Source organism: Sturnira hondurensis, unplaced genomic scaffold (genome assembly GCF_014824575.4).
Source record: "Sturnira hondurensis isolate 20B ecotype Veracruz unplaced genomic scaffold, ASM1482457v3 Scaffold0010874, whole genome shotgun sequence".
Classification (NCBI taxonomy): Eukaryota; Metazoa; Chordata; class Mammalia; order Chiroptera; family Phyllostomidae; genus Sturnira; species Sturnira hondurensis.
Window position 1 is genome coordinate 1381154 of NW_028083505.1, and position 72089 is coordinate 1453242.

Genomic DNA, 72089 nt, shown 5'->3' on the forward strand with positions numbered 1-72089 from the left:
TCTGTTAACTACTTTTATAAATTATTTCATTTAATCCTCTGAAATTTATGTAGAAGGTATTATTATTACCTCCATGTTATAAATGAAAACTGATAAAAACCAGGAAACTGAGATACAGGTCTTACAGTTAGGAAGAGTTAGAATTAGGACTCATATCCAGCAGTCTGATTTCAGAGATAAAATTTTTCAATACTCTGCCCTCCATTATAGCAAAATATTCTAACAACATTTAGTGCAAGCTGACCCATGACCCATATGGGAGAAATAGTCATAGACTATAATGGTGTTTAATTAGACGTGACACTTACATCAAAGTCCAATCTCAGTATAAAGAGTTTTGTGTTTTTTAAAGAGAAGTAATTTGATATGGCACACATAGAAAGTTTCTAACTCTAAGAATCAAAGTAGCTTTTGTGAAACAGCCAACTTATTGTTAGAGACTCTGTAGTAGGAAACAATTGTAGTAGTAAAGATTCTTGTTATAAATTGTGCTGTGTCAAGTACCTTTGTCCACCTCTGGGAACAAAACAGATAGTTCAAATATGGCAGAATGGAAACTCCACGTTACATTACCACACTGCGAGGGTCAGTTTACCTGTGCACATCACAACCCAATAAATAAGACAGAAGAGGAGCTTGCAGCAAGGAAATTTAAGGGGTTATTTTTGGGAAGTGGCTTACACCTAAAGTCACAGGTGAGCTAATTCTCAAGGCCTGCCTCCCTATGGATTATATAAGGGAAAATCATTAATCATGGTAACTAAGGGAGTTAGAGTCCTGGTTAGGGTTGTGATCTCTACTGACTAACTGGTACTGAAGCAGGAGGCAGTTAATCAATACATCTGGTCCTGATGTCAGCCATGGCATCATTTCTTCTGGTTTCATCATTTTTCTGGACATGTAGCTGAAACACAGCTGAGCCCTAGATGTTATCTCTAGTTTGACCAAAACTCTATCGTCGTGGTCACCACTCTTGAGGCTTTATTTCTGGGACTATTTAATATGATTAGAACCTGGTTGTCCTGAGGACTTAGTGATTAAGAGGGTGGATGTCCAAGGGAGAAGGAGGATTAGATGAGGCCAGTTTGAATCAAAAGAAAGGAGAAAAGGTTATATTAAAGAAGTGGAGTTTCTACATGGTTATAGTTAGGGAAGATGGTAACTAGAAACAACTTGTGCTTTTCAATGTCTGTTTTAGAATGATCTAGATGTTATAGGCATGTGTACAGGCTATTGTGATCCTTGGAATTACTGTCTTAGAAAGAATTGTAATTGAGTGTAGATAAAAGGAAACTCACCTGCAAGCATAGCCTTAGGAGTGATGATTACAGAGATAAGAGAAAAGACTCAGAGAGGAAGGAACAGGATGAGATAAAAGGTGATTCTGAGAATATCAGCATAGAATATTGAACACAGAAATGATTAGGTCCTGTCATGGAACCAATGATGTTAGGACTAGAACAATTTATTTTTATTGTGCCACACATGGTGACTTATAAAATGACTAAGTGTTCTGGGGCATGGTAGTTGTACTGGTGTGTGTGTGTGTGTGTGTGTGTGTGTGTGTGTGTGTATAGAATGAAATAATAAGATAGGAAAGCCAGAGTTAACATTGCCAGGAGGTAGAGAACACAAATAGTAAAACAGATAAAAGATGCTTCTGTCATATTGTGTTTTATATTACTTCCTTTCTTTTTTACTTTGGTTATTTAGTTATTAAAGCCATAAAATGTATTTCTATTAGCCTGATTTAAGAGAGAATACATCATATTATCTCAGATTTGTTTAATAATTCTAATGTTATTTTCATATATTTTCAAGTTATCAAAACATCATTTTACTTTTATACTATACTAAATTTGAACTAATTGTAAGAAATTTTTATGGTTAAGAACAACAAAGGCTGAAGAAGTGTCTAATACTAATCCATATTAGATATGCACACCACATATCTTTGGATTCAAGGTATACTTTTATTTTCTCATTATTTTTAATTAGAACGAAATAACATAAACATCAACAAATGTTTTCAGGATTCAATAGTTAAATAAGCACATTTAATTTTGTCATTATTTTTCAGGAAATCAATGCAGATTAAACTTAATGACAAAGATTAATCGAGTATTATTTATAATTTCTAAAAATTAAAATTAAACAAAGATAATTTGGTTTTTAATTAAAAAATAAGGATAAAGAGTCAGAAAAATCTCTGTGGAATGAAGGCTATGTGGAGTGAGCCAAGTATGTGTGATCATGGCAGCTTCAAATTGTACTCTACCATACCTATGTTTACAGAACAATTTCAGACAATTTAAAAGGCAAATGAGCAAAGAACACAAGTGATTCAAATGCAAAAAACTATTTTATTATAGTTTTTATCTCCCATTTTGGTGATGTGAGAAGTCTGTGACATGGATTAAAGGAAATGAACATTCTTCCATAGAAGCCAGCCAAAAAAACATCTTTGCTTTGGAGTGTGCTGATTTGGGTTACAATTTCTATTATGTTTCTGTTTTAATATTACATTTGAGTTTCATCTTATTAAGTTCATTTACATTAGTATGAAAATCAGTGTAATAGTAGAGTAAATTATTTGAAATTAATGTTAAAATACTAAAGACTCCAAGGCAGCCTTGATGATTAAAGTTGAGTATAATGGCTAAATGTTGACAGAATAATACATTCTCCAATTATTTCTCTGAATATTGCATCTAGTGATACATTTCTTTAACTTTTTGTACTATTATTTGTGTTAAAAAAAAGCACCTCTGAATATATAACCATAATCTTGTTATGGGCAAGGCAGAGGTCTACTAAAATCAGTAAATAACATGGACAACTAAACAATATAGGTAACTGACTCGAAAATATGTGTTCCATTATTCATCTCTATAAAGAGAGGTTAAAGAATAAATCTGTAAATCAGAGAATAGTGTGTCTATAGAATATAATCATGTAGTGGTATCTAATACAAATTATTGTCAAGTTGAAAAATTATGTATTCATTATATCCATTTTGGTTGCTAAAGATGGATGGTAAGAGAACACTGTATTTAACATTGATGTGTTTATTCTACAGGATTAGTCATTATGCTTTATAAACCATATTTATTAAAGGTGGCTACAGGCGAAGGAAAAATTAATTATACCTGAAAATCAGCACTTTGGGTGATGAGAGATAAGCACATAGAATTGTGGCAACACAAATGAAGATACTTGCAATGGAGGGAGTCAGTGAATGTTCCATGCTGTTTTGCCTGGAAAAGCCTTGAAAATTAGGCACATGAGCATGAATCCCAGGCAAAAGTTACATGTAAGTGGGCAGAGCTATGTCAGTTTATCAGCTTGCCAGAACACCATTTCCTCTAGCACAAAGGATGATTGTGGGACCCTAAATAGCCATAAAGCTGGAGGGATCACCTGGAAAGGAGTTTCTGAAGGACAGGGATATATATTAGAGTGTTTGAATTTGATATTGGTCATAGTTTTGACCTATTAAAGGATTTAAGCATGAAAGTGACATAAATATATTCCATTTAAAAGATGATTATTTCAGTAGCTTGAGGAATCTTATGGATGATTCCTATCTAGTATAAGTTTCTGTGATGGAGAGTGGAAATGTTCAATATGCTGACTGCTAAAAACATGTGGATATCGAGCATTTGAAATGTGGCCAGTGCTTCCAAGAAACTAAATTTATAGTTTTATATAATTTAAATTAATTAAATTTAAGCAAATAGTCACATGTGGTTAGTAGATACAATACCAACCATATTGGACAGTGTACCTCTACAGATAGGGATAAATTTGTTCAAGGTTATGAGTAAAATGCAGTTTTGGAAATTTAGGATTTCTTGCATGCATTTTTATTTTCCCTCTAAAATTCTAAATAGAAGGATTTAAAGAAAGAATAATTTTTCTCATGATTGCAACTGTTTTACCATTCTCTCTTCTCTTTGAGAAATCCTTTCGACTTAAACCAATCTTCAGGACTCTCACCACTGCAGGAAAAGATAACAAGAAAATGAATTTGAATATTATTATTTAGAATTTTGAATTCACCCAAAATATGCATTTTGTGGGTTGTCGTAAAAATAAACTGATAAATTAATTTAATCTTTATTTTTGATTTATTTAAATATTTGTTGAGCATTATCTGCTAAACAGTGTAGTAGATGTAGAGAATAAAGGCATGAGCAGGTTTTAATTCCCCAAATTCACAGTCTAGCAGAGTAATCAGATATACAAAGAAATAACTATAATACAATGAATAATAGATGGTGATAGGAAATTTAAATAAAATAATCATTGAATCAGAAATATGGAACTGCTTAATTCTTCATGAGGAATTTAGGAAAGAATTAAGTCAAGAGTTGACTTCAATGTTGAGAAGAAAATTTTAAAGTGAAGTAGGAGAAGGTGGAAAAAGGTAGAAAATATGAAGGTGGTAGGTACTTAAAGGGTGTGATTGGGAAAAGGAGAAAACTGCATGAAGTTAAAATAGCATGATTAAAAACATTCAAGTATGAAAATTAATTGCTTGTTTTAAAAACTATTTATATAAACTTCTATGCCTGGAAAATAGGATGATAACCAGGGTTGAAGCTGAGAAGTTGATATTTTTTTTAAAAGTATGATATAACTTAGGTTTGGATTCTTAAAGACCTAAAAGCACTGAGAAATGATGCTAAATGATGAAGACTGAAATCAGATATATAAACCTGAATATTACTGGACAGATTTTTGGGATGTTGGAGTTTAAAAATTTTTAATGTTAAGGCTCATAACTAAGGTCACAAAGATCTTTCAGTCCCAGAAATTATGCCAGCTCTACTTTGTATATAATATGTGGTTTTTTCCTGACTCATCAACTTCCTAACAACTATCTCCCCAAATGATTTAAAACTCCATAGCTCTGTACACTCTAAATATAGGCTGGAGAGCCATTAAGATGAACAGGTAAAGGTAATAGAAAATTAAAAGGATGATGGCAGGGTTTGGAGTTGGAGGCTGTGGAACCTGACAGTATGAATGAAATAGGGAAGAGGTAGGTAGAACCAGAGATTTTGAAAGGTAGTAATGGATTCTGAGCCATTCCTGCTCCCAGCTACTCTTTATCTTGTCACTGAGTGACAATAAGGATTATTCACCCTCTTAAAAAGTACCCTGCAGCTCTAGTGAGTTTAATCTTCATGTGGGGCAATTACTATTACTATACATCCATTTGGCTGGAAATCACTATCCTTCCTCTCTTAGAGAATTGTCAAGCTGCAGGAGGAAATTGTTTGGACACACCATATTTTATTTGTACAGAATGCACTACCAATAGCATATCTGACCAAGAAGTTTGTCTTAGAGGATTCTTTTCCAAGCCACTTAACTTTGGGGAAGTATGTGTCAATCAGTGTAATAGCCCATAAGTTTTTGTTTGTTTGTTTGTTTGTTTGTTTTCTTACCCCAGAAATGGAAGATGGACTAAGGATGGAATTTTGTAATGGGAGAAAAAAATAGTTAAATGCGTATTGAAATGGGACCACATGCTTTGAGTAATGCTATTTAACTTTCTTGTACTTTAGCAGATTGCTAAACATTTTCTTTGGTTTATTTCCATAACCTGAACTTACAGATGACTCACATTTTGCAATCACATTTTCCTTAAAATTCTGCCAGGCTTCTCTTCTGACCACATTTATAGGTCACACATCATGGATTCCCATGGTTCCTTTGTCCCATTTGAATTTCATAAACAGTTATACATTTTTCTTGCTGCTATTGATGTAAAACCTCATAGGTATGAACTTTCCCATTCATGTCCATGAAATATATCCAGCCATAGTCCCAGGACCTTCTTATACAGTCCACTGCTCCCCTGGTCAGACAGGATGGGAAAGCTGACTGTGACATGGTACTTTGTGCTACAAAATGAGTTGCCAATCCCTTAGCTCATTTTTAACTGCTAAAACTCTGTGTTTTTAAAAATTGTATTTCAGATAAAATAATTTCGTAAATTCTATACTGAAAATGACTCTGAAGCCACAACATATAGTGTAACTGCGCTCAGTGCCCTAGGGCATGTTCAGAAATATTAAATGCATTTAAAAAATTGAAACAAAAAAAAAAGATGGCTCCAAACTCCCAGAGTCATAGTATTGTTAACTGTTGAACAAAGTGTTTTTTCAAGTTTTTTAATATAATCTAAGAGGCAATGTAACATTATATGTAAATGAAAGTCAAAAGCCCAGAGAAAGCCCTAAAATGTCCACTAAGCCTGACCGGGAAATACTGATAGGGCATAACCCAGTAAGCCCAAGCACTTCACATCAGCTACCTCATTGCTCACTCTGGAGATCTGTGGCTTCTTTTCTTTTCCTCTGTACCCAGGTCTTCTCTCCTAGGCTCTACCTCTCCTGGATTTTAACTTTTGCTGTGTTATCAGACTTTGCCGCTCTGAGTGCTTCCGGGAATGCTATATCAGCTTGGGGTTGGTTATCTGGACTCAACTGCAATACCCGATAGGGCTTCAAAGTAACACAGTGCCTGGTATGCTGGTGTCCTAGAGATGTAGATGTGATTGTAGAAGTGTAAATGTGTACTGATGAGAAATGAGGAAGGTTGCCTCTCACCCTTTAAGACATCCACTGTTCTGTGGTCATCTTTGGTCTTAAAATTTCAAGAATTTTTTTTTCAAATGAAACAGCTCTCTTGAGTTATCTTCAGTCTCTCTTGCTATTCAGTGGTATACACAGAACCCAATACGGAACCTGACCGAAGAAAATACCAAATGGAAATACCAAGCTACACCTGTCCTTTCTTCTGCTATCCAGGGCTTCTTATTAGCATATGTCTTTATACTGGCTTCTCCTCAGTTGAGGAATGTGCTTTTGACTGGTGTGAATAGAAGTTTGGTGGCGCTATTTGACATTTGTCACCAGGAGGAAGAGTTCTGAAGTCCAGCAGTGAACAGATTAGCTCAAAGCAAGACCTTAATTACTCAGGAATAGTGCAGTAAAGAATGTAAACAAATCATCTCCCTGAAGTCAAGGGCAGATTTCCATATAAACATCGGCAATTTTAATTGATTATGGATGGCATTTATAAACTATGACTCAATATCATATAATAGATTTTTAATAATATTTTCAATTACATCAGTTAAATGTAGTTTAAACTAGTACAATATGATCAAGGTAATTGGATTTTGGTTGATCAAAATACTTTTATTCCCAGATGAACTGAGGTAAGTTTGCTGACAAAATTAATTAGATAATTTAAAAAATTTTGAAAACATTCTTTAAATTGTCACAATATTATCTTCCTAAGATAGTTAGAATGGATTACCTGGGGTGGGGAAAGTGATAGGAATTGGAGTAGCTGCTGAGCTAGTCTCCTTGAACTCAGATTCTAGCTTTGACATTTGCTAACACTCTCTCTCTCTCTCTCTCTCTCTCTCTCTCTCTATATATATATATATATATATATATAGTTAATTTTGAAACTTAAGCTCAAATTCCTTCATTGATATATGAGGAGTAAGACCCTAGCTTTGAAAGTTTTTTGTTAGTATGAATAATAATGAATGTAAAGTACCTAGCTCTCTGGCAAAATAAATAGTAGTTGCTCAATAAATGCTATTACTATATATTTAACATTAATAAATAACTTATCACCCTTGGTCTAGATTTCAAATTTTCATTCAACATATATTTAAAATATTAATATATATATATATAACAGTCAATATATTAATGTATAATATGTAATATATAATATATATATTTTTTCAGTTTATATACTATATCACTCACTGAGTATCACGCCAGATACTATATGGTTTTTAGAAGATAATCTGCTCTTGAAATTAACAATAACAATAAAAATTGGAGAAAGGGAGAGAGGAGGAGACAGAGAGAATTGTATAATATATTTTTATTTTTCACTACAATCTCTCATAGTTAAACTAAGTTTTTACAAAATAATACAAAGAATAACTCTAAGCCTCTACTTTAATAATAAAGATACTGAGTCTAAAAAGGGCTAGATTACTTGCCAATGGTCAAACATAATGAAATCAGCTCTAAAAAGATCTTTACCACATAAATTCTAAAATCCTTTTATGGGAAATGAAGAATAAAAAATACACAAATATCCCATTATAACCTTCTAGGTAATTGTATTTCTCCTGATATTTTTAAGGTTCTTTCTCTGTCTTTAACTTTTGCCATTCTAATTAGTGAAATCTTACCTTTTGCAAGAGCATGGATATACCTAGAGGGTATTATGCAAAGTGAAATAAGTCAGACAGAGAAAGAAAAATAACATAAGATTTTATATATGTGGACTCTGAAGAAGAAAATAAACAAACAAAATAGAAACAGATGCATAGATACAGAGATCAAACTGATGGTTGCCAAAGAGGAGGGGGTGGGAGGACTGGGTGAAAAAAGTGAAGGGATTAAGAAGTGCAATTTGGTCGTCACCAAGTGGCCATGGAAATGTAAAGTACAGCACAGGTAATACAGTCATAATATTGTAATAGTGATGTGTGGAGCCAGATGGGTACTTGCAATATCAGGGGAACTACTTTGTAATATAGAGGATTGTCTAATCATCATTTAAACTAATACAAAATTATATTGAATATAAAGTGTAATAGAAAAATTAAAAAATACACAAGTGTACAATATAACTACAGACATGCAAAAATAAAGTCTTCTAGAACAGACACAGAGTTTTACTGGAACATTTAGTAAAACTGAAGCTCCATGTTTTCTTGGTACTGTGAAATATCACCATATCTTCCAAAATAAGAGTTGTCATTCCCACACTCAAGAAATTATGCAAGGTCTTGGTTGTGAACTTAGCATTCATACAAGTTTTAATTATGAAGATGCCTTGTAATTCAGAGCATGTTTTTAAAGACTATGTTGCCATTCTTATCATGTTCATCTTTTCAATTAGGATTTGCTACTGTGGGATATATGTGTGAATGATATAACATTCACCTTTCTTGCTATAACTGAAAGCATAGTGATATCATGAAAAGCCAAAAATTAAACTACAAAAAGGTATAAAGTACAGCAGGTCCTCAACTAATCTCATTTCATTCAACATTGTTTCATTATGACACTGATAAGGTGCAAAAAGAACTTTATTCCTATTCATGTCAATCAACCTATAGTAAAATTGGTTTTGTTATACATTATTTTTCCTACAGTCCCAGAAACTATTGACAACAGTGAGAACTTCCTGTAATTTTATTCAGAATTCTGGATCTGAAAATCTGGGACGACCTCAGGAAGGGCAAGCATATCTCAAACCATAGTTTGCAGTTCCAACAGAACTAAAATGATGCCTAGAAATACAATACTCAGGTTAGAAAGTTCTCCTCTAAAAACTCTTGAGTTCCCCCATCAAGATGGCATTTTATAACAAATGATGCAATATGTTTGTATTTAATAGTCAAATTATATTCTCTATGTTTTATCTTAACATAGTCACCCAAACATATAGCAAAACACATAGTAAAAACCTTCCATTATAATAAAATGTGATTTTTACCAACAATTTTAATTCTTTTAAATGTATATACCATAATTTAAAGTATTCATTTATGACTTTGATCAGATGTTTAAATGTATAACTTTTTATTTTTTAATATTAAAATAGCCCTATAATGACTATTCTTACAAATATTATTTGTGCACACTTGTGGTTATGTTATACATTCAGAAAAATGCTGTGATAAAGTATATGCATATTTTTTAAAGTTTGGGATACATATTTTCAAATGAGCCTGGAGAAGGTTTTACTGGTACTCACTCCCACAGGCAATGGATGTAAAGCACACGTGTGGGAGTGATGGAAAGAATGGGAGGGGAGGCAAGTCAGAGAGGGAACTGGGAACCAGTACACATAGCAACTGAAGGAGATGGTAAAGACTTTGACTTTCACCCTGAGCCAGATAAACAGCAAAGAGTTGTAATCATTAATCTGATATAGTTATATTTTAAAGAAATCCAGGGCCAAAGCAGAAAGATCAGGAAGGAAACTGGTTACAATAATCTAGCTAAGAGTGGGCAAGGGCAGTGGTAATTAGAGGTGAAACTCCAGATACAATGCGAATGACTATAGAGCTTCCTTCACAGGAGGAAAAAATATTAAAGATGACTTCAAGGTATTTAGCCTGAAAAAAATGAAGTAAAAACATGTCATTTTCTGAGCTGAGAGAAACCTGTGAGTGGGCCAGGGTTACTGGGAGAAAAATTAGTCGTTCAGTTTGACATGTGATTTGAGATGTCTTTGAGACACTAAGTAGGCAGATTGATAAACAAGGCAGATTCCATAGCTTTTAGACTGCCCTGATCCACAGTTCCTTCTTGTGTTATTACTGTTAGGGTGGGCGGGGATAGGAGGAAGCTCTGGCTGGACTTTGCCAAGATGGACATCCTCACAGTAACCTGAGTCCGAAGAAGAGACCACCAATGCTGTATTGCTTCTTTGTTCAGAGGGCACCAATCCCCAGCTCCCGCGGGGAGCCAAGGACAATAAAACCCCACTACATTCCGTGCTTGGATGTGACTTCCATGGCCTCATCCTGCAGACCATGGAACCTCACCCCGGTGCACAAACCCCAATAAAGCTCTTTATGGCCTATTTTATGGCTGATTGTCATTTCTTTCTCAGCGGAGCCTAAGAAAACCTCTCATTTGGTGCTGAAACCTGGGAGGGGTTGTTGTCTGCTGAAGACCACTCCTCTCCCTACTCCCCGAGAAAGCCTCATGCCCACCCCACCAGTCCAGAGTAAGAACCAGGGTAAGTGCCGCTGTCCTTAAGTTTCTGTTCCCCGAATACCGATTCTGGGCCCCGTCTGCTGGAGAGACTGCTCTCCACCAAATCTCAGTTCTGCGTCGTCGAGGTGACCCTTCCAGGAGGGACTGCCCTCCTCCCGCTGAGAGGCTGTAGGTACCAGAGGAGACGTCCCTGGGCCTAGATCCTCATTTTTACCGACCGGATGGGCAGATTGGGTTGAGGGACGCCAATTCCCTTCTGCTGCTCCTGGTGAGACCAGGAATGGAGGAGCAGGAGTCCAAGCCAGATCCTAAATCACCTGTAGGGTGCCTTCTGAAAAATTTGAAAGTAATTGATCTTGGCCTCAAGCAAAAACGACTGATTTTTCTATCCACTATGGCCTGGCCGTTATATCAGCTCAATAATCGTGAGATCTGGCCTCCTAAAGGCACTTTTAATTTTGTTACCCTTACTGACCTAAATAATTTTTGCAGATGGACTGGCAAATGGTCTGAGGTTGCCTACATTCAGAGCTTTTGGGCCTTGCGCTCCCACCCAGCTTCCTGGCAAGTTCTCCTTGCCCAAGGGAAACCTGACCCCCTCCAGCCTCTTAAGCCTGCTGCCCCAGAGCCTTCCCCCACCCTTTTGATCCCCCTGAAGACCCTGCTACCCCTCCTCCTCCTTATCAGCTCTCTGCTAGCAGCCACTACAGGCCCGGCCCTCCCTTCTCAACCAGATTCTCCCCTCCCCCTGAAGACCCTGCTACCCCTCCTCCTTCTCCTCCCCTTATCAGTTCCCGCCAATGGGCTACTCCAGCCCCACCCTCCCCTCTCAGCCGGATTCTCCCCCTTCCCTCTGAAGACCTTTCTTCCCTGGTCAGCTCGCAAACTTGGTCTGACCTGACTGAATCTAGAGCCCCTAGACTCCCGCATTTGCCCCCTCCGGGAAGTGGCAGGAGCAGGTGTAGTTCGGGTCCATGTTCCTTTTTCACTAGCTGACCTCTCTTCAATTGAAAAATGCCTAGGCTCATTCTCCACTAACCCTACCAATTTTATCAAAGAATTCCAATACCTAGCCCAGGCTTATGACCTCACATGGCATGACCTGCACATCATTTTAACTTCCACTATGACCCAGGACGAGTGCAACTGCATCCAGACTGCAGCTAGGGCTCATGCAGACCAAACCCACACCACCAATCCTCTAATGCCAGTACAGGCTGAAGCTGTGCCAGAGGCAGAACCAGGCTGAAGCTACCAGGTAGGACAGGTGGGTTGGAGATGCTGTGACCAAATGGTTGAGTGCCTGATAGCAGGTATGCACCAATCTGCCTGCCCAGAAAGCAGTCAATGACAATAAGCTCAGAGAGGTCACCCAAGGCCCTGGAAAAATCCAGCACTGTTTCTCAACAGACTAAATAAGGCAATGGTGCTCCATACCTGCCTTTACCCAGCTTCTAATGCTAGGGCCACTGTACCAGCTACTCACGTTATCTCCCAGTCAACCCCAGATATTAGAAGGAAACTGGAAAAGGCTGAGGATGGCCCACAACCCCCCATCCAAGATCTGGTAAATATGGCATTTAAGGTTTTCAATAACTGGGAAGCAGAGGCTGAGGCTGCCCACTAGGCTTGCCTACAGCAAAAAGGTAACCCTACAAACCCAGGCCATACTAACAGCCCTGCAGCCGGTGACAAACACCGGCACGGGGGTGAAGCCTAAGTCCAGGCCAAAGAACACCCCACTGGGGGGCCTGTTTCAAGTGTGGCAAAAAAGGGCACTGGGCTCTGGGCCAGCCAAGGAAGCCTTGCCCTGATTGCCAGCAGCTTGGCCACTGGAGGGATGCCTGTCCCCTTAGAGGCTCGTCCCCGGTGTCTCTACATGGGGGACCAGCTGATCAAGGTGCAGACTCTTCTCTGGTCACTCTGGGACTTCTCAGACTCCTAGGTGAGTGAAGCAGCCCGGACTCAAAGACCCCTATCACCCTTGCTGAGCCCAGGGTATTGCTACAGGTAGCGGGTAAGTCCATCTCTTTCTTAGTAGACACGGGGGCTACCTTTTCTGTTTTACCATCTTTTTCAGGACCTCTTACTCCTTCCCAGATCTCAGTCATGGGGGTTGACGGGACTCCGTCTAGCCCGTGGTGACCCTGTTTAGTTGCAGTCTGGACGGCTTTCCCTTTTCCCATTCATTCCTCGTCATACCCTCCTGCCCTATTCCGCTCCTAGAATGGGATGTTCTGCAATTATTAGGCACCACTCTTCAGATCATGCAAACCTAACCCCTCTAATATTCTTTCTTACATTCCTCCTAATACAACCCACTTCTCAGTTCTAGACCTCATATAGTCTCACAGTGGACCACACTCAGCTCCTCTGTAATCTCCAACCACCTACGACAGGAGATCAAATTCTATCTTTCTTGGGGCGAGTTGGATTTTTCAGACCCTGGGTCCCCAACTTTGCCTTACTTGCCAAGCTGCTGTATGAAGCAGCCAAAGACACTCCTACTGGCCCCCTCACATCCCCCAAGCTAGTGCAAAAAGCCTTTACCATCCTGCGGGACACGCTGTTACATGCCCCCTCCCTGAGTCTTCCCAATCCCTCCCGTCCTTTCCATCCGTTTACAGACAAGAGACAGAGAATTGCGGTGGGAGTCTTAGCTCAACCGGTAGGCCCAACATACTGCCCAATTGCCTACTTATCAAAACTGCTTGACCCTACCCTACGTGGATGGCAGCCATGCCTCTGGGCATTAGGGAGCGTGGCTGACCTCAGGAAGGAAGCCCTCAAACTCATTCTATGCCAACCTGTTACCATATTTTCCTCTCATCGCCTTACAGACCTGCTATCCCACTGAGCTCTCTCTCTTTTGAGCCCTTCCCATCTACAGGAATTCCACCTCCTGTTTGTGGAGGGGACAGCCCTGTCTCTCCAGCTCTCACCTCGCCTCAACCCAGCTACCCTCAATCCAACCCCCACTACGAACATAGAGCCTGCCCTCTCTTGCCCAGAAGTACTAGACTTCCTGGGTGAGCCTCTAGACCGTCTACAATCTACACAGACTCCAAATATGCTTTCTTGATTGTTCATAGTCACTCGGCTTTGTGGAAGGAAAGAGGCTTCCTCACTACTAAAGGTTCACTTGTTGTTAATGCCTCCCTCATTGCCAAACTCCTCCAGGCCACAGACCTACCCACTGCCATAGCAGTGGTACACTATAAGGGTTGCCAGGCCTCACAGGACACTGTTTCCCGTGGCAATGCCCGGGTGGATGCTGTAGCTCGAGAGCTTACCGCACAAGCCCCACTACACCCCGTCCTCTTTCTGACCACTGATATTCGCCCCGCCTATACACCCTGAGAATACTCCACTCTCCTCCAGCAGGGCGGGCACCCAGGAAATGAGGGATGGGTCTTCATCAATGGAAAAATAGCCCTACCCCAAGAATAGGCCACTGCACTTCTCTCCGAAATTCACCAATCTTTACACATTGGTCTGAAAGCTCTGATGAGGTTTCTAGACCCCTTGTTTATTCATCCTACTCTCTTCCAAGCCATCAAGGAAGTCCACTCTAAATGTGCCATCTGCTCCAGACATCTGCCCAGGAAGGAATGAAGCCTCAGGTCCCAGGTCATCAACTACATGAACACCTCCGGGACAGGATTGGCAGGTCGACTTTATGCACATGCCTCCCCACAAGAAATTCCACTACTTTTTAACCTTTGTTGACACGTTTTCAGGTTGGACTGAGGCCTATTCCACGACAAGAGAAACAGCGGATACGGTAGCCGACTCCCTCCTCAACCACATCATCCCATGATTTGGGCTGCCCTCCTCTATCCAGTCGGACAACGGCCCAGGCTTCATCTCCCAAATCATCCAGCAGGTCTTCCCCTCCCTTGGCATCACCTGGAAGCTGCACATCCCTTATCATCCCCAGTCTTCCGGTAAAGTAGAACGGGCTAACGGTATCCTGAAAACCCACCTAACCAAACTTACCAACAGGAATTAGCCCTTTCAAACTGCTGTATGGCTGCCCTTTCCTTATTAACCATAACCTGCCAGTATATACTCCTCCTCTGGCCTCCTATCTGCCCTATCTCTCTTTCCTCTGGCATCTTCTCTGTGAACACTCAGACAGAGTTCTTCCTCCTATGGGGGGTGTCCAGAGACAGGCCCAGTCACTCTCTTACAGCCTGGAGACCAGGTATTACTCAAAGAACTCCAACCTGGACTGCTCCAGCCCAAGTGGACAGCGAATCATACTGTTATTTTAACCATTCCCACAGCAGTGAAACTGGTGGGTCAGCCAGTGTGTATCTGCCCCTCCCACCTAAGCCAGCCCCTGCCTCAGGAAAGTGGTCAGCGCAGCCCATAGGAGATACCCGAGTCCACTTTACTAAAACACCAGGTTCTCCCAATGAAGTCTTTATAAATCCTCCTTCTCCTCCTTCTTGCTTACCCATCCCTGCCAAAAACCCCTCCGAACCTACAAACCGAATACATCTGGAGATTCTTCATACATGAAATGTATCACAGAAACAGACAGGTAGATTCTCACTCTGTCACTTTTGCGGACTGCCCTCCCACTAGTTGCTCTGCATCCATCTCTCTGCTCCCAAAAGTAGCTTTAGAAGGCTAGACGGCTGGACTGCCAGGCATGGATTGCACATTCTCTACTTCCTCTATGACCAGACAAAAAGTAAGTGCAAACTCTGGCCAGACACATATGGAGGCTGCCCCTTCCACCATTGCAGATGCCATACATGGAATACTCTCCAGTCGTGGCGCTTTACCATTTATGATCCATGGGACTCTAGATGGGAACAAGGAGTGAAGGAAAAACTATACCAAAGCCTCTCATATTTGTATCCCCAGAGTTCCATTGAAATATACTGAACTCTTGTTCCAGAACGATGGAATACAACCCTATTAACTGATACCATATTAACACATGAACAATCTTTGCAAACACAGATCCAACAAAGAAAACAGAGTGCCCCTTTTTCTTGGCTAAGCCTCATACGCCAAGGAATTCAGCTCTTCAATATCACTGACATGGGAAACATCACTGACTGTTTCCTATGTGCTTTTCTTGACCACTCCCCCATTGTGGCAGTTCCCATACCCACTCCCTTCAAGGTCATGAACTCTTCGACACCTTTTTTCCTAAAGGATGTACCTCTCTTTCAAAACATAATGAACAGTCCCAAAGTATGTTACACTACTGCAGGCGCTTCCTCATGCAACCAGACTGTGCAGATATTGGGAACCACTATCAGCCCCCCAGGTACGTTTTTCTGGTGCAATGGAACGCTGCTGCGGACCATTAACTCCTCCTCAGCCTTCCCCTGCTTCCCGACTGTGCTGACCCCACAGCTTACACCAAGACCCCACCATTCTTGAAATAACCCCATGGTGATGTTCCTATTTTTTACCACCCTGGCCCCAGTCCTAGGGCCAATCATAATAATCTGCATACTATTAATGCTCAGCCCCTTGTTTCCTGAGATTCCTCCAGAAAAGTATTCGCAAAGCTTCCAGGGTTACTTTTCACTAGATGTTGCTTCAGACACAAACCTCCTTGCCCCTCCCTGGCAAACTAGGAACAGCTGACCTCTAGGCCCTTCCCTCTACACTCCTCCAGTCAGCAGGAAGCAGCCAGACGAACAAGTCGCCCCTTATCCTATCAAAGAGGTCGGAATGTTAGGGTGGGCAGGGATAGGAGGAAGCTCCGGCTGGCCTTTGCCATGATGGACCTCCTCACAGTAACCTGAGTCCCAGGAAGAGACCACCAATGCTGTATTGCTTCTTTGTTCAGAGGGCACCAATCCCCAGCTCCCACGGGGAGCCAAGGACAATAAAACCCCACTACATTCCCTGCTTGGGTGTGACTTCCACGGGCTCATCCTGCAGACCATGGAACCTCACCCCGGTGCACAAACCCCAATAAAGCTCTTTATTGCCTATTTTATGGCTGATTGGCATTTCTTTCTTGGCGGAGCCTAAGAAAACTTCTCAATTACCATTATTTCTCTTAAAGTGCTATTGTAATGGTAATTCTTTTTTATTAATACAAATTTATACACACATTGTCTTTTGATTCTTTGTATACATATTAGATATTTAAATATTATAAATGTATAGATTTATTTTGTTCTTTTTTCTTTATTAAGGTAATTAACAATTGGATATATTTTATCTTCAAAGCAGGTCTGGATAATTTATTTGATTTTTAGCATTTTCTATATAATTTCTTAATTTTATCTCTATTTATTAATTCACCTATTCTGCTTCTTTATGTTCTCTATCTTCTGCTAACTTTTTACATTGCATACTTAGTTAATTTATTTTTATTATTTTTTATTATCAGTAAAATATCCAAGGTTACAAAATATCTATGAATTTGTACCCAATAATAGCTTCGGAGAGAACCCAGGCCTTTTAAAAATAAATTTGGTTGTTATGTTTGTATTTTGTAGTTTTTAATTATTTGTGTGTCTTTTTTTTGTATTTCTAGGTCTGATTTAACCTTTGACTAGATAATTATTTAAGATACTGTATTTTGTTCTTTACAAACATCCAATATGTTTGATTTTTACATTATGGTTTGTTTTAATTATTATTTCTTCTGGGCAGTGATATGTAAGCTAGAAAAATGTGCCATTTTGCAATGTTGAATTTTGTACATTTTGGGTGTGTTCTTGAGAAGAAGGCATCTTAGCTGATAGAGGACCAGACACAATACTTTCCATTTTATCAACCTCATTAACTTAACCTACATAAAAGGAACTTCCTTTTCCTGTGTAATGATGATCTTTTCTGATTTACCAGATACAATTAGAGGTCCTAGCCTTACTCCCTTTTTGTTGGCATCTTTCTATTGACAATGATCACAGGTATCATATTACTTAGAGCTCTTTTTCAACTTTGGGACATTTCTTCCTCATTTTATCACCAAAGATGCATAGCCTAAAAATATTTTTCTGAGGACATTAGCCATTAGCTATACTGCAACAGGGTGCAGCCAAGAGGCAGGACCAAAATAGGGGTTTGGAATGGGGTCTAGAACTCAAGGTGTCTAAGAAATATTAGAAAGATATACAGTATGTGCTGACCCCTTCCCCCTGCCACAGGCGTGAGTTGGGGGAAGGGACAAATGGAGCAGGGCCATTGAGAGCTGTTTTGTACAGCAACAGTCTTTGCAGATAACCTCTGGCATGGTCATTTAACATATCTATAATCTTTAACTGGTTTCATACATATGTTAAATAGCTATGGCCACTCTTTGAGTCAGAGGAATGGGAGTGACTTCCACCCAAGATGGAGCTGGGAGGCAACTCCCTCTGGGTACAGCACCTACCTGTATGAGAGTTTGGAGATGATTGGCTCCACATCATGGGGCCACACCTGCCTAGACTCACAATGGCAGCTCAGTAAATCTAGAAGGATGTGGGAGTGCTGGCAAGTGTAGTTGATTGTGGGAGGAGTTGGGAATGGGCTGCACAGGAAGATTGGAGCTAGGATTTAAACTGAGATGCAGCAGCCATTGAAGGGACAGCCATGTGATCCTGGCAGAGTGGAACCCCCTGCCAGCAGCTTTGGTGGAGGGAGGACCATGTGGTTGCCAGGAGCCTTAGTACACTCCTTTTCCTCGGATACACTACCCCAAATTAGGGCAGAGGGAGAAGGAAGGACTGTGTGTGTGTGTGTGTGTGTGTGTCTGTGGGTATCCTAAATGACTTTGATATTTTAATGAACACATTAGGTCACTACTTTAAGTCTGTATAGCCTTAAATAAACATTCTGTTTCCTTTCCACAAATCTTTGGCATTGAGAGACATCTTTCCTTTGACGGCAGACAAACAAACCTAGTGGGGGCTCCTTTTGGTAATAGTGTATCATACCCCCTTGGTCCATTGTTAGGTAACAATGCTACAGGCTATCAAACTTAAAACTAACACCAAAACTTACTCTTGGCTCTACTTCTACCCAGGGAAGTTTCTCCCCTGTCTTTCTCAGATGCTCGGAAGCTCCAGTACTCTGCAGCTCCTATAGACCTAGTGTTGTTGATAGCTTTAGACCTCTGGTGTTCATAGCTTTGAAAATGAGATAAGCAGGGCTGCATTGTAAAGAAAGCAGTGCACAGATTTTGGTTGGCTACATCCCTGGGTTTGGTCATTTCAATTGCAGTAGAGATACAGGCATTATGGAAACCTCTGTAGAAGTCACCATTTAGCCCCAAAGCTCTACCTTTTTGAGGAATGAGATATAAGGATGAAACAGAGATGCTAATTTTAGAATATTATGGGAGAGAGCAAAATGTGGAGAGAAAAAAGGAGAAAACCAAGATGTGGGTTTGAAGTAAAAAATCATTAAATGGAANGCTATCGAACTTAAAACTAACACCAAAACTTACTCTTGGCTCTACTTCTACCCAGGGAAGTTTCTCCCCTGTCTTTTTCAGATGCTCGGAAGCTCTACTGAGACTTCAAATAGATGTGCATGGGTAATGCTTCCCTGTGTTCAGACACCTCGAGCTCCAGTACTCTGCAGCTCCTATAGACCTAGTGTTGTTGATAGCTTTAGACCTCTGGTGTTCATAGCTTTAAAAATGGGATAAGCAGGGCTGCATTGTAAAGAAAGCAGTGCACAGATTTTGGTTGGCTACATCCCTGGGTTTGGTCATTTCAATTGCAGTAGAGATACAGGCATTATGGAAACCTCTGTAGAAGTCACCATTTAGCCCCAAAGCTCTACCTTTTTGAGGAATGAGATATAAGGATGAAAAAGAGATGCTAATTTTAGAATATTATGGGAGAGAGCAAAATGTGGAGAGAAAAAAGGAGAAAACCAAGATGTGGGTTTGAAGTAAAAAATCATTAAATGGAAATACTAAGGTGAGATGGAAAGAAAGTATTTCACTGTTCCATGTCACTCACTATTTATTTTTTTCTTTCAACAATAATTTATTGTGTTATCTGTATGCCAGACATGTGCTGTGAGATGTAGAATCAATTAAAAATAAATTAAAACTTTTGGTTGAATAAGATAATCTGTGCACAGTAAGTGCACAGTTATTGTTATTATAATTAACTTTCGAGCTATGGATATTTGTCAAAGAAATTATTTTCAGCCTAAGGTGAAAAAAAAGGATGGGAGAGAATGAATCTGGAAAGGTTTTGTGGAAGAAGTGAACTTCAAGTTGTCTTTGCAAAGAAGGGAACAGTTTGTCTAACCCTCATACCTAGTCCATTTGTGTTGTGAAGAGCCACCCATGGCTTCTCTCTCCCAGTTTGCTGAGCAGACTTTGACCCAGTAGGTGTTAACAAGGTTTATTGCCTCAATGTATGTCCCTTATGTCACTGAGGTTGGGCCTGTGCTTATTCAACCTATTCTGTTGGTAATTCATTCCTAGAAAGGAAGAGTGTGTAAATGAGACCCTGATCAACAAGCATTTTAAACAGACACATTTTAATGAAGGGGAATTAAGAAGATTCAGGTGGCATTTTAAAATAAAAATGAAAACCCAATCAAATAAAGATTATAGCTAGGCAAAATTGCCTTGCACTGTAGTCTTTTATAGGCAGTTAGTGACTACCTGGAAGAGACTGATGGTATAGATAAATATGGTTTACTTTTTGAGAGTTTTTCTTAGGCTCCGCAGAGAAAGAAATGCCAATCAGCCATAAAATAGGCAATAAAGAGCTTTGTTGGGGTTTGTGCACCGGGGTGAGGTTCCATGGTCTGCAGGATGAGGCCGTGGAAGTCACACCCAAGCAGGGAATGTAGTGGGGTTTTATTGTCCTTGGCTCCCCGTGGGAGCTGGGGATTGGTGCCCTCTGAACAAAGAAGCAATACAGCATTGGTGGTCTCTTCCTGGGACTCAGGTTACTGTGAGGATGTCCGTCTTGGCAAAGGCCAGCCAGAGCTTCCTCCTATCCCCGCCCACCCTAACCCTTTTAAAATTGCATTTGTGAACCTAATCAGCAAAACTAAGAAGCAAGCAAAATACAACCAGTGTCACTGAAATTAAGAAAAATCTGACAGTAACCAGAGGGGAGGTGGGGAGGGGATAATGGAGGGAAGGGTGGAAGGGTTTTCAAGAACAACTATAAAGGACACGGACAAAACCAAGTAGGGGAGTGGAAGAAAGGGAGGGAGGTGGGAATTGCTGGGGTAGGGGGGAGTGGTAGGGAGGGAGTAAATTCAGACAACTGTAATTGAACAACAATAGAATAATTTAAATTTTTTAAACAAAAAATAAATTTGACTAAAAAAATAATGACTCAATGTATAAATTTGTGTCACACAATTAAACATTAAAACTATTCCCATATAAAAATTAAGCTGCAAACTTTACATTTTTGCAAGTTTCATTGTAACCACTTTGGAGATTTTTGAAGATGTAAAATTTATTGTTAGAAGATATAAAATGTATTATTAGAAGCAGAATATCTAAGTCACACAATTCCAGGAAGCAATTTTTAAAAAGGCACAAAAGGAAACTAACAACTTACAATTCAATACACAAAATAGGTCGAATAATAACCAATATGCATTCCAAGCTACCCAGAGAGCAGAAGTGTTGGAAAATCCATCTCCCCGGAGCCCAGCAAAGGGAAAAAGAATTCTGGGAGCTGACTGGTCCCTAGAACCAGAATTCTGGGAGCTGAACCACTGGAAGACTGACCATCCTGTTCCAAGCATAACGGAGAAATCTCAGTAGAACTGAGGTCAATCAGGTGCGTTTGGACATAATTTTGCTGCCAAATCAAAGCCAATGTTTATTTAATCAGTGCAATGAACCTGGCTTCTGTTAGAAGTCATAACAAACTTGTAGCCCAGGTTGGCAAATTGGCATTTGGTTTCTACACATCACCCTCACTGTATTTGGAAAGAAAACAATCAAATAATATTGTTTCTTAAATATAAAAATATTTTAAAATTATTTTAATCAAACTAAATTTTTTTTTTCTCTAATGGTTATTTGTCTTGGTCCAAACACTGAACATAACTGAAGGCCATAAAGAGTACCATTTAACCATAAGTGTCAAAGCAGAAGCCTGGGAGAAAGCCTTGAGATGGAGAAAGACACCATTACTTTGACTTCTTGTTCCCATTGTCATCTATAAATGCCAACAATAAGGTTCTTACCTCAGAGGGTTGTGTAAGTAACGCTTAATGACTTGATGTATAAATGGGGCTCTTAAAACAGTGTCTAGAATTTAATAAGCAATATATTTGTTGTCTTTTAATAATTATTATTATTTAATTATTATTATTTGTTTGAGAGATTTGAGGTATGATCTAGATAGTTCAGGGTAATGGGTAATTCAAATAACATTTTATAATACTTTTCATTTGATGAGCATTTAATATGTGCTAAGTGTTTTATATAAACAAGCTCTCTTAATTTTTATTTACTGTTATCTCAATTTTATATTTTGAAAATCTGGGGCTTTAAAGATTAAGTTAATTGCTCAAACTGAGATTAAGTCAATTTACTGGGAAGTAGCTACATCAGATTTTAATCAAGGCACTCTTATTAAAGCAGCTGTTCCTTGTAACTAAAGTCCAAAACAGACAAAGTACGGAAGAATTTATGAGATCAATATGTAAATCAAGTGAAATCCACCCTAAATATACCACATTCATGTATAGGATACCACAAACAAAGTGATATTCTGCATACATGACAAATATGACATTTGCAGAATACACAAAGAGTTTAACATTTATTAGGTAATAAAACAACATGCCAACTGCACCTAAGGGAACCTTCTAATGCACTAAGATTTAAGTACCTAGTTTAAATCTTGGTGTCCCTTAACTGTCCTTTTCAATAGTGTGTCTATGTGCAATCTTACAGTTTGATACTTGCAAAGAAAAGAGCCAGGGACTGTTGGGATTTTAATATTAATACATGAGTTGTCAAATAATGTTTTCCACTTTTAGAATAAGAGACCAATGCATAGCAGCTGAAATTTCTTATTGAGAACATGCTAATATAACATACCCCAAATAACCCAAAGTCTGGGAATCAAGTTTTTCTTTAAGCCACTTAGCAGGAATGGCAGGTTAGTTCTCATGACCTCTATGGAGGTTCTACATGAACCTATTTAGTTGAAACTACAGGCTACCCCTTTCCTTTCCTGTCTCCACTCACAAGTCTACAACATGGCAAAGGGACCATTGCCAATGCCATTGATAACACTGGCTGTACCTAGAAAACAAAGCTACACATTTTACTTCTAAATTATAACTATCATTTAAGTGCTCACACAGAAGTATTTCTTGTAGATGAATGAGAACTCACCTAGTCTTTTTATCTCACTCACATCTTACATTTGAATCTGCAATGTCTTTGATTTTTGAATCTGCAATGTTTTTTTATTTTTGAAACTGCAAAGTCTTTGATTTTTAAAACATTACAGATTCAAATGAAAGATATAAGTGAGATAAAAAGACTGGTGAGTTCTCAGGCATCTACAAGTAATGCTTCTGTGTGAGCATTTAAATAATAGTTATAATTTAGAAGTAAAATGTGTAGCTTTGTTTTCTAGGTAAAGTCAGTAGTGTTATCAATATACCAGAGGGGAGATTGAAAGGAATTTCAGGGGAAAAAGGGAATGGTTTGCAGGAATAAGTATAAAGGACACATGGACAGAAAAAAAGGGGGGGTGGAAATGGGAGGAAGGTGGGGAGGGTTGGGGGGATGGGCTGGGATGGGAATGAAAGGCAGAAAACTGTACTTGAACAACAATTAAAATAAAATAATCTTAACTGTGGTGTCCTTTTTTTTCTATAAACTTAGAACAGGTTTGATGAACCTATATTATGTAACTAGTATTTATTTTTTAGATAGTCTTTCTTCATGGATATTTCTAGTTCAGTGTCCAGGCATCTCTGTCCCTACAGGAGGCCCCTCTTTAAGTACTTCTATACTACCAACACCCTCGTGCAACCTTTACTTCCCCTTCCACAAACACAGATGTGGCACATCTACCGTAGGATTTCAGAAACAAAAGAATCATCTGGGGTGACAGAAAAAAGTAAAACTCATAGAAGAAAAATTGTAGGTGGCAATGTGGAGAAGAGGGATTGCACAATTCAGGATCTCCAAAGTACTTGAATTCCACTTAATTAAAATTTCTATGACTGATTTCTTCAGTCATAGAAAAAAATTCTGCTATTTCAGACCACAGCAGCATAATTCTACTTTCACCTAAATGGCAACAACTTTGATTTAAAGTTCTGTGCTCTGAAAAATTTAACATAAGAAACTTGGGGTGTAGGAGCAGATCTCCCAGTGTGACTCTAGAAACACTGAAAAAAAATCCAGATCTTATAGCACAAGTACTGAAAAGAAGAGACCACCCTGTTTGTCATTTCAAAGACTAGATCCTTAATCTGATATGTGTAGGACATGTCTTACTGAGGAACAGAATTCTTTCTTTCTATTATTTTTTCAGTCTTGTGTAAATAGTTTGTGGATATTAATATTGTAGGAGTTTAAAATACAGCACATCTTCAATTCTGAGGTCCTTATACTCAAAAGACATCTTCTGCGTAAAATATTAAGATCTTCAAACTTCACACAAACTCCATGAGAATACAAATTCCATGAAGGAGTCAAAGGGGAGACATTTCTTTTCTTGTAAATATAACACCCATTATTCTGGCTCTTGACTATTTTGAGAATAAACAAAAGTAAAGTTAACCTTGAAATAAGTCTAAGTTTTCATTCTCACCAATCCTTAAACACAGACCAGACTCTGTGGTTTAGCTCCTTACTTCCTCTCTCTCCTCTAATCCATACCTGAACTATATAAAACAACACATTTCATAATATAAAATAAGTAGGGCCAGAACTTAAACTTGTAAACTTCCTTTAAAGCCTGATGCCAAATATATTTTAACTATAAAATGAGTACAAATACGTTGTTATGTTTCTAAAGTCCAGGCCCCTTCCATCATTGTATCCCCTTGACTTCAAAGACCCAGAGGTAGAATTTAATGAAAGTACTATCCCAAATATGCTCCGAGTCTAGCTGTCATAATTTGGCCTTCCAGATCTCTTTAATTAAAATCTGAAATGCTGTATTACTCAATTCTCAAGGATCTAAATTCACATCACTCTTTTCTGGTGAATAGCCATGGTTAATGGTAGCTAAGGATGGCTTAGTTGACAATGTGTAAATGTGACCTGAAGTAACAGATTTGCTCACAGTAAAGGTAAGAAGCAACCTTATAAGATGGTAATAATTAAAAGTATGATCCATGGCTATCTGCACCAGAATTCAAAGAAGGAGTCTGAAAAAAATAAATATTACTGGACTCCACCTGAAGCCTGAATGAAAATTTTTATAAAAAGTTCTGTATTTGAAATGTTCTTCATTAATTTTACATTATATTTTACTGTTTATGCTCTTACAGTAGTTTCCATTTTGCCCCCCTCTATTCAGCCCCCTAACTCCTTCAGGCAATCTTTCATATGGGGATTGTCCATGTCCATGAGTCCTGCATATATGTCCTTAGGCCACCCTATTTTCTATGCTGCACTTTACATCCCCATGACTCTTCTGTAACTACCTACTTGTCCTCTTAATCCTTTCACTTTCTCACCTACCCCCAACCCCCTCCCATCTGGCAACTAACAAAACATTCTCTGTATATACAATTCTGTTCCTGTTCTGCTTATTTATAAAATGGCAATAAATACATATCTATCAATAATTGATTCTCAGTAATTTTTAATAACAGAAATCCTCAAGCCACTATTGTAAGTCATCTCATACTTAAGATAATATCTTAGCATATGTGCACAAACACATGTACACATGGAAATACATAAATATATATATTTTCTTTTTGTAATATGAGCAAATTGATAAGATCTGCATTAGTATGCCATGGTTTTCTAAGTTATTAGTAACTTCTCAGACATTATATCTAAAATGAGACTTTAGGAGATATGATTTTTTTTGCCAGCTTTTCCACTAGCTTTCTGAGTGATTTCAAAGTCCTCATTCAAAAATGAGGGACTAACTCTTGGCAAACTTTTTCAGTTCCAAAAATAAATAACTATTGAACATTGATGTGAAAACTTGGGATTGTGAGACAAATGGCAGCCATCCACTCATTACTTAGGGCAGAATACTAAGGAAAATTTGCAACTTCATTGTCCTAATTAATTCTCTAATTTGATTAAAAATCATATTTGACTTGATTTTACAAGGGCACTGACACAGACCTTATCACAGTCTCTAAATGCTAAAAATGAAACAGTTCCTTATACTGAGATCAAAGTTGTCCTCAAACAGAGAAGTTTAATGCTTATGTGCCCAATTTTTGATTCCTGAAAAATATACTAAATTCAAAGATATGAACAATACAAATATCAAGTCATACTATAATAGGTTAATTCTAATCAAAGCAATAGTCAGAAAAAGTAAGCGGTTAAGAATGACAGATATACTATAATTGGGTAGATGTTTGTTCTTCTGTAATGCTAACAAGTACTCCAAGAGTTGAACAGGCTTACTAAAACAGTCTATAAGCTACCACAAAGGAAATTCATTGGAAAAAAAAAAACTTTTCTAGGATTGCTTATGTGAATGCTTAGAATATTTGAAATGTTCTTCAAGGTACAAGTTTCCTCTTAGCAAGTCAATAAATTGGAATGAAGGTATATACTTCATATCTAATACATCTTCTCACATTCATGTTTGACATCAGATTTTCATTTTTCAAATGCGTTAAATTCAGAGTGAGTAGGAATTGTAATATCATATATCGGACACAGCAGTCAGAGACAAGACTTGAGAAGTCACACCAAGAGGATCCAACATAGCATGGTAACTGGAGCATGGGAACCAAGGCCAGATTTGGAACATGAGTCACAGCAATGTGCTAGCTTTTGGTTGTTGTTATTTAACAATACTAATGTGTATTGCTGGATAAATTTTGGCTTTGGAATGGGGTCGAAATCCGTGAAAGAGCTATTTATGATATATTAGGTGCTTTTAGATGCATACTATATTTTTCTGTATGTGGTGATGGATTTAAGGTGTTTTTACTCAGCCTGGCCAGATACTGCAATCTCAAGACACAGTAAAATATTTTACTTCAAAAAGTTAACTAAATTTGGAATTCTGGTTATATTTGCTTAGCACCTGGTTTCCTGTCTAAGCATAAAACCAGCTGGCAGCTGTTTTGTGTTTTGTTCTGCTTTGTTAGGCTTTGTTATTTATTGCTCAGATGCTCCTCATGAATTTCCAGAAGCAAAGAAATTTAGACCAGTGAAGATGAAGGTATTAGAGTTTGTTTGGGTTAATGAGAACTATTAATTCTATAAAAGTAACTATTCTCTTCTTTTCTCCCTGGTATTATTTTCAATGGAGTATGATTTAAAAAATCTTTCTCTGACTACTCCTCCATTTGAAGATGGTCAGTGGACAACTCAAACTCAAAATATCCCAAACCCCAAGACATCATCTTGCTTTACGTCCTAAACCCAACCAGGCATGTTAGTTTAGAATCTGACAGCAGCATCCCTGTTCTCTCTCTCCCATGAATGGGAAATGTTGTCCTTTCCTGTGAAGGACACTCTAACACCATATCAATATCATACCTGGGATTTTTGTTCCTGAGATGATTAAGAACACACCTAGAATTTCAAGTGAGCAGAGCAATTGAATTGGAACTAGGTCTAACTAGCAAATCATTTTTAGGTGAAGCTGTCATTTGAAATATTTTCTCTAAAATCTTAAAAAATACCCATACCTGGCTTGGATTCTGAAAATATTATTTAGAAAACACGATGTCAAGGACAATGTTCATACTATACAGCTCCTAAACAGAGGGGTAGAGGGAAGAGGAAGCCATTTTTCTTTTTGTGAAGGAGGTCAATAAAAAAGTGCAGGGCCCTGTGCCAACTTTTTGAGTCAAGTGCCTAATTATTCTTTGGCAGCAACTTGATAAAGTAGGCATCCTTAATTTCTTTGAACAGGATGAGAAATAAAAGTAAATCGTCTTTCCAAAATCTTGTACTAAATGAATGGAAGTGAAATTTCCACTAACTGTGTTATAATTCATAAAATTTTCTCACTAAGTAGAAGTCTTTATTCTGACCCTGTTTACAATCTACACACTTGATCCTTCTGCAACAAAAAGAACCTAAGGTTTGGAGATGATTTTCAATAGTTGAGTGTTACTAACATTATGAAACATTTGTTAAATAGATGAGCACTGTGAATTTTTCTGAGCTGAACACCAGAGTCCAGGTTTTAGAACAAAAACATTAAACAAAATGTTAATATTATTCCTTGTCTTATAAACAAAGTATTGAGTTGGCAAAAAAAGTTTGTTTTTTATTCTCATAAAATGGGTCTACAAGTGCTTAGTTGTTTTTAACCTCTTTTACAACAATTTTGTAGATTGCATTGTGACAGCTGCTATATCAGCATGCATTTAGCATGACTCCACTCAAAGAAGACAAGCAACCCAATTTAAAAAATGGGCAAAGGACTTGAACAGACACTTCTCCAAGAAGGACATACAGAGGATCCAGAGACACATGAAAAGATGCTCAATATCACTAGCTATCAGAGGAATGCAAATTAAAAGCAAAATGAGATACCACTTTACACCAGTCAGAATGGCTATCATAAACAAAGAAACAAACAACAAGTGCTGGAGAGGTTGTGGGGAAAAGGGGACTCTAGTTCACTGTTGGTGGGATTGCATACTGGTACAACCACTATGGAAAACAGTATGGAATTTTCTAAGAAAACTAAAAATGAACGTGCCTTTTGACCCAGCAATTCCACTATTAGAAGTATATCCTAAGAACCCTGAAACACCAATCCAAAAGAACCTATGCACCCTGATGTTCATAGCAGCACAATTTACAATAGCCAAGAGTTGGAAGCAACCTAGATGCCCATCGGTAAATGACTGGATCAAAAAGCTATGGTACATTTACACAATGGAATTCTATGGAAAGGAAGAAGGAGTTCCTACCCTTTGCAATATCATGGATGGAACTGGAAAGCATTATGCTGAGTGAAATAAGCCAGGCAGTGAAAGACAAATACCATATGATATCACCATTAACAGGAATCTAAACAAGAAAACAAACAAGCAAGCAAAATATGACCAAAGACACTGAAATACAGAACAGGCTGACAGGGACCAGAGAGGAGAGGGGAGAGAATCACAGGGGAAAAGGGGATGGACTCACATGAACAAGTATAAAGGACACATGGACAATAACTAAGTTGGGGGGAGGAAATGGGAGGGAGGTGCGGAGCACTGGTGGGGCAGGGCTGGTAATATAAGACAGAAAACTGCATTTGAACAAGAATTAAATAAAAATAAATAAATAAAAAACCATCAAAATTGGTAATTTTTTGTCGCCATGTGAATATTGAAGATGGAGGAAAATACACAAAATTATTGGCATATTACACTTTATCATTTCAAAAGGTAAAAATACAAGTGAAACACAAACAAACAAAAAAAGACAGATCAGTGCAGTGTATGGAGAAAGTGCTGTGACTGACTGAATGTGTCAAAAATGGTTTGCAAAATTTCACACTAGAAATTTCTCACTGGATGACACTCCACAACCAGGTAGACCAGTTGAAGTTGGTAGTCCTCAAATCAAAATTTAGAGGAATCAACATTATATCATGTGGTAGATACCTAACATACTCAAAATATCTGTATCAATAAAGTTGTTGGTGAAAATGAAAAATATGTCTTTTCTTTTATGAAAAAATATGAAATTTTTGCCCAACCCGATAAAATGCAGAACAAATTTATCCATATGTTCATTAAACATGTACTAGGCACTAAAATAGGTACCATGATTTAACAAGAGAAGAACCCATAGTCCCTTTCTCCGAGAAGCTTGGAGCATATCTTAAGAAGCTCACACTAATAAATAATTGCAATGCAAAGATAGCATCTTCAAACTAAGTTATGAACAGGGAACAATATATGGGAGCTCACAGTATAATTAATCAGCTGAAGAGGATACTAAGATGACAGGAAGGAACGTCCTCATAAAAACAAAGAAAAAAGATTTATATACTGAAAATAACCTGGTTCGACCCCAAAGTGTGTGCTTGTATTGAGGGTTGGGGAATGGAGGATTGACAGTCCCTACCTATTTGGAAATTGCACTTGTCATTACTTGAGAATAGTGATAAGGGGGAAGATGAATAGAGGACATGTTCTGAGGTGTTTTGTATGCTTATATCTAGATTTGGAATCCTATTTTCCAAGACAGAGAGCATAAACTTGTCACCTTTTGTCCTACAGTTACATTCCTTTTGTTTGGGAGGATATTTTTAAATTAATTGGCTTCTCAGCACTCTAAGACCTATTGTGCACTTCTTTTGTTCATGTTACCTATTGATTGTGCTGGTCCTCAATGGCATTTTGATAATGCAACCCCTGTTATGGGACATGGTGATCTATTAACCATTTTGAATCTAGAGCAACAGAAGATCTGGATGGTTAAAAACATTTTCATGAAAGTGTATTAAAATAAGGAAAACAAGCTTAAGATTCCAGAAGATATATATGCACCTGAGTAAGAACAAAGGCAAAATAGATAGATAAAAGAAAAAATAATTAGTGTTACAATGGATAACATAGAACTATTAACCAAATGTTTTGTTTTCTTTATTAAATACTTTTGATTTTTATTGTTGTTCAAGTACAGTTTTCTGTTTTTTCTCCCCACCCCTCCCCACCACTTAAGCCTTTCTCACCTCTCTCCCCTGTTTCAAACTCCCTTGTTATTGTCCATGTGTCCTTTACAGTTGTCCCTCTAAATCCTTCATATTTATCCCTCATTATCCCCTCCCCTCTCCCTCCTTTGTCACTGTCAGCTTGTTCCCAACTTCAATGTGTTTGGTTATATTTTGCTTGCTTGTTTGTTTTGTTAATTACGTTTCAGATAAAGGTGAGATCATATGGTATTTATCTTTCACCGCCTGACTTAATTCACTTAACATAATGTTCTTCAGATCCATCCATGCTGTTGCAAAGCATAAAATATTCTTCTTTTTCTCTGCTGCTTACAAATTCCATTGTGTAAATGTTCCATAGCTTTTTGCTCCACTCATTTATTGATAGACACTTAGGTTGCTTCTAGCACTTGGCCATTGTAAATTGTGCTTCTATGAATGTTGGGGTGCATAGGTTCTTCTAGATTTGTGTTTCAAGGTTCTTAGGATATAATCCTAGGAGTATTATTGCTAGGTCAAAAGACAGTCTCATTTTTAGTTTTATGAGGAAATTCCATACTGTTTTATATAGTTGCACTAGGTTCCACCAGGCTGCAAACACACCAACAGTGCACTAGGGTTCTCTTTTCTCCAGAACTTTGCCAAACTTGTTGTTTGTTGCTTTGTTTATGATGGCCATTCTCAACAGTGTAAAGTGGTATCTCATTGTGAGTTTAATTTACGTCTCTCTGATGGCTAGCAATAATGAGTGTCTTTTCATATGTCTCTGCACCCTCTGTATGCCTTCCTTGGAGAAGTGTTTGTTCAAGTCCTTTGCCAATTTTTAATTGGGTTGCTTGTCTTCTTACAGTAGACTCCTGTGAGTTCTTTATGCAGACATATCAAGAAAAAAAGAGAGATGACTCAAATAAACACAATCAGAAATGAAAGAGGAGAGATTACAACTTATACCACAGAAATACAAAGGATTGTAAGAAATTACTATATGAAGAACTATATGCCAAGGCATTTGAAGACCTAGGTGAAATGAACACATTTCTAGAAAAATATAATCTTCCAAAACTCAATGAGGAAGAAGCAGAGAGCCCGAACAAACCAATAACAGCTGATAAAATTGAAGCAGTAATTAAAAAAAAAAAAAACTTCCAGCACACAAATGTCCTGGACTGGATGGTTTCACAGGGGAATTCTACAAAGCATTTAAGGAAGAGCTAAGTCCTATTCTTCACAGACTATTCAAAAATCCAAGAGGAGGGAAGACTCCCGAACTCTTTTTATGAAGCCAGCATCATTCTAATCCCAAAACCAGTTAAAGACACAACAAAGAAAGAAAACTTCAGGCCAATATCACTGATGAACACAGATGCTAAAATCCTCAACAAAATATTGGCAAACCACATCCAGCGATACATTAAAAAGATCATACAACGTGACCAAGTGAGATTCATCCCAGAGATGCAAGGATGTTTCAATATTCGCAAATCAGTAAATGTAATACATCGCATAAATAAAAGCAAAGACAAAAATCACACAACCATATCAATAGATGCAGAAAAAGCATTTGATAAGGTACAGCACCATTTATGATAAAAACACTCAGCAAAATAGGAATAGAGGGAGCATTCCTCAACCTAATAAAGGACATATGTGAAAGATCTACAGCCATGATCATACTTAATGGGCAAGAACTAAAAACTTCCCCACTAAGCTCAGAATCAAGACAAAGTTGTTCATTTTTACCACTTCTCTTCAACATACCATTGGAAATCCTAGCCATAGCAATCAGACAATAAAAGGAAATAAAAGGCATCCAAACTGGGGAAGAGGAAACAAAACTGTCATTGTTTGCAGATGGCATGATAGTGTACATGGAAAATCCTATAGCCTCTACCAATAAACTGCTCAACCTAATAAATTTCTCAAAACAGTGGGATACATAGTCAATATTCAGAATTCAAAGGCATGTTTTTTCACCAGCAAGGAAATATAAGAAACAGAAATCAGAAAAAAATTCATTTGATGTCGTAACTATATATATATATATATACCTGAGAATAAACCTAACTAAGGAGGTAGAAGACATGTACTCAGAGACTACACAACACTGAAGAAAGAAATTAAGGAAGACACAAACAAATGAAAATATACCGTGTTCATGGATTGGAAGAATTAACATCATCAGAATGTCCATACTACCCAAAGCAATTCATAGATTAAGTGTTATCCCTATTAAAGTACCAATGGCATATTTCACAGATATAGAACAAACACTTCAAGAATTCATAAGGAACCATTCAAACACTTCAAGAATTCAATAGCTGCAGCAATTTTGAGAAAGAAGAGCAAAGTAGGAGGGATCACAATTCCTGATATTAAATGGTATTACAAGGCCACTATAATTGAAACAGCCTAGTACTGGCATAAGAACAGATACAGGGAGCAATGGAATAGAATAGAGAGTCCAGAAATAAACCCAAATCTCTATGGTCAATTAATATCTGACAAAGGGGGCAGCAGCATAAAATGGAGCAAACACAGACTCTTCAACAAATGGAATGGGGAGAGCTGGACAACTATATACAAAAGCAAGAAACTTGACCACCAACTTACACCATACTAATTCAAGGTGGATAAAAGACTTAAATATAAGTTGTGACACCATAAAAGTCCTTCAGAAGAACATAGAAAATTTTCAGATATTCCATGCAGCAGTTTTTTCACTGATATGTACCCTGGAGTAAGGGACATAAAGGAAAGAATAAACAAATGAGATCTCATCAAAATAAAAAGCTTCTTTGGGGCTAAAGAAAACAGCATTAAAATGAAAAGAGAACCAACCATATGGGAAAACAGAATTGCCAATGATACCTCAGACAAGGGTTTGATCTCCAAAATATATAATGATTAACAAATGTTGATGATTGTCATAGGAAGAGGGAGATCAATACATTTTCTTATTCCTACTTCTTATGATCATACATAATTACAAAAAGTACAAGTGGTAAATAAAAATATTTCATTGTCATTAGTTGTTGATAAAGGGTTAACCAGGCATGGTTAATGTAATGAAAAAATCAAATATATTTGAAATTGTGGCACGGTGGCTGATAGGTAAAACATTGTAAAACCAGAAATACCGATTAATTACTTTATTGGACCGTTAAACATTTGGCATGTCTTTGTTAGCCAATAAAATTCAACAGTTCATTAAAAATCAATAAAACATGATAGAAAGAAGAGCTTTGTTTTCCCATTTTTTTCAGTTTACCTACAGATTATCAGATTTTATTTCCTTATGAACCTCTAAAGTCTATTGAAAAGTCACAGACTTTGCTGAGTGATAGTATATCCCATGCCCAAATCAAAATCAGAAACTTCAAACCCATAATTCTTTAGTGATTGCAAATAAACCATGTTGCAGAAGTTAGTGGAGAGGGAAAATTCTTTTTGAAATATACACCACAAACCTTTCCGGAATTTATTTACAACTCTATGGTTGATGTGTCATGACAACTAGTATTTTTTTAGGTTACAACTTTACAGCCATAAATAGTTCAAAGCAGAATGAACAGGATTCTAAATTTACATTTTAAAGCATAAATTAGTGGTATAAATAAATGACTAAAGTTCCAACATACTAACCAATCACTATAATATTTCATTTACCCTCAGATATATCTGTATAAAGAGATGTGTCTAGCCCTGGTTGATATGGCTCAGTGGATTGAGTGCCAGCCTGCAAACCTAAGCATTGCTGGTTCAATATCCAGTCAGGGCACATAGTGGGTGTTTGAAAGGCAAACAGATAAAATGTTTCTTTCCCTCTTTTTATCCCTTCCTTCCCTCTCTAAAAATAAATAAAAAAACATTTTAAAAAAGAGAGATGTCTTGTATATCTAGATCTATACACTGTAAGGATTACAATGTAGCGTCTATGTTTTCATTTCTCACTTAAGTTTCACTTTTGAATATATTTGTACACTAGATTCTTAATTCATGTATAGATAGCGCTGTATCATTTATTAATAAGCTAATTAATTGCTCTGATAAATGTACATTTTTTTAATTTTTAGAATTATAAGACACACCAATGACAACTCTTACCCACATATCATTGTCATTTTTATATAGTTATGTTCTTTGAGTGAATTCTATGAAGTAATGTTCCTTGGTTAATAATTATGTAATGCTGTTTACATGATCAAACTGGAAAGCATTATCTAAATTGAATTAATTAAATTATTAAAAGTATTGATTTATGGTTCATAATAAATCCTACCCATGAATATCCATCCTAGGTTGCACACATATTGAAGAATACCTCCAATTCTATGTGTTAAATCAAATATAGCAAATAGGTAGCAAAATTAAAGGCATGTGGGCAACATTTACAATAAAATTAGGTTATAAATTATAAGCACAAACTTCAAATTATAAGCAGATGCAGATGTACTACCAAGGCCCACAAGACCTATCTGGTATCAGTGTCCATGTGGAAAACAACAAAAGGGAGCCATAAGGTGTGGCTGACAGAAATGGGAATAACAGACTCTAGAAAGCAGCCCATAAATTCTTACTGGGGAGCAGGGGGAAAAAATTTGAGAAAAATATCTAAAACTGGGAGATAGTATTGCCCCTCTAATAGGGGCTGGGTACTAGAGAGAAGGAGAAAAGGGTAAGGACTCTGGACTAGTATGTTCTCTGTGAACTCCACAAAGAGTGATTTCCTGGCACCCCCTTCTAGCATATAAGGATGGTAGGAGCCCACACTGGGAAGACACTGTTAGGTCTGGCATTAACTTTGAGCAGGCTAGGGACAATACTGAAAAGTAAAGAGAAGGTATAGGTAAAAATGGGGAAATGAAGAGGTCTCAGAAATTTCAGAAAGCAACATACCAATGTCTTAAAGCCCATATAAAGAGAATGGAAAAGGGAACTCTTTGAAATGAGAAAAACCTACCCTGAACCACATTTCCTTCTAAAAGTTTAGGTTAATTAATTTCACAACAGATGAACAATAAAATAGTATTGAGAGCCAATTCCATACTAAGTTAACAAAAGAAAGATGAGAATAAGGATAATTCATTCCTATGTATAATGAAAATGCATGAGAATGATATATCGCAAATGACATCAAAATTCACACCTTAAAAACGAGCTCAACATAATAAAGCCTATATACAGGAAATCTACAGCCAGCATTACTTATTGCCAATGATACAAGCTTTGGGAAAAAGTAAAAGCAAAAGCTTTCTCCCTAAGATCAGATACAAGCAAAGGTGTCCACTCTCACCACTTCTATTCAATATAGCATCCAAACAACATCCAAACAAGAAAAAGAAATAAAAGGCATACAAATTGGAAATGAGGAAGTAAAGCTGTCATTGTTTGCAAATGTGATAGTGTACATATAAAACCCTACAGAGTCCACCAAAAAACTACTCCGTCTAATAAATGAATTTGGCAAAATGGTGGGATACAAAGTCAACATTCAGAAATCAAAAGCATTTTTGTATTCCAACAATGAAATATCAGAAACAGAAATTAGGGAAAAATCCCACTTACTATAGGAACCAGAAAAACAAGATACTTAGTAATAAACATAAGCAAGGAGGTGAAAGACTTATTCTTAGAAAACTATAGAACATTGGAGAAAGAAATTAAGGAAGACACAAATAAAAGGGAGCATATACCATGTTCATAGATTGGAAGAATTAACATCATTAAAAAATATCCATACTACCAAAAGTAATCTATAGATTAAATGCAATCCTCATCAAAATACCAATAACATATTTCACAGATATAGAACACATATTTCACAAATTTATATAGAACCATAAACAACTCTTAATAGCCTCAGAAATTTTGAGAAAGAAGAACAAATTAGGAGGGATCACAATATCTGATATCAAATTACATTATAAGGCCACTGTATTCAGAATAGTCTGGTACTGGCATAAGAACAGACACACAGACTGATGGAACAAAATAGAGAGACCAGAAATAAACCCATGTCAATATGGCCAGTTAATATTTGACAAAGTGTGAAGGAATATAGAATGGAGTAAAAATACCTTCTTCAATCAATGGTGTTTGGAGGTCTGGACAAGTACATGCAAAAAAATGAAGCTCTACCACCAACTTACACCATACACTGAAAACAACTCAAGATGGATAAAAGCTGAAAAATAAGTCACAACACCATAAAAGTCATGAAGGAAAACAGGCAGAAAAAATTCAGATATCCCACATTGCAATATTTTCAATGATACATTCCCTAGGACAAAGGGTATAAAGAAATCAATAAACAAATGGGACTAAATCAAACTAAATCTTCTGCATAGCTAAAGAAATCATTAACAAAATGGAAATAGAACCAATCATATGGCAAAACATGTTTGCCAATGAAACATCAAACAAAAAATGTGATCTCCAAAATATATGAAAAACTCACAGGACTTCAGGTGAGGAAACAAAAATCCAATTTAAAAAATGGGCAAAGGACCTGAAAAGGCATTTCTCCAAGGAATACATACAAAGGGCCCAGAGACATATGAAAGGATGCTCAGCATCACTAGCCATCAGGGAGATACTCAGTAAAACCACAATGGGATACCACTTCACACCTGTCAGACTAGCTATCATTAACAAATGGTCAAGTGCTGGTAAGGTTGTAGAGAAAAGAAAACCCTAGTACACTGTTGATGGAAATGCAGACTGATGCCACCACTGTGGAAAACAGCATATGATTTCCTCAAAAAACTAAAAATGGAGCTTCCTTTTGACCCATCAATTCCACTGCTGGGATCATACCCTAAGCATCCTGAAACACCAATTCAAAAGAACCTATTCACCCCAATGTTCATAGCAGCCCAATTTACAAGGCCAAGTGCTGGAAGCAACCCAGGTGCCCATCATTAATGAGTGGATCAAAAAAAGATGGTACATTTACACAATGGAATACTACGCAGCAGAAAGAAAGAAGGAACTCCTACACTTTGGACAGCATGGATGAAACTGGAGAGCATTATGCTAAGTGAAATAAGGCAGGCAGAGAAAGGTAAGTACCACAATCTCACCTGTAAGTGAAACCTAATCAACAAAACAAAGAATTGGGCAAAATATAACCAGAGACATGGAAATAAAGAACAAACTGACAGTAACCAGAGAGGAAGGGTTAGTGGGATAACAGGGGAAAGAAGAAGGTTTGTCAAGGAACATGTATAAAGGACCATGGACCAAAAAAAAAGGAGGAAGAAGGGTTGAATGTGGGAGGGGGGCATGGGTAGGGAAGAGTATGGGAGGAAATGGGGACAACTATAATTGAACAACAATTAAAAAAAGAAAGCAAAAAATTAAAAAAGTGAAGAAACATTAATTATTTTCCTTTTGCACTTTTAATTTTTACACTAAGAAAGTAAAGTGAAAATGATGACAGGTTTTAATTTACTTCATCTTTACCTTTAAATTAGTGTTTGTTCTTGGGGGCAGGAAAAAAGTACAGGAAAATAGCAAAGCATGATAGTGAAATGGTGATGAAGCACCTCAGACTGTCTAACAAGGGTCCTGAAATCCTGGAGATAGTACCCTCGACCCACTAACTTTTAAACAATGACAGGCAACTTGAGACACATAAAAAAAACAACAACAGCTCAGTTCCATTCTTAAAATCAAGCACAAAAACTAACAGTGAAATACGAGGTCACTTGTGTGCCCATCTGCTCTGTGGCTTCCAGGAGGGGACTGCACTGCATGGCTCAGGCTCCATAATCATGTGACACCTAGGTGTAGAACACAGAAATTCAGTTTTGCTGAACTGCCATTGTGTGTCCTCTGCTCCCAGTGCAGCCTCATTCTGAAGGTGGACTTGATAAATGGCAGGTGGTACAGATTGGATCTGGCTGTGTTCATGGGTCTGGTAGCTTTCAAATCTCTGCCTCTGAAGTGTTCTGTACTTGATCTGTGCTGGTTGGTGGTTTTGAGTTCTGTTACTGAAACAGTTGTAAAATTTTTGAAAGTTGCAAATATTATACTGTATTTATCATATGAATAATAGGAATATTTGAATAATAGAACCAAATCAAAAGAATAAAGCAAATACTAAAAACAAAAACAAAAACTTTCCTGAGATTCAAAAGAATTTAAACTATGTATTAAAGGCCCACCACACATTGGTAATACCAACCTGGAATGAATAACACCAACTATATTTTAATAAAATTGCTGCTTTATATAGAAATAGGAAAATTATTTGTCACCTATGGAGGGGAAAACCAAGATAACTATAATGGAAATAAAATTGAATTATCATCATATGTACCAAGAGCAACACATGGAGAACACAAAGAATACAGAATTTGTATATTTATATATATATAAATTCAAAGCAAGTATTTTATATCCAGCAAAATATTTGATATTTAAAAAGTATTTTATAGCCATATACGCAAAATTATTATTAATTAACACATAAAACTTTGGCAATACTGTTCCCATGAACACTTTCTGAAGATTCTACTAGGTAATGTACTTAGGGAAGCAAAATAACTTTAAAAATATTCATAAGAACGAGTGACGATAATTAAACATAGTTATTTATAGAATTAAGAATAAATTGAGATTAAAAAGACAGTGCAAGTTGTAATGGCTATATGCTCAGACAGTGTAGATATTATACATGTATAAACATGAAGGGAGATTGGAGAGAGTATATGCAAATGTTAACTCTTTTTGGTATATTGTTGGTGGTGGAATTAGCAATGTTATTTGAGATGGCTGTGTGTGTAAATGGATATAAAGCAAATGTTTAACTACAGAATATTCTATCATTTATTATCTCCTTAAGAAACAAGACCCTTGGTAGACACAAAAGAATTTACATTAAAAATCCTTTAAGATTGAGTGTGGGCCTGCGAACCAGAGTATCACGGTTCGATTCCCAGTCAGGGCATATGCTTGGGTTGCAGGCCAGTTCCTGGCAGGGGGCTCACTAGAGGCAACCATACATTGATGTTTCTTTCCTTCTCTCCTTCCCTTCCCCTCTAAAGATAAATAAATAAAATCTTTAAAAAATCCTTTAATTTTGAGTTTAAATTTCAATATCTATATAATAGAAAACACAGAAGTGGAAGGAGGAAGATTGCAGCAAGATAGGAGGGAGCAGATTCCACTTCCCTCTACACATGGGAGAAAAACCTAGCCAATCTATGGAGAAACAGAGCAAATAGCCAACAATACCCCAGCATATATGAAAATAAGAAACAAAAAATTTTAGCAGACACTGAAAAACACATGGTAGGGAGAGTGTTTCAGGACAATAAGGTCCCAGGGACCACCTTGGGGACCAGGGCAGCTGCAGCCCTGGGCCTGGCACCCAGCAGGTCTGCCACAGAGTCCTCGGGAGAGAGCCGGGTCAACTATTCCCTCCCAGCCAAACAAGGTTAAAGCAGAAGCAGGAGAGACACGGTTGCTTGAAGTTGCAGAGAGGAGAATAAGGACTAGGTGGCAAGCACACAGGGGCTGTGAGCACCCATGGAGTCTGTGGATGCGGGTTGGGAAGAGTTGAGAATCACGCAGTGAGGGGCCCTGACCCCTATAGTCCCCGGTCTGGCTTGAGAATTGGGCTGTGGGAGAGGCCATGCTGCTCTATGGAGAGGCAGGCTTGAAAAGGAACAATTTCTCAAAAACAAAAAAAAAAAGTGAAAAGAGAGACACTGTTTGGGGAATTATCCTCCAGGAGTTGCTCTGGCCTGGTCCCCACCCAGCCAGGGAGCGATCTGGACGAAGGTTGCACAGAAGGCCCTGCCCACCCTAATAGCACTGGGAAGGGTTTGTGCCCAAACCCATGGGACCAAGGTAGCCTAGCCAAGCACAGAAATGCTCTGACCTGCACCCGAGGCCACAGAAGTCAGTAACCCTGGGGAAAGTGTGCTGTGAGGAAGGCCTGGATCCCACACCCAAGGCACAGGGAAGAGGAGCCAGGTTAGCTCTGGGAAGAGTTGCATGCAAGGCTGACTGAGGCAGATCATGAAGGAACAAAAGGCATACTAATTGTCCCTTGCAGCCAGCAAGACCAGAAAAACTGGTTTGGCCAGCTTGAACCCAACAAGAAGGTTTTTTTAAAGTAATTATTTTATTTTAATTATTTATTAATCTTTCAATACCTTTTTCATCTCTTTTTTGTGTTATTCCTTCTTCCTTGCTTTCCACTTTTATCTTTTCTTCCTTCCTTCTTCTGCTTTTTTAAATACTCACAAGTGAGACAAAAAAAAACCCTGAAACTGTGAAAACACCACGGTTGGACCCAAAGAGGGGGCAACCCAACCGCTGATACAGTGAGACAAATTTCACTTTGCTACTACAGAGAAACTGCAAGTTATTGCATATTTGTATTATTGCTTTTTTCATTATTCTTATATCTTTTATTTTAATAGTATTTTTGTATTCCTCTTCTTTCTGTATAGTCTTATTTGCTTGGCTTGTTAGATTGCATTGTTTGACAGGTTCCCTCTGTTCTCTCTTTCATAGTGTACTGTTAATTTACTGTCCTTCACTTCACTTATGTTCCATTAGCACACTACTCTAGATCCTATACTCCCTATTCTTGCTATCTAGATCTCAGAGATTCTGTCACATGATTGTTGCTCTAATATTATTGTCAATAATAGCTCTTCCATACAATTGTAAATATTTCACAACACCTCTCCCAGATCTTAGCCCACTTCACGGTTTCCTGAACTCTATTACTGTAGTGGTTAACTCTATTCTCTCACACACTACACCTATTTACTATCCTTTACTCTCACCTTATCTCAGAATCTGACCACTCACAACCTCACCACTTTCTAGATCCAACTGAAAAAACTTCCCTCCCCAACAAGACTCTTATCTTTTTTCCATCCTTTCTAAAAGGTGGCTAGTGGGTGGAAGATCATGGTTAATACTACACGTAGCCAAAGGCTCTCCTATCCCTTCTCTACTAGCTGCTACAGTAAATATAATAGAATACTCTCCTGCTGTCTTAAACCATTTTACCTTACCCATCCAATTGATCACAAAAATGAGTAGGTGGAAGCTGAGAACACCAGGATAGCTGATGGAAGAGTAAACCCACCAACAAAGGAACCACCAACAGATAACAACAGAAGAAGGTGAAGGAGGGAATGGAAATGACTCAAACTCAATCCAGAACCTATCTGGAAATACTACCAAATAGTGGAGAAATTACCCAGAAAGAACAACTGAACAAGAGCAAGAGAGAATCCTCAAAATCTTGTACACACGGAACAACCAGCTTCAACACAATTTGCCCACACCTGCACAACAGAATACAAGACATGGTGGACAGTCACCCTCAGTTAACCAGATGGTGGAAAGGATCCACCAAAGAAAGCACCAACAACAATCAAAACCCAGAGATGCACAGAGCCAATATAAATGACAGCCCAAGACCAGTGAGCTTGGGAGATCAAAGAGAAGGCACCACTGAATCTCACAAGTATTCTACCATAGAAGTTTACACCATAAACCCAGATAATTAGATCACATGAATTTAAGAAGCAGAAGCTAACAAGAAGAGTCTCACAAACAATGGAACAATAAAGAAACAATCCCAAATGAAAAGAAAGGAGGAAGTCTCAGAAAGAATGCTACATGAAATAGAGGCAACTCAACTATTAGTTACTGAGTTCAAAGCAGTGGTTATCAGGAAGCTCAATGAGCACACAGAGAATTACCAAAAACTACAGGGAAACTACAGTTAACTCACTGCAACTATATAAATATGAAACTATATGAACATGAAAAAGGAAATAGAAACTATCATCAGGGGCCAAGAGGAAAGGAAGAATGCAATTTCTGACCTGAAGAACATAGTAGAAGTAATCAAAAGCAGGATCAATGAAGCAGAGGATCAGATCAGCAAGCTGGAGGACAAGGTAGAAAAAAACACCCAGATTGAATGAAACAAGGAAAAGAGGCTTAGAAAGAATGAAGAGGGATTAAGGGAAATGCAGGGCAAACATAAAATGAAATATTATCCAGATAATAGGTATACCAGAAGGAAAAAAAGAAGATCAAGGGATAGGGATAGAAACCCTATTTGAAAAAGTAATGATGGAAAACTTCCCTAATTTGATGAGAGAAAAAGTCACACAAATCCAGGAAACACAGAGTTGCAATCAAGAGGCACCCAAAGAGGACCACTTCAAGACACATCATCATTAAAATGGCAAAATTTCAAGACAAAGAGAGAATCTTAAAGGCAGTAAGGGAGGGACAGGAAGTAACATACAAGGGACCCCCAATACCATTAGCAGTTGACTTCTCAATGAAAATATTCTAAGCCAAAAGAGAATGGCAAGAAATATTCCAAGTAATGAAATTCAGAGGCCTGCAACAAAGGCCAATTTACCCAACAAGGCTTTCAATCAAGATAGAAGGCCATATAAGGACCTTCCCAAAGAAAAGAAGTCAAAGGAATTCACCTCCACCAAACCAGCTCTGCAAGAGGTGCTAAAGGACTGGTTAAGAAAAGAAAGGAGAAGAGAGAGAGAAAGAAAATAACATAGAAACGAAAATGGCAATGAATAAGTACCTATCAATAATAACCTTAAGCATAAATGGATTAAATGTTCCAATCAAAAGACATAGAATAGCTGAATGGATAAGGAAGCATGACCCACACATATGTTGCCTACAAAAGACCTACACAGACTGAAAGTGAAGAGCTGGAGACAAATTTTTCAAGCAAACAGAGAGGAAAAACACAGCCAGACTAGCAGTACTCATATCGGGTAAAACAGACTTCAAAAATAAAAAAGCATGAAGAGAGACCTAGAAGATCACTTCATAATACTCAAGGGAAGAATCCATCAAGAAGACATAAACATTGTAAATATATATGTACCCAACATGGGAGCACCCAAATACATAAGGAAAATCTTAGAGGACTTTAAGAGAGATGTTGATAGCAACACAAATATACCAGGGTATTTTAACAACCCACTGTGGAAAATGAACAGATTTTCCAAACAAAACATCAACAAAGATATTGTGACATTGAACAATGTCCTAGATGAAATAGACTTAACTGATATATAGAGAGCCCTTCATCCCAAAGAAGCTAAATATACATCATTTTCAAATGCACATGGAAGATTTTAAAAGATAGACAACATGATATGAAACAAAATAAGCCTCAACAAATTCAAAAAAATTGAAATCATAACAAGCATTTTCTGTGAAAACAAGGGACTGAATCTAGAAACTAACCTCAAGGGAAAAAACTCAAAACACTCAAAATCATAGAGATTGAATAGCATGCTATTTACAATAAATGAGTCAAGAATGAGATTAGGGAAGACATCAAAACGTTTTTGGAAACAAATGAAAATGAACTTACAACAACCCAAAACTTATGGGACACAGTGAAGGCAGTCCTGAGAGAAAAGTTCATAGCAATACACGCCTACCTAAAAAAGATAGAAATATTTCAAACAAACAACCTAATCCTATGTCTACAAGAACTCGAGAAACAGCAACAAAGATAGCCCAGGGCAAGTAGAAAGAAGAAAATAACCAAGATCAGAGCAGAATTAAATGACATAGAGACTAAAAGCACAATTCTAAGGATCAATGAAACCAGGAGCTGGTTCTTTGTAAAAATAGGCAAAATCGACAAGCTTTTAAGGAGGCTCATCAAAAAAAAAAATAATAATAAGAGAGAGAGGACCCAAGAAAAAACAATCAGTAATGAAAGAGGAGAGATTACAGTTTATACCACAGAAATACAAAGGATTATAAGAAATTATTATGAAGAACTGTATGCCAAGAAACTTGAAAACTTTGGTGAAATGGACATGTTTTTAGAAAAATATAATCTCCCAAAACTAAATGATTAAGAAGCAGAAAGCCTGAACAGATCAATAACAGCAGATGAAATTGAAGCAGCAGTAAAAAATCTCCCAACACACAAAAGCCCTGGACCAGATGGTTTTGCAGGAGAATTCTACAAAGCATTTAAAGAAGAGTTAACCCCTATTCTTCACAGACTATTCCAAAAAATCCAAAATAATGAAAGACTCCCAAACTTTTTTTATGAAGCCAGCATCATTCTAATCCCAAAGCCAGCTAAAGACACAATGAAGAAAGAAAACTTCAGGCCAATATCACTGATGAACATAGACACTAAAATCCTCAATAAAATATTGGCACATTGCATCCAACAATACATAAAAAGATCATCCACCATGAACAAGTGAGATTCATCCTAGGGATGCAAGGATGGTACAATATTCACAAATCAGTAAATGTAATACATCACATAAATAAAAGTAAAGACAAAAATCACCTAATCATAGTAATAGATATGGAAAAAGCATTTGATAAGGTACAGTACCCATTTATGGTAAAAACACTCAGCAAAGTGGAAATAGAGGGAGCATTTCTCAACATAATAAAGACCATATAAGACAGATCTACAGCCATCATCATATTCAATGGGCAAGAACTAAAATCTTTTCCACTAAGATCAGGAATAGGACAAGTTTGTCCATTTACACTACTTCTATTCAATATAGTATTGGAAGTTTTAGCCACAGTGATCAGACAAGAAAAGAAAATAAAAGGCCTCCAAACTGGAAAGGAGGAAACAAAACTGTCATTGTTTGCAGTTGACATGTTAGTGTACATAAAAAATTCTATAGACTCCACCCAAAAACTGCTCAACCTAATAAATGAATTTGTCAAAACAGCAGGATACACAGTCAATACTCAGAAGTCAAAGGCATTTTTGAATACCAACAATGAAACAGCAGAAGCAGAAATCAAGGAAAAAATCCCATTTGGTATAGCACAAAGAAAAGTAAAATACCTAAGAATAAACCTAACCAAGGAAGCAAAAGACATGTACTCAGAAAACTACACAACACTGAAGAAAGAAATCAAGGAAGGCATAAAAAAATTAAAACATATACCGTGTTCATGGATTGGAGGAATTAACATCATCAAAATGTCCATACTACCCAAAGCAATTTACAGATTCAATGCAAAACTTTTTAAAGTACCAATGGCATATTTCACAGATACAGAACAAACACTTCAAAAATTTATATGGAACCATAAATGACCCCAAATAGCTGCAGCAATTTTGAGAAAGAAGAACAAAGTAGGAGGGATCACAATACCTGGTACCAAACAGTATTACAAGGCCACTGTAATCAAAACAGCCTGGTACTGGCATAAAAACAGCAAACGGACCAGTGGAAGAATACAGAGAGCCCAGAAATAAACCCAAACTTTATAGTTAATTAATATTTAACAAAAAAGGCAACAACATAAATTGGAGTAAAAATAGCCTCTTCAACAAATGGTGTTGGGAGAACTGGACAGCTACATGCAAAAATGAAAATTGAGCACCAACTTACACCATACACAAAAATAAATTCAAGGTGGTTAAAAGATTTAAATATAAGATGTGATACCATTAAAGTCCTAACACAGGAAGGACAATTTCAGATATTTTGCATAGCAACATTTTTACTGATATGTTCCCTAGAGCTAGGGATATAAATGAAAGAATAAACAAATGGAATCTCATCAAAATTAAAAGCTTCTGCATGACTAAAGAAAACAGTAGTAAAATAAAAAGAGAACCATCTATATGGGAAACGTATTTGCCAATGATACCTCAGACAAGGATTTAATCTCCAAAATATATAAAGAACTCACATGATTCCACCCTAAGAAGACAAGCAACCTAATTAAAAAATGGGCAAAAGACTTGAACAGACACTTCTCCAAGGAGGACATACAGATGATCCAAAGACATATGAAAAGATGCTCAATATCACTATCAGAGAGATGCAAATTAAAACCACAATGAGATACCACTTCACACCAGTCAGAATGGCCATCATAAACAAAGCAACAAACAACAAGTGTTGGAATAAAAGGAGGTTGTGAAATAAAGGGAACCTTAGTGTACTGTTGGTGGGGTTGCAGACTGATACAGTGACTATGAGGAGGACATAGAGGATCCAGAGACACATGAAAAGATAGTATCACCAGCTATCAGAGAGATGCAAATTAAAACCACAATGAGATACTACTTCACACCAGTTAGAATGGCCATCATAAACAAAGCAACAAACAACAAGTATTGAAGAGGTTGTGGAGAAAAGGGGACCCTAGTGCGTTGTTGGTGGAATTGCAGACTGGTACAACCACTATGAAAAACAGTATGGAATTTTTCTTGGAAAACTGAAAATAGAACTGCCTTTTGTCCCAGTAATTCCACTGCTAGGATTATATCCTAGGAACCCTGAAACACTAATCCATAAGAACCTATGCACCCCTATGTTCATAGCAGCACAATTTACAATAGCCAAGTGTTGGAACCTACCTAAGTGCTCATTAGTAAATGAATGAATAAAAAAAAAAACGATGGTACATTTACACAATGGAATTTTATGCAGCATAAAGAAAGAAGGAGCTTCTACCTTTTGTGACAGCATGGATGGAATTGGAAAGCATTATGCCAGGCTGTGAAAGACAAATGCCATATGATCTCATTTTTAACAGGAACCTAAACAATGAAGCAAACAAACAAGTAAAATATAACCAAAGACACTGAAATAGAAAACAGGTTGACAGTAACCACATGGGAGAGGGGAGGGAAGTTCAGAGGAAAAAGGGAAGGTTTTACAGGAACAAGTATAAAGGAGAAATGAACAAAAACCATGGGACAAAAGACATGGACAAAAAACAAATAGGAGGGAGGTGGGGAGGGTTGGGAGGGTGGACTTGGATGAGAATAAAAGACAGAAAACTGTACTTGAGCAACACTTTAAATAAAAGAAAAAAGAAAAAAATGAATTATCCATATGAACTCATGGGCAGTTCTTATGTTTGTTTCTATGTATTTAGCATGTATAATTTCTTTGCTCTGCCAATGAACTAGAACTAGACACAGCAATTGACAACCCATAAATGATGAGTAACTCTGATGTCCAAATTGTGATCTTGAGATGTTATGTTCCATTAAGAAAAAAGAAAGGGTCTTTTACAAGAGTGGGTGTGACAGAAAATACACATTTTGATATAATAGAGGGTGAGGATGCTCTTAAAAAACCACTATGCTCTTGTCAAGAGCTAATTGTAGGGAAACTTGGAAAGAAAAGAACTGTGATTCCTTCCACCAAGAATGTACTTTCTTCTAAGGAACTGCAATTGTGTGGATGTGGGTAGACTTTTTACACTGGGATGAATTATTCCAGCATTTTTACCTGCACATTCCAAGTCAGTGGGGCATATCAGTCTTTTAAGTAGAACCTGCCTTAGGCACTTAATATTTCCTGGCTCAGGCGCACCAAGACAAAAAAACAACCCAGAAAAAAATACCAATTAGCGATAAAGAGGTAGCAACCTATCAGATGCAGAGTTCAAAACACAGGAAATCATGATGCTCACAGAAATACTTTAGTATGATTGAAAAATGGGGGAAAGAGTGAAGGCTACAGAAAGTGAATAAAGGAAAATGTACAGGGAACCAACAATGGTGTGAAGAAAACCAGAACTCAAATCAATGGTGTGCACCAGAAGGAAGAAAGAAATGTTCAACCAGAACAGAATGAAGAAATAAGAATTCAAAAAAACAAGGAGAGGCTTAGGAACCACTGGGATGAATTTAAATGTTCTAACATCCAAATCATAGGGGTGCCAGAAGGAGAAGAGGAAGAGCAAGAAACTGAAAACTTATTTGAAAAAATAAGGAGAACTTCCCCAATCCAGCAGAGGTAATAGACTTTCAGGAAGTCCAGGAAGCTCAGAGAGTCCCAAGGAAGCTGGACCCAAAGAGGAATATATCAAGGCACATCATCTTTATATTCCCCAAGATTAAAGATAAGAAGAGAATCTTAAAAGCAGCAAGGGAAAAAGATACAGTTACCTACAAAGGAGTTTCCATCAGACTGTCAGCTCATTTGTCAAAAGAGACCTTACAGGTAAGAAGGGGCAGGAAAGAAGTATTACAAGTCATGAAAGGCAATGACTTACACCCAAGATTACTCTATCCAGCAAAGCTATCATTTACAATGAAAGGGCAGATAAAGTGCTTCTCAGATAAGATCAAGTTAAAGTGTTAATCATTACCAAGCCCATATTATATAAAATGTTAAAGGGACTCATCTAAGAAATAGAAGAAGATCAAAAATATGAACAGTAAAATGACAACAAACTCACGGCTATCAACAACTGAATCTAAAAAACAGAAACAAACTAAGCAAACATCTAGAACAGGAAGAGAATTGGAGAAATCAGTAGGGAGGGGAGAATATGGGGAAAAGTATAGGGAATAAAAAGCATGATTTGTAGGCATAAATTAGACAGAGAGAGGTTAAGAATAATATAGAAAATAGAGAAGCCAGACATGAACTAAGTGGGGTTTGGTGGAGATACTGGAGGGTGTGGCAGTACCATGCAAAAGGAGATAAAGGGGAGAAAAAAAATGGGACCACTGTATTAGCATAGCCAATAAAATGTACTTAAAAAAAGAGATTCTCCTCCCAACATTATTTTTATCCATTTAGTTATTACTATACAATTTCTAATTGGCATATAATAATTCTTAATATCAAGGTTGTGAATCTTATGACTGATCTATAAATTATTGATTTTTCAATATTTCATTTATATATTTTGTTAATCATTCAAAATAATTTTATAAATGTAGTTAATTTTGTATATTCTTTAAGTATTCTAATAGTCTTTTATGCTTAGAAATTTTTCCCTCACAATTATAATTCTTCCTTCATAATTATAATAATGTTTGCTCATATTTTTTCTAGGTTTTACATGGTGAACTTTCTGTTCATTACTTTAAGACATCTGCAATTTATGTTAATGTATGATTTAAGGTTCAGAACAACAAAATTATATTCTTCCTAAGAGATAGCCAATTATTCCATCATAACTTTTTGGGAAGACTGTAATTTCTCCTTCTGATTTAAAATTCTCTTTTTGTATCGGAAAGTACATTTTTCTGAAATGTGACAATCAAAACAAAATCTTTTGACAGCTAAAGCTGGCATCATCTGTGGTGTTCATTACTTTATATTAAAAGTGTTTAATGAAGCATGATGCATATAATGTACAGAAACTATTTGATAGATGTAACTAAACATCAGATGAAAAGATATCTTTTCTTCAGAAGCATCACTCGTCCTCCCCGTCAGCATCCTGTCCCATGGTTTCTCTTAACATCTAACATCACTGATTACTTTTCGATGGTTACATAAATGAGATCTTACAGTATGTAATGTTTACACCAAGACTCTGACTCAAACTTATGTTTTTAGCTTCTCCTTGCTGGAAAGTAGTTTTCTGCACAGGACTGTATAATAAACTATCTTTTCTACAATTGCCAATTTTCTTACTACAAATAATGCCACTATGAATATCATTGTACAATATTTTGAATAAACATTTGTTTGTAAACATATAGTTAAACATAATCTTTTATAGTGGAAATGCTGAATCATCAGATGGGTAAATATTCAGCCTTTATCAATATTGTCAAGCAGTTTTTAAAGTGGTTGTACAAAATTACACACCACAGTTATGTTTCTGTTGACAATTACTGATGCTCTAAATGTTTTCCAATATTTGTTGTTAGTCATTTTATTTCAGACATTATGCTATTGTGGTCTTAATTTGTATTTCTATGGTAACTATAGAGATTGTATGCCCTTCTATAAGTTTCTTAGCCATTGGGATAGACTCTGGTGAAATGTCACTAAATCTTTGCTTTTTTTCTCCATTCAGTTGACTGCCTTTTTTTTTTCATCTTCATGATTTTATTTTGTTTTTTCCATTTTTTATTTAATTATTTTTCAAGTAGAGTTTTTTGTCTATTACTCCTATCCCATCCTTTTTTAAAAAAGATTTTATTTACTCATCTTTAGAGGGGAAGGGAAGGAGAGAAGGAGAGAAATATCAATGTATGGCTGCCTCTCATGAGTGCCCTGCTGGGAACTGGCCTGCAACCCAGGCATGTGCCCTGACTAGGAATCGAACCACAATCATGTGGTTCGCTGGCCCATGCTCAGTCCACTGAGCTACACCAGCCAGGGAGGTTGACTGCCTTTTTAAAAAAAACTTTATTTGCATGCATTCTTCATATCTTTTGGATAACAGTTTTTTGTCAGAAAGTTTTACTGCATATGCAATCTTCAAAATTGAATAAATATGGTTACATTTTTTCTAGATGTTGATTTGTAATGTTTATAAGTGGCACTATTTCTTAGGTTTAATTTTCAATTTGTTGATAATTAGTAAATTGAAATAAAATTGATTCCTTATATTGACCTATTATCCAGCTACCTTGTCAATTATTTACTTATATATCTTAAATGTAGATTGTTTTTAATTTTGTTCATTTACATGCATGTCATCTGCAAATAATGAGTTTTATTTCTCCCTTTCTATGCCCTTTATCATTTGATTTCTGTTTTATGGGAATAGCATGGAACTGTAATATATTGTTTACAGAATTTGTGAGATCAGAAGAAAAGCTTTCAAATTTCTAATTGAAAATTTTTAATACATCAAGGAATTTCCTTCTATTAATTGGTAATTAAGATATTTTATAAAAAATAGATGTTTATCATGTTTTTTATTTTATTTTGTTACTACAGGAAATGTTATGATTAATATTTTAAAATATAAATTAATGTGTTTCTGAAAGAAGCACAATACTCTGTAATATACTTTTTAAAATCATGCTGCATTTGATTTGCTAATATTTTGTTTAGAAAAATTCTACTTATGTTTATGAGAAATTGCCTACAACCTGTTTGTAATGTTCTTCTCACACATTAGTATTAGAATACTTCTAGCCTTATAAAATACTCAGTAGGTTGAATGGTGATCCTCAAAAGATGTGTCTATATTTTAATTCCTGGACACTGTGAATGTGACCTTGTTTGGAAAAATAAAGGTCATTGCTAATGTAATTAAGTGAAGGATCTTGTCGTGAAATCATCCTGAATTTAATGTGTGGCCTCTAAATTAAGTGACTCTTGTCCTTACAAGAGAAAGGCAGAGAAAGCAATGTGAAAACTGAGACAGAGATTGGATTTAATGCTGCTACAAATCAGGGAACACCTGGAGCTAAAAATTGGAAAAAGCAAGATGGGATTCTTCCTTATAGCCCTCAGAAGGAGGGAGGCCCTACTGATAGCTTGATCATGGACTTACAGCCCTCACAACTTGGAGAGAAGAGATCTGAGTTGCTTTAAGCTATCAAACTCAGGGTCACTTCTTACAGCCTCATTAGGAAAGTAACGCAGGAAGTATTCCTTCTTTTCCTGTATCTGGAGTTTGTATAAGATTGGCAAATATTTATCGCTTAAACCTTAAAAAGAATTCATTCTTAAAGGTGAATAGGCTTGAGTATTAATTTATGAAAACTATTTTCATTAAATTTCTGTTTTCTTAAAAGATATATGCTACTATAAATTTCATGTACACTTTTGTATGACTTTAGATCAAGTTGTGTTTTTACCAGAAGAATTTCAGCTAAATTTTTAAATTATTTGTAAAAAATTTGTTCATAATGTTATCTCTTATATTTTTTGAATAAACTTTTTATTTGGAGCTAATTGAAGATTCACATGCAGTTGTAATATATATATATTATTCAGTTTACCAGAACAGTAAAATCTTGCAAAACTAGAATAAATGTAAGCATTTAGCACTATACATTTTTCCTTCAGCACTTATTTAGCTGTGTCCCATGCATTCATATATGCTATTTTTATTTTCATTCAGTTTAATACATTTTAATTCCTTGAGACTCCTTATTTTCTCTGACAAAAACACATGGAGATCAACCTTGAAGGTGCTGTGAGCAGACAAACCAATTTAGTCATAAAAGTTTATTAGCTTATTTTGCAAGACTAACTGGACCTGGGTCACTTATTTATGCCTTTGGAAATCATAAGTAAAACTTTCAATGTTTCCCAAAATGATGTGAAATAACCACTAATCAATTCCTTAACATTTAAGAAAATTCTTTCTGATATTTAATGTGTACAAAAAATGCCATTAATTTCTGAATATTGACTTTCTCTCCTGCTATTTTGCCAAATTCACTCATTATGTCGAGTAGTTTTTTGGTGGAGACCATAGGTTTTTCTATGTGCACTATCATGTAGTCTGTGAATAATGACAGTTTTACTTCCTCCTTTCCAATTTGGATGCCTTTTATTTCTTTTTCTTGTCTGATCACTGTGGTTAGAACTTCCACTGCTATGTTGAATAAGAGTGGTAAGAGTGGACATCCCTATCTTGTCTCTGATTTTAAGGGAAAAGCTTTCAGTTTTTGCCCATTGAGTTTAATGTTGGATGGAGGCTTCTCATATATGGCCTTATTATGTTGAGGTTTGCTCTTTTTATTCCTACTTTGCTGAGTGTTTTATCTTAAATGTGTGCTTGATTTTAGCAAATGCTTTTTCAGCATCTATTGATATAATTATGTGATTTCTTGTTTTTTGTTGATGTGGTGTATTAAGTTTATTGATTTGTGAATATCAGAGAGAGAAACAAGGAAAAATCCTATTTACTATAACAATAGTAAAATTGAAGTACCTAGGAATAAATTTAACCACGGAGGTAAAAGACATGTAGTGGGAAAACTGTAGAACACTGAAGAAATGAATTAAGAAAGACAGAAATAAATGGAAGCATATACCATGTTTATGTATTGGAAGAATTAACATAAATAAAATGTTCATAGTACCCAAAGCAAGCTATAGATCTAATTTTAATTCCCATTAAAATACCAATGGCATATTTTACAGATCTAGAAAAATATTTAAAAATTTATATGGAACCAAAAATACCCAGGAAAGTCTCACCAATCTTAAGAAAGAAGAATAAAATAGGAGAGATCACAATAACTGATATCAAGCTATTCTACAAGGCCACTATAAAAAAAACAGTCTGGTATAGACACATAGCTCAATAGAATGGAATAGAGAATCCAGAAATAAACCTAAGTCTACATGGTAAATTATTTGACAAAGGGGGCATGAACATACAATTCTGTAAAGAGAGACTCTTCAATAAATGGTATTGGGCGAACTGCACTGGAACATGCAAAAAAAAAAATGAAACTAGAACACCAAATGCCACCATACACCAGAATAAACTCAAAGTGAGTAAAAGACAAATATAAGTCACGACACCATAAAAGCCCTAGAAGAAAACATAGGCAGGAAAATTTCAGATATCCCATGTTGAATTTTTGCTAACGTATCTCTTAGGGAAAGAGATATAAATAAAAAATAAATAAGTGGGACTTCAAGCTAAAAAAGCTTATGTGCAACTAAATAAAACATCATTGATATGAAAAGGGAGCCAACGTATGGAAGAACATATTTGCCAATGATACATCGGACAAGGGTTTGGTCTCCAAAATATATTAAGAACTCATATGATTCAACACCAGGAAAACATACAATCCAATTAAAAATGGACAAAGGACCTGAATAGACACTTCTCCAAGGAGGATGTACAGATGGCCCATTGACATATGAAAAGATGTTCAACAACACTAGCCATCAGAGAGATGCAAATTAAAATCTTAATGAGATACCACTTCACACCTGTTAGAATGGCCATTGTTAATAAATCAAAAAACAATGTGATGGTGAGGTTCTGGAGGAAAGGGAACCCTAGTACACTGTTGGTGGGAATACAGACTGGTGCATCCACTGTGGAAAACAGCATGGAATTTCCTTAAAAAACTAAAAATGGCTGCCTTTGACCCAGTATTTTTGCTGCTGGGAATGTACTTGAAGAATCCTGAGTTACCAATTCAAAATAATTTACGATATGCACCCCTATGTTCATAGCACTATTTACAATAACCAACTGCTGGAAACAGCCTAAGTGCCCATCAAATGAGTGTATCAAAGAAACATGGTACATTTACACAATGGAATACTACACATCAGAAAGAAGGAACTCCTACCTTTTGTGACAGTATTGATAGAACTGGAGAGTATTATGCTATGTGCAATAAACCAGTCAGTGACAAACAAATACCATATGATTTCACCCATGAGAGGAATCGAATAAAAATTAAATAATTAATAAAACAGAACCACAGGCATGGAAACATAGAACAATTAAAGTTACCAGAAGGGATGGTGGAAGGGGATAATTGTGGAAATAAAGAGAAGAAACTAGACAAAGAACATGTATGAACGACCCACAGAGTTGGACAACTGTGTAAGAATTTATGGTGCGAGCAGGGGGTGGGGTGGGCTGAGGAGGACAAATGGGGAAAAATTCGGACAACTGTAACAGAATAATAATAAAAAAATGATTAAGAATGAAAAAATTATTAAAACTAACTGCTGTGAAGAATAAACAATCTCTGCCTGTTCACTGTGTAAGCTGTGTTATTTCTGTTATTAATTTCTAATTTGATTCCATATGATTGAAAACACATTGTATATTATTTAAATGTTTTATATGTATTGTTTTTTATGGATCAATATATAGGTTATTTTTGCAAATATTCCAACAGCACATGTAAAATATGTCTATTCTGTTGTTGTTAGGTAGAGTTTTCTGTAAGTATTAATTATAACCTTTTTTAAAATCATCACTCAAGGACATGTTTATTGATTTTAGAGAGAGTGGAAGGGAGAGAGAGAGGGAGAGAAACGTTGATGTGAGAGAGAAACATTGATTGGTTGTCTCTCACACACTCCTCGACCAGGGACTGAACCTGCAACATAGACATATGTCCTGACTGAGAATCAAAACCACCAGCTTTCAGTATGCAGAACAAAGCACCAAACAACTGAGTCACACTGACCAGTACAATTACATCCTTTTGACTGATAGTTTGTAGAATTCCTTATCTTTGCTGATTTTCTGTCCAGTGTTTCCACTAATTGTTAAGAGATAGAACTTGCAGTCTTTAACTGTGTGCAATATTGTCTATTTATCCTTCCAGTTCTATCAATTTTTCCTCCATATATTTTGTCACTCTGTTTTTGTTATATATACACTTAAGATTACATTATATAATGCCCCTCTCTGCCCCTGGCAATTACATTTTGCTCTTAAATAATCTTTATCTGATGTTAATATAACCAGTTCTGTTTTCTTTGGATTGATTACATTATCATGTGATTTTACTTTCAACCTGATTATATCAGGATATTTGAAATTAGTGTTTTGTAAATGGCATAAAGGTGGGTCATGATTTTTGATCCATTCTGCCAAACTGTGCCTTTTAATTGGCATTTATAGATTATTGGCATTGTGCCTTTTAATTTAGACCATTTATAGATTATGTAATTATTGTCACATTAAGGCTTAAGTCTCTCTTTCTGTTTTCTGTGTATTCTATTTGTTTTTCTATTTTATTTCCTCTCACTTTTTGTGGCTTATTTGAATGTAGTTAAATTTCCACTTTCATTTACCTAGAGTGCTTTTTTATAGTATCTTTTTGTATATCTTTTTAAACATTACCAAGCGTTCATGGATATGGACAACAGTGTGAGGACAGACTATGGAGGGTGGGGCAGGTTGGGTGGAGTGGGGAGAATAGGGAAAAATTGGGACAACTGTAAAAGGATAAACAATAAAACACTAAAAATAGTTACCAAGGGTTTTACATTATATATACATATCATATTATAGTCTACTAGTGTTATTTTACTAGCCTGAATAGAATTTTGAAGTGTTATATTTTTTAGGCTATTTACCCTAACCATTTACAATTTTCAAACACAGGGTGGGGCCAAAGTAGGTTTACAGTTGTTTGTAATATATTAATACAATAATTAATAAAAATATAAGAATAAACTCTGTGTTTTGTGTACTCACAACTGTAAACCTACTTTTCCCACCCTGTGGGAAATGTATTCTCTACATACATTTAGGATTACATGAAATGGTGTTATAATGTTTACTTCAACAATCAAAACATAATTAAAAATCTGAGAGGCAAAAGTTTATTGCATATACCATATTTTTGCTTACCATATACTTTTCTTCTTACTAACCTTTCAAAATGCCTTCTTTCCTCATTTCCTTTGTATTATGAGAACTTCTTTAGCCTTTTTCTAGGCAAGGTCTGCTGGAAACAAAGCATAGTTGCTTTTCATATCTAGGTTTTCCCTTTTACTGAAGGATATTTCCTGGATATAGGATTCTATGCTAACACTTCTTCTCCTTCAGTACTTAAAATGTGCTCCTTCCTTCTGGTCTCTATGGTTTCTGATGAGAAATCCACTGTCATTCAAATTGTTCTACCAATATAGGTAAGGCACAATTTATCTCTTGCTGCCTTCAAGATTCTTCTTAACATCTCTGACTCTGACTCACCTGTCTCTTTCTTTTATCAGAAATCATATGATTATATTAGGCCCACTAAGATAATTCAGAATAATATCCATCTTGAAATCCTTAATTTCTTTACATCTACAAACTGATTTTTGCCATGTAAGAGATTGCATTTTCAGGTTCCAGGGATAGGACATGGACATATTTGGTGGGGGAAACTATTGTTCTGTCTCCCACATTCCCCAACTCATTTTATTTTATTTTTATTTATTTTTAATTTTTTTATTATTTAATTCTTGTTCAACTACAATTTTCTTTCTTGTATTCCCAGCCCTGCCCCCACCCCAGTGCTCCCTCCCTCCCTCCCATTTCCACCCCCCATCTTAGTTATTGTCCATGTGTCCTTTATACTTGTTCATGTGAGTCCTTCCCCTTTTCCCCTGTGATTCTCTCCCCTCTCCCCTCTGGACCCTGTCAGCACATTCTGTATTTCAGTGTCTTTGGTCACATTTTGCTTGCTTGTTTGTTTTGTTGTTTAGATTCCTGTTAATGGTGATATCATATGGTATTTGTCTTTCAGTGCCTGGCTTATTTTGCTCAGTGTAATGCTTTCCAGTTCCATCCATGATGCTGCAAAGGGTAGGAACTCCTTCTTCCTTTCTGCAGCATAGAATTCCATTGTGTAAATGTACCATAGTTTTTTGATCCCCAACGCATTTTAGAGGCAAGCAATCCCATGATCCTAAAACTAGAAAGAAATGCACCACATGAAAAATATCTCTCATGAACAAGTGACGATATTTTATAAAATATTAACTATTTGTACCCTCAGCATATCAATAATGTAATCAGAAAAACCAATTTTTTTCCAGGTCAAGAGTGACAGGATTCATTTAGCATTCAGTAATTAATATAATACAAAATAAAAAAATATTAAAGGAGCAAAAAACATATGAGCATCTCAATAGATTCACCAAAATAAGTTCTTCTGTTCAGGAGATAAATTTTAACACTTACAATTATAGAAGCTGCTATTACTATAAACAAAACAAGTTATGACAGCAAAACATGAGTTAGTGAGAACAATTTTAATTGAAAAATAAAAGTAAGGCTGGAAAACTTCAGGATTTTAGGACAAAATAGAATGTAAATTTAATGAGTCTGGATGATGTAAAAATATAAATATAATTTTTAAATGTGAAAGAGACTTAAAATGTGAAGGCATAGTTATAATCTTTCATAGTGAGTATTCTAAATAATATAGTCTAAATATGACATTTCAAAAAGCAAACAGTTTAAGTATATTGTTCAAATGAATGTAATTTCAAGCTAGCAGAATGAAATATATGATTAGAGCAATGTAACCAAGCAAGATGAGCATTTCAGGAGAGAATATTGAAAGATTAAGAGCACTGATTTCATATTATTTTTATTGAATTTGGGAGCAAATTCACACTGACTAGAGTTAACAATAAAGAAATAGAAGTTAAAAAGGTATATATATATATGTACATATATATGTGTATAAACATATAAGTACACACACATACATATACATGAATAAAAGTTACAGGTATAAATTTTAAAAAAGAGGTAATATAAATATTTTAAATACTAGGAAGAAAGACATAAACATATAAAAAAAACCCACAAAACACCCTGTCTGGGTGGCTTATTTGATTAGAGTGTTGTCCCATGCATCAAAGGTTCTGGGTTTGATCCCCAGTTGGGGCTCATGTGGAAGGCAACTGATGAATATTTCCCTTACTCTCACATTGATGTCTTTCTCTCTCTAAAAAAATCAATTAAAAAACATATTCTTAGGTGAGGATTAAAAAGGAAAGAAAAACTCAATGGCTAGCATCAATGAATTAACAAACAAGTGCCAGAAAGGATGTGAAGAAAAGGGAATCCTCACGCACTGCTGGTGGGAATGCAGATTGGTACAGCCACTGTGGAAAGCAGTATGGCGTTAACTCAAAAAATTAAAAATGAAATTACCTCATGATTCAGAGATTTTTATTCTAAGAAACCCAAAACACACTGGGCCATTAATAAAAAAAGGAAATCTCACTTTTTGTGATAACATGGGTGGACCTAGAGAGCCTTATGTTAAGTGAAATACGCCAGAGAAAGACAAGTACAGTATGATTTCACTTAATTTTATAATCTAATTAATAAGAGGAACTAACAAAAAATAGGAACAGACTCATAGATGGAGAATAGACTGACAGCGGTCAAGGGAAAGAGGGAACAGGGGTTGTGGGCTGAGTGAAAAGGGTAAAGGGATTAAGCTAAAAAAAAAAGAAGAAAAGTAAAACCTACTAAGCACAGACAACAGTACGGTAATTACAAAAGGAAAAGTAGTGTGGGGAGATGTAGAAGAGGGTTTTGAGAGGATAAATGGTAATAGAAGACAACTTGGGGTGGTATACATGCAATACAATATACAGGTATTACAGAATTATATACTCGAAACCTACATAAATTTATTAACCAATGTGACATCAATAAATATAATAAAAAACAAAAAACTCAAATGACACAACAATGTATAAATGGGAAAGTGGAAATTATGGACTTAAAAATGAAACACAATGAACATGCTAGAAACAAAGATCAAACATATTTTTGTCATTAAATAAAAATAAGACTTTTAAAAGTGAAATACATGCAAATAGTATTAAAACATACAAAAACAGGAGACAAAATATATAAACGTTAAAGAGAAAAAATGAAAGAAGAGCAGACCCTTGCAAATGAAAAACAAGAAATAGTCATGCCATTAAAATCAAGGTAAAAAATTATTACAGCCATTTTGTATTTAAAAAATGATACAGTCTTTGTCCCTGATCAGTAGCTCACTTGGTTAGAGTGTTGTACCAATGAGCCAAGGTTGCAGGTTTGATCCCTGGTCAGGGAACATACAAGACTCAGTCAACGAATGCACAAATAAGAGCAACAAATTGATGTTTCTCACTCACTGTTTCTCACTCTGTCTCTGTCTCTGTCTCTCTCTCTCAATTCAATAAAATTATGATGCAGTGCTTTATGAATGTGTTCAATAGATATTTATTGATTGTTATGGACTTCTTCACTTTCAACACGTGAGAGATAAATCAGATACAGGAACTAAAAAAATAGAGGTCTGAAGTTGTATAATAAAAAATATAGTCTTGACATGTGTGCACATATGTGTGACTTCACAAACATAACTAGCATGTTCTATAAAAGAGAATAAATACTTTTTAAAATGCATATAGAGCTTGTTTAAAAATTGGCTTTTGTGCCCTGGCTGACGTAGCTCAGTGGATTGAGCGTGGGCCTGCGAACCACACAATCGTGGTTCGATTCCCAGTCAGGGCACATGCTTGGGTTGCAGGCCAGTTCCCAGCGGGGTACGCGTGAGAGGCAACCATACATTGATATTTCTCTCCCTCTCTCCTTCCCTTCCCCTCTAAAGATAAATAAATAAATAATAAATAATAAAAATTGGCTTAAATGAAAATAAAATAAATTACAGTTCACAGAAATAATACAACCCAAAATATATTAAAACAATGTGGTGAAAGTTACAGTGCAATCAGAAACAAATTTCAATGTTGGAAACATTTGTAAGAAAAAGATGAAAACTTAATTTGCAAAATCTTTTAAAAGAGATTCTAGTAAAAATATTACGGAAAAGACATTGTGTAAGCTTTTTTCATCAGCTTTGCTGCATAACCCATCTTGGGATCTCAGCAGCTTAAAACAACATAGTTTGCTTTATAATTCTTATCTCATGTAGGCTGAAGGTCAGCTCTGGCTCTGCTCTAAGCTGCAGATTTGCTCCAGGGTGTTTCTGTTCAAGCTATAACAATGGATTCATGTAGACAAGAGCAAAATTTGAGGAAGGGATGTACTGTAGTCTTCCCACAGTTGGCATAGAAATTGCAAGTCATCTGGCATTAAGCACAGTTTTATAAAGCTTTTGCAGAGACTAGTAGTGAGTATTTGTGGACAATACTGCAACCTCCACAATAGTTAAAGCAGTGTACAAAGGTAAATACATATTAATAGATAAAAGAAAACATAACAATAAATGTAGAAAACTTATTTGATTTAGTAAACGTTCATTATAAAATTCCTTGCAAATGTGGAATAAAAAAGAATTTTCATAATGTGATAAGTGGAATGTGTGAAAATTATAAAACAAACAAGTTTTATAGGATAAAATTTTATAAGTCAGGAAAAAACAAAAATGCTACTATACCTCCTTATGTTGTTACATTAGAGAATTCTAGCCAGTTAGGGAGTATAAGAATTAAAAAGAAAGAAAAGAAATGTCATCCACATAGAAAATAGAAAATAATCTGTACACTGAGGTATCAAAAGACTTTAGCAGAAATGGTAGATGAAAGATCAATATACAAAACCAATTAAGAAACATATTGAACATTCTACTCATAATTTCATAATCCACAATGGGTCTAAGAATACCTGATAAAAATGTATATTAGAACTTAATGGAAAAATGTTGTAAGTATGAGGGCTATGGGTTAAGCATAGCTAAAACAGTTATGAAAAATAATAAGATAGGATGATTTGTCCTATAGTTTATACATAGTTTTTTCCAAAGATACAGTAATAAATACAGTGTTGTATTAGCTTAGGGATAGTCAAATAGTAAAAGTATTGGGAAGCTATAAAGGGACTCATGCATATTGGAAATTGATATATGATAGCATTGTTATCATCAATCAGTGGGAAAAGGGACCTTTGGGACCAATGTGGGACCATTGGCTTTCTAAGTGGAAAATTATTTTAAAGATTAGATCCATATTTTATGTAAAATATGAAAATATATTCCAGATAGATGATTAACACAAATGTAAAAGATAAATGTCAATGTGTAAGGAAGAAAGGAGTTTGATATTAGAATATTTTGTCATTAAATGTTTAATATGCTTGTATATCTGTTCTTTTCTAATAAACTTAAACTTTTTCTGTATTTCTAACTTGAACAAGTACTTTCATATATTCACTACCCATTGAATACTGAACAACTGTCCTTATTTTTAACTAGAGTTTCTGTTTTGCATTTAAAGCAAGTTTCTAGTTGGTTTTATTTTATATCCGGATATGTTCATTTTAGTTCTGCCTACTATGTTTAATAACTCATTTATCTTTTTTGAAAATCCTAAACACTAAGTAGCCTTAGTTTAAAGTGTTTTTCAGATTCTCATACTATACTTTACTTTCTTCTGAGGTGAACTACTCATCATATTATCAATTGTTAATTATGTTTATCTCTCTTAGAGTAATACCTTAGCTTGTATGGTTGAAATTTAATTGGAGGCCTTCCTTTTGTCTCCTTCATTACCTTTCTGCCTCAGGAGTTTGTAATTTTTTTAAAAAATGATAATGTAGAGCCTCCAATTCAAAACCAGATTTTTAAAAATTAAAATACCACTGGATTGTCCAATTAGTGAACTACAACAGCACCAGAAAAATTATATCCACTCTTGTTTTATTTGTTATGCTATCTCTATCTCCTTGCTCAGATGCAGCAACTCTACTCGGGTGTGTATACTTTGTTTCTCTATGTTCTTTATATAAATAGATATACCTAAATAATAAACAATTTAGATTTTCTTGTTTGTAAACTGCATATAAAATATGTTATGCAATATGTTTTTTCTATGTTTTTCCTTTCTCACAATATTATACTACTAGGCTTTACACATTTTGTTATATATGGCTGTGATTCTCCTGGATGTCTTTGGTATTCCATTGTAAGAACATGCCTTTATACATATTTTGTCATTCTTTCTCATTTCTATAGACATGTGTACTTCCAGAATTCTTGTTATCAGCACACAAATACCACTTTTTACACATATGACTTTTTCTATCATGTGTTTATAGCCGAGAGTGGAGTGACTGAGTGTCTGATACCTGAAAATTCAGCACTATAAGAAGGTTCCAGACAAGTTTCCAAAGTAATTGCACTAATTTAAATTCCTATCAATAATGGGTGATGCAGACTCCATCCAGAGGGGTCCGTATGTTGTGGATGCAATGAACAAATTCACACAGACTACAGAAGTCCTGTGGAGAAAAAGGGACAAAGTGGCCACTCTCTCAAAGGGAGAGTGCCTCAACCCTTGCCTTGACAAGTTTATATTGGCTTTCTAATAGCATACATGAAAGAAGGTTCTCATTTATTATGCTCAAGTTTGCTTTAGGTAATTACTTTTTACAGATAACAAAGGAAAGGATGTTACTGATTACCTCCTACAGATTAACAAGAAAAAAATTTGGCAAATGCAAGGGAATGATAAGAGTAATTGGTCTGGTTAAACTCTGTCCTTGGGAGAATTAGCGCAGACTTCAGGAAGTCACTTTAAAGATATGCAGTAAGCATTTGTTGCTTCAACTCAGGGTGAGGGAATTTTAGCAAGAGCAAGCCTCAAAGCAGCCTAGGTATAATGAAGACCTTATATGGAGATTTGCATATAAAATTAAATATGCATATAATGCAGATTTCCCACAGGAAAGCTGATGTGTGGATTTGATGTCCTTTGTGCCAGCACACACCTGTGGGCTTTCTGATAGGGCTGGGCTACATTTTACATTGCCAGGCAGATTGGTTCCCTATAAATGTGTAAGGGAATACTGATCCTGGCTCCTCTAATAATTGTCTCTGTCAGGCTCCATTTTAAAATTGGTTTTTGAAAACTGAATTTTATTGGGATCTTGATTGGCATTTTTATGATTTTAATGAGGATACACAGCATTTAAAAAATGTTTAGTCACATGTCTTTTGTCTTCTTAAAAATCACAGCTTATTTATTTTGCTTATTTTTCTATTAGATTTTTTATAAATTTTAAGATTTCTCTATATTCAAACTAATTTTTATAAATTACAAATTTTGAAAAAACCTTTGGGGAACTTATAACCTATCTTTTTACCTTTTTAAAAGTAAACTGACAAATATAATTTCTTAACATTATTATATTCAAAGTTACCCATCTATTATTATATGATTGTGGAGATAAAAGCAAGTTATCAAATGACAAATGTATATAAAACTTATTAAAGTATGTAAAACAATAAACTCTGTTATAGATTCTGTCATTAGGCAATGACAAAAGGACACAAAAAGACCAATAATGAAAGAGAAAATGTAAAATTTTGCACAACTGTTTATTCTCACCAGCAATAAATAAGAAAATATGAGAGTTAATATTCTGTGAATACTTCTTTTCATTTATCATAATAATCAAAATTCAGAAAATAATAGTATTTACAATGGATGAGGATTAATTGAGAATGTAATCTAATGGTTTGAGGCTGAAAATTTGTGTCATGAATCTTTAGCATTGAGTCATGTGGGAGGATGTGAGAATTTAGAATCTCAGGCCACATCCAAGATCTGACTGAATCAGGATTTTTATTTTAACATATTCCCCAAATGACTCTATGCTTATTAATATTCAAAAAGCACTAGTCAAATACCCTCCTTTTAAAAATGCAATGTATGAAAGTGGTTTGGAAAATAATTTAGCAACATTTTTAAGATTAAGTACTTACATAAATCTGTGGCAATGCTATATATTAGCAAAAAGAAAGAAAAAAGGAAAAACATCCCACTTGCATGGGAACTGTTAAAAATCAAACTTATCCATGTGATATACATTTATTTATCTAGTTAATATGATTGTTAACAGGTTATGGATAATACTTATATGATCAGCTATAAAATGACATATATAGTATAACTTTAAAGTTTACTTAAAATACAGAAAAAATATTAGTAGAAAATATCTTAAAATGCAAATGTTATTAGAAATTTTTACCATTAAAATTTACATGCATATTTCATAGATTGTTTAAATAAATTAAATGAATGGGAGAAGATTTAAATTAAAAAATACTAAGATACCAGCAAAAACATGGAATTAAATGGATTGTATGTGGGGTTAGTGTTTGATCTCTGACTCTGGCTGAGAGTCTTACTGTGCTTCTCCCGTTTCTCACACATCCTGATGTTTTAGTTCACTGCCTACTTAATAGTCTCTTGACACCTCATCCATATGCTTTGCTTACTGGCCTTTGGCTTACATTTGTCTTCTTTGTATGAAACTTCTCACTGCTTTCCTGGCAACAGATCTTACTTACCTTGGCCCCAAGGTGCCAAAATGGGCCCCATCCCCTCCAGCTGGCTCTGCTGATGCTGCAAGGGATGCCCCAGGCATCATCCTCTTTCTGGATTTGATGTTTAAATGCTGTGCCTGAAAGAGATTGGTTGCTAAACCCCAAAGTATAAAACTTTAATAATGTTATATTATCATGTTTGAGAAAATACCTGAATCAGAAAACTGGGTGAGTGGTGCTCTATCTGGATCTGTTGGAATTAGTCTAATTTTGAAAAAGTCTAACTTTTAATACATATCCTTACATTCTACTCCATACAGGGCACAATTCATGCCTCATTACCCATGGGAAATCTCATTCCCTTCTGGTTTTAATTAGGCTGGAAGCTTTTGTGCTATGATTTATGAGGTTTTCAAAAAACCTGAGTCCTCTTGAACTGTGGGGTTGGGCAGCAAATATTGGCTACATACATAAAGAAAATAAACCAGAGCAATTCCATATGTCTTTCTGTCTTAGAGAGCTTTTTCCTTCCTTAAATAATTGACAAGAACTTTCACACTAGACAGGCTTTTGCAGCCTTTTTCAGATATAATAAAGATGAATGAAGAGTGTACAGACACAGTAAAGCAGAGAAATGGGCAGATAAGAAAACAAGCAGTTCAATAGCTCATATAACAATGTTTTTCTGTAGAGAAAGGAGAAATGTTCATAAAAATGGAGAATATAAAACAACAGATGTGCTAACTTTTTAACATCATTTCTATGGAATGATGATAAATAAAGGTTTTGCATTTGCAGAGAAATGGCTGATACTTGCCAGTGATATTTTATGGTCAGGATGTGCAAGTTTACAGCAATGACTTACTCCAGAGTTATTAAGCCTTGTATTAAAGGTTGTTGACCACATATCTTCAGGGTTGCAATAGTGAAGAGAATAATTTTGCCCTTTCAAAATGCAAGCTGTTATCTCAAGTAACTTATAAGTTTGCATCGGCATGTTTTCTTAACACTAATAGCAATTTCAGATAAAATAGAGGAAGAAAAGCATACAATAATGGAAAAAAATCAACTAGGCCAGGAAAAATTTTTGTATAGAAAACCATTCTTCTCTCTCTCTCTCTCAAAATATCTCTGCCACACACACACAAACAGCTGGGATATTTAAATTGTCAACTTTTAAAAAACAATTAATAAAGAGTACACTAATGTGGTTATTGTATTTTATATTTTATTAAATATATTTTACTGGTTATTCTATTACAGTTGCCTCATTTTTCCCATTTGCCCCTCTCCATCCAGTATCCCCATTCCCTCCAGCAATTCCTCCTTAGTTCATATCCATGGATCATACATACTGAGTTCTTTGGCTTCTTCATTTCCTAAACTATTCTTAACATTCCCCTGCCTATTTTGTACTTATCAATTATGCTTTTTATTCCCTGTACCTTTCCCCCATTCTTCCTCTTCTCTCTCCCCAATTATAACCTTCCGTGTTATCTCCATTTCTATGATTCTGTTCCTGCTGTAGTTGTTTGCTTACTTTGTTTTTGTTTTTTCAAAGATTATTTTATTTTATTTTATTTATTTTATTTTTAGACAGAGGGGAAGGGAAGAAGAAACAAAGGGAGAGAAACATCAGTGTGTGCTTACTGGTCCCTACTGGGGACCTGGCCCACAACACAGGCATGTGCCCTGACTGAGAATCCAACCGGCAGTCCTATGGTTCACAGGTTGGTGCTCAATACACTGATCCATACCAGCCAGGGTTGTTTTTGGTTTTGTTTTTTTTTTAGATTGCATAGTTGATAGTTGTCAGTTTGTTGTCATTTTACTGTTCATAGTTTTGATCTTCTTTTTTTTCTTAGATAAGTCCACTTAATGTTTCATATAATAATGGCTTGGTGATGATGAACTCGTTTAACTTGACCTTATCTGGGAAGCACTTTATCTGTCCTTTCATTTTAAATGAAAGCTTTGCTAGATAGAGTAATCTTGGATGTAGGTCCTTGCCTTTCATGACTTCAAATATTTCTTTCCAGCTCCTTCTTGCCTGCAAGATTTCTTTTTAGAAATCAGCTGAGAGCCTAATGCACACTCCTTTGTAGGTAACTCTCTTCTTTCCCCTAGTTTCTTCTAGGATTTTTCTCCTTATCTTTAATCTTGGGTAATTTAATGATGATGTGCCTTGGTGTGTTCCTGTTTGGGTCCAACTTGTTTGGAATTCTCTGTTTTTCCTGAACTTGTATGTCTACTTTCTTCATTAGGTTGGGGAACTTTTCTTTTGTTATTTTTTTCAAATAAGTTTTCAAGTTTTTGCTTTAGAAAATAAAGATATTCTAAAAGGAAATGAAATGAAAATAATTTAAAATGCCACCACCCAGACCCTGACTGGTGTGTCTCTGTTGGTTGGAGTCTCATCCTATAACTGAAAGGTTGTGGGTTCAAGTCCCGAACAGGGTATATTCCTGGATTGTTGCAGGTTCAATCCCTGGTCCAAGTGCCTACCACCCAGGGTCTGAGTGTATACAGGAGGCAATAAATCAATGTTTCTCTGTTTCCCCTTCTCTCTTCCGTCCTCTTTCTCTAAAAGCAATGAAAAAAGTATCCTTGGGTGAGGATAAAATAAATATTAAATTAAATTTAAAAAATGTCACCACTCAGAAATGTTTTATTTGCATTTACATATATGTATACTTTGAGATACATATACATACTGATGGGATTTCATTCTAAATAACATTTTGCACATATTTTTTTAAAAAATAAAGTGAGTGTTTTACATGTTAAACAAAGGTATGCATTATTCTTATCAATAATTGCATATATTTTATTGTATGAATATATCATATAGCTTATAATTTATCAAACTTTGGATATCAGTATAGTTTTGAGTCTTAGAGTATTATTAGTAATTCTATATTTGGTGCATTTGTTTGCACAGCATTTCATAATCCATTATTGTGGTCTCATGGGAGATTACTAAAATCATAACGTTTATATTTTAAAAGTTTTGTTACCTATTGTTATATCTTTAAAAACATTTTATTTATTTATCTTTAGAGAGGAAGAGAAGGAGAGAAATATCAATCTATGGTAGCCTCTTGTGAGTCCCCTGCTGGTAACTGGCCTGCAACCCAGGCATGTGCCCTGACTGGGAATCAAACCGTGATCATGTGGTTTGACCAAGCTCAATCCACTGAGCTACACCAGCCAGGGCCTACTGTTATATTTTTAATAAAAATGAATTAACCAAATTAATCTGCATTTGACACTGCTGGTGTACATTCAAACCAACATTTGATATTAACATTTATTTTTTTAAATTTACAATTAAAGTATAATATCATTTTAATTTCTATTTTTGAAGAATAAAAATACATGTGTATTTTTGCTCTTAATACTACTCTTCTGAAAGCCTGTTAAACAGTTCTGCCCATTTTTTTTATTAAGGTCATGGTTTTTGTCCTGGCTGGTGTAGTTCAGTGAATTGAGCATGGGCCTGCGAACCAGAGGATCCAAACTTGCCAGTAAACAGATCAATTATTTTTGTAATTAAATAATATTTAGTATCACTTTAACTAGGGTAATATATCAAAACTGTAATAATAATAGTGATGATTATAACCATGATCACTAGCATTCTTAAGTGCAGAAGAAAACAAGCACACTCATATAGAAAAATAGATTGGTGTGCAAAAAGAAAACATGCCAAATAAGCATATGAAAAGATGTTCAATAACTGATCATGAGTTAAATATAAATCAAAACTGCAATGGGATATCACTTATACTCATTAGTAAAAGAGAAAGTAATGTGTTATTTTTAAAAACCACATTAAATAAAGAATGGTAACAAGGGTATGGAGAAATTAGATCTCTTATGCACTGCTGGTGAAAATATAAATGATGAAGCTACTAAGGTGGGTCCTCGAAGAATTAAAAATGGAATTATTTTGTAATCTAAGAATTTCATTTCAGAGTATCTATCTAAAAATAGTGAAAGCAGAACCTCAAATAAATATTTTTATATATCCATGTTCATAGAGGACTATTCACAATAGCCAATGTGTGGAAGCAACTCAAGCATCTATCAACAGGTAAATGAAATGTGGTACATAAATACAACAGAATATTCAGCCTCGAAAAGAAAGAAAACTCCAGCACATACTACAAAATAGATAAAACTTAAGGACATTATGCTAAGTGAACAAAAACAGTCACAAAAAGACATTTTAAATGCAAAGGATCCATTTATATGAGGTATCCATGATAGTCAAATCCATAGTAACAGAAAGTAGAATGGTGTTTACCATGAACTGGGGGGTGGGGAATGGGTGGGGAGGAAAAAGGGAAAAATGGAGGTTGTTTTATGGGTGTCAAATTTTAGTTTTGATGAAAAAGTTCTGGAGATTAATTGTACAAAATGTGAATAGATTTAATATCACTGAACTGTACAATTGGAAATAACTAAGATAGTAAATTTTGCCACAATAAAAGTAAGTTAAAAAACACATCAAAATAACAATGGAGAAAAACATGCCAAAATACATTTAAAATGTACATGTCCTCTGATGTAATAAATACTCTTTTGATTAATATTAAAGATATATGTAATAAGTTTATGAACATAATTATTTTAAACATTTAAAGGTCATAATGGGGGAAGAAGGGAAAGGGTCAAATGAAGGAATATGTATAAAGGACTCATAGACAAGGAAAATGTGGGGGAGGATTTAATGTGGGGGGTTGTGGAAAGGGCAGGGGAGAGCAATTGGAGAAAACTGGGGACAACTGTAATTGAAAAGCAATTTAAAAATTTTAAAAAAAGGTTCACCACCCAGAATAGAAAAAGTTATGTCAATTAGATGAAATATAGTAGTTCTTTGGTACTCGGCACTAATTCACTCCAGAACTTGAGACAAGTACCAAAACTTATGAGTACTGGACAATTTTTTCCCATTAGAAATAATGTAATTAGAAATAATTCATGAAATGCCTCTAGAACTTTCACATTTTATTGGGCTACTATTAAAGAATGAGGTTTTTTAAAATATAGAACCTTAAAACTAAATAGACATGAATTTAAAAAGCAATTAGTTAGATAAAAATAAAATAAAATTTAACTTTACCTATACTGAGAGGAGTTTCTGGCATAATGGGGTGGTGGCAAGGTAAAAGAGAAGGAATAGAAGGGCTAATTGTTGGAAGAGGAGTCCTCTTCTAAGACAATTTCAGGCCATTTCTCAGGGGTTTCTTTTGTTCTGTCTTTTGACCTCACTGAACACTGTTAGAGACTCAGATTTAGGGAGTTTCACTGAAAACCTATCAATATAAACTTATTTCTGTCTATGTTTCAAAATGCTTCAAAAGGGTAAAATTATCTGTTTATTAAATATCCACATTTCTGCTTGCTAGAGCTTTGTCTAGGTGACACTTTGTCACAGAGTTTTGAACCTGAATCCATTTACACACTTATTTTATCAGTGCAGTAGACTCTTCCTCCCTCCCCTCCTCCTCATCTGAATAAATTTCCTCTTTCCTTTTCAAGTTCCTGCAGCTCCTCAGTGCTGGTCTCCAGTCTGTGCTCCTCCACTAACTCTTTGACATCCTTTATTGACATCCATTATTGACCTCTACCCAGGCCCAGGGAATTGCCCAGAGACACAATAGCTCTTCTACTGAGCCACCAGGATTATCCCCAAAGCCTTCAAAGTTCCTTGGAGTTTAGTTTCTGGCTGCTTTAGCTTATTTCTTTCAGGCAGAGTTCATAATCTTATAAGAGACCTCATCTATGAGAACTACACAGTAGAGGATATTAAAATGGTCTTTCTGAAATTCTGAATGTCAACTGTGTATCCAAGATTAATTCAAAACACTTCTGGAAAGTTACCTTTGTATAGAGTTTGTTGCAGTTGAAAATGACATGCTGGTCCATGGCTGGAGCAGAGTTGTATTAGGGGGCCATAACTTGGTGGTTATGAAATTAATTCCTCCAGCAAGTTGTCTTCCAAGCTTGAAGAGTGAGCAGGGAGCATTGTCCATAATTAACATAGCCCTCAGAGGCAGTTGTTTCCCTGCAAATATTTTTTCACACTGTGGCCAAAAACATTATTAATCTATTGTATAAAAACTGCCTCATCACCTAAGCTTTAGTACTGGTCTGTCACATCAGGCTGAACTTGCTTTTTATCATATTCTCTTTCTTTAAAACTCACAGGTTTGCACTGTGATACAGTAAAAGAGACTTAAGTTTTAAATCTTCACTTGTATATTCCCATGCAATTACAAAGTTAGCCTATCTTTCATCAGCTTGCGCCCTGGCAATGTCTTCTCTTGAGTGACATAGGTTCTGTTAGGCATTTTCTTCCAGAATAAACCACTGTCGTCTCAGTTAAACACTTCTTGGGGGGCAAAATGGTCAGTCTCCAAATACTCTCTAAACTCAGTGACATTGCTTTCAGCATCTTCTTTGTTGACACTGGTTGCCTCTCATGCCTCACCACATGATAAATGCCAATTATTTTTTTAAATTTATTGAGTCATCTATGACTGGCTTTAACACTTCAGTTCTCTCACCACTTATTCCACACTTGTCTTTTAATAGATCAGCATGCAATTGCCTTGCTTTCTCACAAGTTATTGCCTCAGAAATGCTGTCACCCACTAACTGTTTTTCATTAACCCAGATGTAAAGCAATTTTTCAACTTCTTAAAATGTCTGTGAATATTACTTACTCGCAGACTTTATACCTTTAGCTATACTTGCTACTTTAATTGCTTCCTTATTTCTCACTGTTGTTGAGATCATCATTCTTGGCATCTTGAATATAAGAGCAATATCAGTCACACCTACGTGACCCTCATACTTAGCTATGATCTCTTTATTCTTTTAATTTTTTTAAAGATTTTATTTATTTGTAGAGAAAGGAAGGAAAAAGAAAGTAAGAGAAACATCGATGTGTGGTTGCCTGCATGTGCAGTGACTGGGAATTGAACCAATTACCCATTGGTTCTCAGGTCAGCA